We start from the raw sequence: 66,601 nt of genomic DNA, 5'->3' as shown, positions 1-66,601 counted from the left end.
ACCTCCACATAAGCTTTTAAAAAGAAAGACTACCATGGTATGTTACAAACAACTCTATCAATCCTTTTAGCCATCGTTGTGCCTAGTTGCTTCCGATACCAAGTGTATCTAAGACCTTTAGAGCCAAGGTCTATCAAGGAACACTCATTCATGAGTTGCACCAATTGGGAGGCACTAGAAGAAGAGAAACGACACTCTCAAATCTTTGAGCTAGAGATGGCCTTGTTGAAATCTTAGTACGAGCTAAGGCACCACCAATTGGCTTTTAAGACTCCTGATATGATTCCTACACCTTTGTTCTTTGACTAAAGCTAGGACTTGCATACACAATTGTGCATGTCCACTCCTTGCAACCTTGCTTGATTAAAACCATAGCTATTTAAGGCAAAGAAAATAACTCATGATGTTTGACTATCTTTCTCAGTTAGGATTCATATGCCTCCAGCATGGCCTCTAGCCTCCACACTATGATGCAACTTATAGTTTGCTTCAAAATGAGGCAACTAACGAGAATGAGCAATGGGTTTCTAACACTATGAAAATAGAAGGTTTGTGTAACCTAACCAACTCACAAGCCCTTCTTTTTTCTTTTGCATTCACTACGCCTCTAATGTTCTAACAAATAATGTTATGATTATCTAACATGAGAAATCTGTTAAAGTGGTAAAGTTCTCCTCAAGAGAGCATATCATCACAAGTTATATCCTTGACCTTGGGATGTCCCTCATGATCATCCTGGTTTCCATCCTACACCACACTTTAGACCTCCTCTATGAGATCCTCATCATAATACGTATACTAGGTATCCTCAACATGTTTGATGAAGAGGGCAGACTTAAACTCTACAATTCAAGGAGTAATACTCTGAGTAGGCCTTGGCTTTGGGTTAACCTCCTCAATGTTAATCATGTCAACGTGCATGCTTGGATCACCTACATCAACACGACCCCATTTCTTCTTTTTCCTTGCAACCTCGTGCACCCCTTTATTAGGCCTAACCCTATTTTCCAACATAATATGAACATTGGGCACCTCATGGTTATTCATATTTTTGGATAATGTTAGGGACCCACCTGTAATAGTTAAGATATTTCCTCTCGTGCCTATCTTGCTAAAATCTTTATCCCTCACCAATCCATTCATGAATTGTGTTGCAAATAATTTTCTTCTATTTTATTTCCATGATTTCCATTTCATAATCAACTAATCCCTATGCGGTTGGAAAAAATTCATCGAGACATATGGGATCTCATGATTACTTTTCTCCTCCATCTTCTCATTAGTGTTGCCATCTCCACTCAATGTTGACGGACCTCCACCCTTTGTCATTAACTCCCTACTTTGGGCACACTTCTCCATCGCTGCAAAAGGACTTGCGCACATATGGACAACATGGTTATAACAACCACACATGGTACAATATAAATGCAAGCCTTCGTATTTTATTTTGTACCATACCTTGTTGAGATTAAACCTGCCTAATACCGATTTATGGAGGTCAATTTCAATACAGACTCTGGCAAACCTCCCTCTAATCATATTAAGGGTGTTGAGATCCACCTTAATTAGCCTTCCCATCACCAACGCTATGGTAAGAAGAACGCCCTTATCATAAAACACCATGCCTAACCCCAAAAAGTGATCCCAAACAAGAATTTTATCCTCTTTTGCCTTAGACGTCACAAACTCTGATGACCATTGCTTGACAGTCAAGTAATGATTAAAGAACATTCATAGACCTCCTTGCATTACATGCTCCTTATCAATATTAAGATCAAATTTCACCATGAAATAGTCATATGATATATTAATTACCTCAAAACCCCTTTGTAATTTCCAAAGAGTTTGCATAATAATGAAACCAATGCTTTTTCCCAACAACTTCACTACTAGACATTGTTTCCATGGTTCTCATAGCTTCACAAAGGTTGATTCAATAATAGTGAACTTAGGAAGGAGACAATCACCATCCTTATACTCCAAGGACATAATACCCTCCTTAAGGATATCATGTACCAGAGAGGATATTGAAGACCCCCTATAATCTTTTCCTTGAACATTTCACCTGATCGATCAGTGTCTCCCTCTCCATCTAGAGGCTCTAACAGCTTCTTAGTATTCCTTGACATAGAGAAAATCTTAGCAATCATTTTTTTTACTAAATTAAATAAATAAATATTGATATTTAAAAATCATTTAAATTAATTTAGATATATAGAAAAAAATGATAAAATGAAAGAAATATAATTAAAAAGATTGAGTATATAAATAAAATAAAATAAATACTTATTTGAAATGGTTAATAGAAATTTTTTTAATTAGTGGCAATGATGGTATATGAAGTGCACATTCAAAAGAGAAGATAATTTTGAAAACATCTAATCGAGATAATAAAAAAAATTAGGATGTTGCCTACAAATTATGTATTTTAACTAATTATAATTTGTCTATAATTAATTATAAATTCTTATCTATATATTTTAATTCCAAGTTTACTATATATTTTTATCAATTATACAACAATATTTTATGAAATAATTGTTTATTTTTACATATTGATGAAACTAAAAAGAAAATAACAAGACTAAAATCAAATCAAAATAGATGATAATATATTAGTGTAGAAAATTTTACTTTAATGTTTAATTACTATTCAAATTATGATTTAAAAAATTAATAATTTTACTGTATAAAGAATATATTTAAAAATATTGAATCGACATTTTAATAAAAAAGTTGACTAAAGGTTATTAAATTAATGAATAAAGAAAATGATGTGGGGCAAGGCAACTCGGTGGGTCCACTACCTAATAAATTAATAATCCACCTCCCAGATTCTCATTCTTATTCTTATTGTTAATGTTATTGGCACCGAGTGAAGTGACTCCAACAAATCCCGTGAAAGAAAACACTCCCTACGCCCTTCGCCTACTCAATTCCCATGGCATCCGATCTAAACGACGCCGTTTTCCCCGAAGAAGATCTCGACGACGACGAGGACGAGACTCAAGAGGAAGAAGAGGAGGACGACGAAGACGACGACGTTTTAGGCGAGCCCGACGACGACGAAACCGAGCCCCCTCCCTCCGTCCTCGCCGCCGCGCCCCTTTCCGCCGCCTCCCAAGCCCTCGACACCGCGTCAATTCCGACCTCCGCCGACGATTCCTCGCCGAAACGACAGCGGACAGAGCAAGTCGAGGAGAAGAAGGCGCTGGACGATTCTCGGCGGCTGTTCCAGCGTCTGTGGACGGACGAGGACGAGATCGGGCTTCTGCAGGGGTTTCTGGAGTACACGGCGCAGCGAGGATCCTCTCACCACAACGACACCGCGTTGTTCTACGACCAGATCAAGTCGAAGCTTCAACTCGGTTTCAACAAGAACCAGCTCGTGGAGAAGCTCCGCAGGCTGAAGAAGAAGTATCGCAACGTCGTCGGCAAACTCGGCTCCGGCAAGGAGTTCTCCTTCAAGAGCCCTCACGACAGAGCCACCTTCGAAATCTCGCGGAGGATCTGGAGCAACACCGCTCCAGTCGCCGCTCCCGAAGACGACGACGAAATCAACCCTAACCCTAATTTCGGTCATTCCGTGAAGACGCCGCTGTCGCGGAAGCGGTCGCGGCCTCGACCGGAGAAGCGCGAGTTGAACGATAGGGGTAATAATTGTATTGGAAATAATAACAATAACAATAAAGATAATGAAAGTTGTGATAGTAGGAATAACGTACAGGTTGTGATCGAAGAGACGGTAAGGAGTTGTTTGACGCCGGTGCTGAAGGAGTTCGTGGGATTGGTAAGAGGGTTTGGAGTTGGAGCATTGAATCCCTTGCCAATGCCTTTGATTTTATTGAATTTGGGGATTGGGGAAATGGCGATGGATGAGAAGTGGAGGAGGCAACATATTTTGGAGATGGAAGTTTATTCAAAGCGTTTGGAATTGATGCAGGATGAGATCAAGGTTGCTCTCGAGGAGTTGCGATCTTCTGGAGGAGGATGAGAATGACCCAATATAAAACTAAGTTTATAGGTGTTTTACTTTATAAGGATTTACATTTACTTGCTAATTATTGATCCATCAATGGTTTGATAGGCTACTTTTTATCATTTTTATTAGTTTAGGTTTTGATTATTGCATACAGCAGATGTTGAATAAAATGTTCTTGTTTATATTTTGTCTTCTGTAAATTTTTCTTGTTTGCTAATTAACAATTCACATGTACATATAGAATCAGGGAATTGGCACAAGATTTGTAAAGTATGCAATTGAGAGTGAGTTGTCTTATGAAAGGAGTTGCTCCTTTTGTTATATTACACGTAGTACCTCGCGGGGCTTTGGGGTTTGTAATTTCTGAGCTCTGGTGTTTTGGTTGGATTGGGTATGCAATGGCATATTCTAGATCCAGAGACTTCTTTTGGGTGATTCATGTCATACTTTTTTAAGCTCTTTTTCATTGGTATTCAGCCATCTGTGGGATCATTTGCGGATTTGCACATACTGGAAGCACCGAAAGTTAAAGAGCAGTTTCTGTAGACAGTTTTTTCCTTTTCCCCCTCCGGCTGGTTTATTGCCATCACTAGATAATTCCGGTAAAGTGGAACTGTTGAAGTGTGCACTACTTTTCCAATTATTTAATTATTAGTCTATCCGATATCATCTGCATTTCTGCGTACGTGCGATCATACTGGTTCAACTTCCACATTCGAAATTCCTGAATATAATAATGACAATGCCAATTCGCCGGTCACGTGGCAAAAAGAATGCAAGGGAAACAAAATATATAAAAATATGCAAACTCGACGCACTTGTAAGTGTTAAAACAAGGAAATAAAAAATTGCTGCTTATAATTTCTTTCCTTGAAATAATTTCAGAATAAACTACATTACCCATCTATTTATTCAACTTATTCTGAAATACTAGCTCGGTCTGAACTGTGTCAACGTCAAACGCAAAATCTTTTTTGTTTTCTACGATTTTTATTTTAATACAGGATTGTTGGGTCAAAATTGATTTTACCCTTTGATCGATTCAATAGAGATTGGACCCCTCACCAAATATAGCTGAGCGGAATTGTCGGTCACTATAGCAGCTCGCTCCATGTAATAGTTTCAATATCCCATGCCGCATAGAGATGCCGGACATGAAAATCCCAAACAAATATCCTACATTTCCCAATAAACAAATCAAATTGTATTCATATCAGGTATGTACAAATTAATTGTTATACAAATCTAGTAAGCCCTACAGGATTTTAAATACACAACACTAACAAGGTTCCATACCATGGAACAAAACAACACTTGTACTGATTCCTAGCCCGTAACTTGTGTTTTACAACTCGCAAGTTTTCCACCAATCTATATACCGGTTCCATGACTATTTCTTTGAAACTTGAAATACTACAAGTTAGCGAATATCTGGCTAGTTCTTGCACCTCTCCAAATCCTGGACAACTATCAGTGAGGTCTCATGTCTATTCAATACACAGCGACAACACGTCTATACTTCACATTAGAGTCAAATAAACATTGAACAGTGAACAGCATTGCTCTGCCAATGGCACTATGGCGTCGAATTGCAATCAAATCAGTGCACCCCTACAATCGATTACTGAACTAGGTTGACCATAAAGAGAGCGCATAACTGCAATTTCAGGGGCGGGCAGCTAGAAGAAAAGGCACCTCAGATAAATTCCACAACCACCACTATTGTTTCCCGTGTTCTGGTGTATCTGGCTGACGTGTTTTAACTTGGTAAACCTTTTTTGTCTGCTTATCACGAGCTGCTGCCCCCAATGCAGCTTCTTGATGCCTAGTATGCATCCCATTCATAGGTGGTGCTTTAGTTATCCACTTTGGAGGTGGTAGCGAAGGACCCACTTTCTTTACAAACACAGGTTGTAAATTGGTTATTGGTCTGGAATTTGGAAGTCTCGAACTCGATGACCTAAGTCTCTCTCCTTCCTTTAATGTTAAAGAAGAAAACTCAGTTTTCACATTGTGGAACTGTTCTTGATGCTGTAGCCTATCTTGAATCTTAAAATTCTGTCTTTCATTCTGTCCACCATATCTAGGTCTAGTCATTGCGCGATGGTGATTATATTGTCCATAATAACCACTTGTTTTCTCACTATAATATTTTTCATATCCAGCTGATTGAAGCCTGTTCATTGTATAATGACCTGGAGGTTGCTCCGGCAATCCATGGGATGTATCATTTGATTTAATGTTGAGGGTGTTCTTAACAAGTCGATGAGCTGCTTCTCCTAGTTGAGATCCGGCTATTGCTCCATGTACTTGTGGCCTGTTGGATGCATCACATACAGAAAGGTAAGGCAAGTCTCTCAAATATAATAAATATCAGGTTTCAAGCATCAAGAAAATTATATGCTTGGCTTGAAAGCCTTCAAGAACTTTTCAACTTCCACAACATTGATCTTTCTAGACTTTCCACACAAGTATATTCCTTGAAGCAAATACTGATAGTTGCTTCTCGGAAATTTGTGAATACAGGACAACGAGCTGCAATTCCATATCACCAATTTGATTCACATGATTCAGTGATTCGTTAGTTTTTGTTCTTTTTTGTTTTTCTTTCATGAATTCTCATCAAAGAAGTTGAAAAATTAAATATGCTTAAATTTTTAAAGGAAAAAGACCTGAAGAGCACTAATGAATGCACTCTATTTATTTATCAATTGCTCTGTTTTCATTCTTTTGAGGTATGGACTTTCACACAATCACTCACTCACTCATTCTTTTGAAGTATGACTCACGAGTTCACTCAATCACTTGTTATGTATTACAGGTTTTTATATATTAGCTTCTATATAGGTTGATAATGGGACACAATTTTAGTCAACTTGTGGTTAACATGTTTTGTAAATTATTAAAAATATTACATTAAGGTTCAGCACAATTACATCATTTAATAAGATGAATTTCAAGCTATTTTTAATTGTTTCTGGATCTTACAATTCAATATAATTTATGATACAAGAATTAATTTGGCAGTTAAGAATATGATAACCTTTGGAACATTAAACATAACCCCATCAATTTGCAATATTGTATGTTTGAATTCCAGCCAGCAAGAACATGAAAATTATATCACAGCAACCTGACATCCTCATACAAATAGATTCTCACCTTTCTCTTGCTTGCTGTCGCTGACCAACATTGTCCTCATGCCATAGCACAGGAAGAGGTTTAATATCAATGGCTCTTAATACCTGCAAACAAAAGCAACATGAAAGTGTGGTCTGTTAGACTTTATAATAGAACCAATAAGGAAACAGCAGGTATAGTTTAAATTATAGGGGGAGGAAGAGAGAGAGAACCAAATATTTTGTAAAGAATTTAAACAATGGGAATGCTTTATTGTTCAGTAAAATTTAGTGCATTGGTTATGCACTACATATATAAGCTTTTAGTGGAGACTATTTCCTAGGATAATCTTGAGTGAAACAGACTCCCTAGACACCAACATCCATGAACACTAAATGCATTAACTGTTTCCCAAGTATATTTACTGTTATTATTCCTAACATGTCTCACCATCTAATTAAATGCCGATTATCTGACCCTAGTTAATAGTTATTTGCACAAGAATGTGCTTCTATGAATAAATAAACAGTCATGTATTGTAGCTCCATCAGCTGGATGAACTAATTAACCTTTCAAGTCAGATGCAAAGAGCTCAATCAGAGTATACAAACCTTTTGGGGCATTACTACACCATCTGGAGGTTTTGGGATATGATCATGTCTACAAGGATTAAGAAATGTAATATTTCTGAAATTAAAAAACACCCAAGATGAGTTCTCTACAGAGGATTAAAACATTCTGTAGGTGAAGTTGTAGAGGAAAAAACTTACAAGACTTGGTTACATTCAATATCCGGCAATCCGCTGATGGGTGAAGATACAACAGTGCTGAAAACATTTCTTTCACATAACCAAAGATATCCAATCATCCCACCACTACTAACAAAAGTAACAAAACAAGCATGAGCCAATTAAATAGCTACCAAAATTCATGAATGATGAGTTATGATCATTAAGAGATTCACCAACCTAGCATTTGTGTCAATTGGCCAAACACCTCTTTCATGCAGGGGTAATTGACTACAAACATGGTAATAGGATAAGATATGTGAAGCCAAATCATGTGAATGATTGACATATAGCAAATCAAGCATCACACTATTCCGAAGTTGTTGTTCCTCCTGCATATAACAAAACTGAAATTAAGCACTAAAGATACAAATAAGAAATAGCTGTCAATTCTTTTGCAATAAATCATGATCAACTCTGACAAAAAACATATCAGCTATGTTCCTGTTTGAAATATCTATTGAAGTAAAGATCAAAAGCAAAATCTTCCAACAATTGGGTATCAAAAATAGAACAGATGAGGCTAATTAACACCGACAAATTTTATCTATTTAAAACGCTACAGCCAATCAACACTTGACAATTCCTACTTCAAGAGTTGCAGCTGCATTTCCTCCTGCTAAACTGCTGGACACACATTTTATGTAACTCTGATCTTATTTTGATAGTAATTGTAGAATAAATAAAAAATCTATGGAGAGACACAACTCTGATAATTAGTGGTTGCATTTTCTAGTTACTGCATAATCTTAAAAATGAAAATTTTCCTAGTGGATTCAAGAAGAACTACAAGGTTTAATTTTACAGTTTACTTTTTCATGCAATTCAACAACCAACAACTTTGGACCATGAAACTAGTACTATTAGTCAATAAATCATATGAATACTAACAAGCCCGCCCCCCCCCCCCCCCCCACCCACCCACCCACCCAATATTTCTACACACACAAATTCCATACCGTTAATGTATCTTCAAGCTTTCTTGTGGCAGCAAGCAATTTCTTCTCATCAACAAATGGCAGCTTGGCAACACCCTGAAAAGTACCCCAAGAAGTGGTTAAAAAAAAAACCTTCAACTCCCACTTCATTCTAAAGCATTCCTAATTTGTAAAAACACTATAATACAATACCTGCCATGCAAATCGTTTGCCATTCATATCAATCTCAAAATCTGTCAGGTATCATTGTAATATCAGAACACAAGAATATGTAAAACATAACAGAATAAATAATTAATAGTCAAATTATCTCACCAGCAGGGTAGAAGTGAAAAATAGGTGATGAAGGATCAGTCATCAAATCCCCATATTTTTTAGGCAGTGCACTTGAACTGTAACAAGAAATAAGTAAGTTGAATAGAAAGCATGATATGATAATTAAACCACGTTAATGAAGAAACCTTGAAGCGGGTAGGGTGCCCATGAGCTGATCAAATGGTTTAAATGGCTCGCCAGGGGAGAAATTTATTTCCAGATCAGGTAGATCTTTAAGATCAGAAGCAAATGGAGCATAATGATATGGGTAATACCTGAAGAAACAATAAAAGTAAATAGTAAGCAGATTCATTGAAAGGTAGTCATGGACTCATGGGTGATAATTCACCTAAAACAAAAGGAACACTCTTAGCAATTCACGTCAATTATCTAAAAGCAGATCAGACTCATCAAGGCATCCAGTCTATATTATGTTTAATTAAATTGTTTTTAAAATCACAATGATAAGGTCCTGCCAGCTATCATCTTTGGGACAAAAACAGAGTTTAATGAAACTATAAGTCCAGAGGAGTAGCATTGAAGTTCAGAGAGTAGAAAGATGTGGGACCTGGAAATTTTGCCAAAAGAAGAACAGATGTGGAGAATGGACAAATACATTCATCAAGCTACAACCAATTAATAAAATACAATTATGAAAGAAAAAAAAAAAAGAAATCCATTATTTTCAAGTGTTATAATCTTTCAAATGAATAATCATCTTAATACATTATCCTAGGATTAATTCAAGCAAACAATAATAATAATGACAAAACATCATGACAAACAGCTTTCTAGCCTTATGACAGGTCCAAGTTGTTAGGAATAATTTCAGGGAGCATCAAAAAGGGGGGAAACCTCTACAGGTTTATTATAGAAAGAAAAAAGGAAAGGGTCAAATTGTAACTGAGTTGACTGGGTCAAGTTATGTTAGTTAAATCTGTTAGTCTATTGTAAATCCTTTAAATAATAAACTTGTAGAGGTTTTCCCCCTTTTTGATGCTTCCTGAAATCATTCATAACACAAGTACTTGCATTTAATTTCCTGAGAGATCAACAGTGAGATAACTTTATGCTCTCAGCCTCAGTATAGTAGTTGTTTTCATCAAAAGTTGTTAGTTGTTACTAACAATATATCATATTCATGTAAGCATACCAACTTATCAAGTCAATCACAGAAAAAAATAATAAACAAAAATGACCTAAAACTAATAAATAAAAAATTATCACTGACCATTTCCATGAGCAGACACCCTGGTAATAATACCGGCAAACCCAACAAAGGCCTTCCACATATTTCAAGACCTACAAGACAACAAAGACAATGGGCTGAATTCTAATTCTAATGTAAAGCATACTTAGCCAATAGCTATGAGAAATTAAGGAGGATGAGTAGGATAGTTATCACATTAAAGCAAAATATTCTGAATCAACAAATCCATATATCACTGTTAAGAATGCACACAATGTCTACTTTAAGCCCAACATTATGTTCTGAAATATTTATGAAATAAAAAGCTATTCTTTGGTGTATCATTGAATTTGATTTACGCCAGTATCAATAGATCTAAACCCATACAAAGAAAACATACAGTTAGAGGGCATAAGCAGATTCCCTTCCTCATTTGGAACACAGGCAGAGGGTACAGTGCCAAATAGTTCAAGAATCTAGACCATCTAACCACATCAGTTTAAAAGAAAAAAGTAGAAATTTTTGTATGCTTTCCATTCCGAGTCAGAATGAATATAAAAGGAAACTATTGGCATTTAAAAGAATGAATCACACACAGGCGTGTTGTGTATTAGATTTGAACATAAAAGCATATCATGTTATCCAAGAACTGCAAAAAATTTACAAGATTAATTAGTGTTAGGTCATACAAATTAATAGAACTTACAATATCTTTCTTGATTTTATCAATCTCCTTTGCATTTGATACACCAAACTTTTCAACATAATACCTTTCCTTGTACCCAGGCTCCCCTAATTTAACCTGAGAAAATAAGAACATTCAGTTCTAAAATTTGGTCAGTAATTCTAGATCACTTATTAGATTTAATCTCCAACAATGGCCTAGCTTCATGTTTGAGAACACCATTGGAGTTACTTCATTAGATTCTGTTCTACACTTAGTGCATGTTTGAGAACACCATTAGAAATACTTCCACAGTGCCGAAAAGAAATTCTGGTGGAGTTCCAAAACATATTGTACAAAGTCAACACACAAATGCTATATTTAGCAAAGAAAAATGCAGAAAATAATCTGGCAACATATCTTAATAAAGAACCTTATCCATAAGTGAGGCTCGTGGCTGCCCAGGCATTTCTCCTCTTGCCCTTGCTCTCATCTCTTCATTATTTTCTGCAAGCTGTAAATATAATCACAAGAATTACATACCAGGAAGTAACCTATAAAAACAAATTAAAGAAACATATAGCTAAGGAATATCAGTTCATGCAATTAGTTAGAAAGCAGAATACCAGCTGTATGCGAACTCGTTTCTGAAATATTTGATCTTCATGAACAGTAATAAACTGGATAAATCGTTCCACTCTATCTAAGAAAACCTGCGACATATAAAGAACCCACATTGCATCACTCATTGAAAACGAAGGAATTCCAGATTGATGAATTAAGTTATATTCAAAGCACAAAACAAGCAACTGAAGAAGTAAATAGGATTGCCGGAGAAGACTGCATCATGTCCAAGAACAAATTACAACCTTATAACATGCTAACAAACAAAAAAGATTATATAAATTAGTTTGATTACAGGAAAAAAAAAATACCTCTCCAGCGTCAGTAAGATAGCCACCTATGGCAGTAAATTCCTTTCTATATACATGCATCAATAAATTTATAGCCCCCTGAAATAGTAGAAAGTTTATTAAAGATAATAGCACTGACAAATAAATAGAAAGACAAATATGCAGTGAGACACAAGCACATAATTATAACCTAATCATGTTAAATTCCCACATCCCAAATATAGTAGTAACAATATGCAGATGGCAATTCCAAATTTTCTGTTTCAAGATACAGCTCAGTGTAACATGGAGCATTCTAGATGCTTACCTCCCTGATCTCTAATGTTGGCATATGTGGAAGAAAATCGTTGCCAACAAAGAAGCATAGAAATACAAAATCGTCCACAACTCGTTCAAAGTCAATCTCAAAAGGAGGGTTTGGTATCTCCAATTCAAATTGCAAATATTCACGCAGCACCCAGATATTTAGAAACTGTGAATATTATGAATTAGTTTAAAATTAAGAGAGAGAAAAAAAAGCAAAAGCAAAAGAAAAATAAAGATTCAGATCAACATGATGGACTATAATTCTCCAACCTGATATTTCTTCTTGTAAATTGGGCTATCATCAGGAGTATTGAAGTCCTCAGCTTGACAATCAGCTGCAAAATGGCCAACTTGGCCGCACAAAAAACACTTATCCTGTTGTCCAGGTAAAGTAATTACCTGTTCATGCATTAAGTAATCATTTGAGACAATCCATAGAAATCAATTAGCTAACAATATCATCAAAATATTCAGACATTGGAAACTAACCTCCCTCAATATCGAGAAGTGAACCTCATGTGTAGCTAAGGAGAGCATAATTAGATCAGCATCCTGGTTTAAGGATCATAGTGTGCAAAAATCAAGGAAAGGATAAAGACAACAAAAGCAGATAAGATGAGAGTTCAAAAACAGGACAAAAACTCACCAAACCATACAAACAATGTCGAGTATTTGGATTGAAACCAGGAAGGTTGCGTTGTAACCGGATGTATTCCATTATTTTATGTTCTCCTTCACCAGGCACATTTGAATCAGAAAGTATAACCTTCAAATAATTAATCACCCAATGCAGCCCCATAAATAAATATATAGAGACAAAGTATCCTGAAAACCAGATGTATAAAGAAAAAAATAGACGGGATTACTCCACAGAAAGGAATCATCCAATCTTGAAGGCATCAAGTGGCATAAAGAATTAATTGGGTGAAGTGTCAATTGCACCTTTGTATTCCGCCAACTAGGGTTGTGGTTCAATCTAGTCTGTATATAATACTGGAGAGCCACCGAAAGTGCTGCCATAAATTGAGTTCCAGGGGTAATGACATTTGAGTCTGAAGTCTCAGGCTTGTCTTTAGAAGACAAAATTTTTCCCTCACTCTCAAATTCTTTCCTTAGCCTTTCCTCTTCTGCTTCCTATGATGTTACACATAAGCACAGTAACTCAAACTTCATCACAAAAAAAGTAGTAGTCCCTTGTAAGCATGAGGATATTAAGTATTAACATGAACATTCTTACAGCATCAGCCGCTTCTTTTGCAGCTCGGAATCGCCGAGAACGTTGCTGATTCATTTTGGCTCTTGGTGCAACACCATCTGCAAATTTGAAAGTAAGGAGACAAGAGGAAAAATTTGAAGGGGTATGAAAAGTACACGTAAAAAGAAACAGACGAAATGAGAAAGTAATTTGAATTAAGAACAAAAGCCGGGAACTATCAGTTTGAAAATTAAATGCTAAAAAGTAAGACTCTTAACATTGCAGACAGACAGAAAGATTGTAGCTTGAGGAAAATTGGTTATATGTAAGTTTTCATTTCCCAGGCTCAGAGTTCTAATGTGGCTGACCATGTTATGGTAAGCAAATGTCTTGACCTTAATCTTACACACTTATTTAAACAGTTACATTCTAGAGCTTTTGAGCCTTTTCCTATTTTAAATTATCTTATTCTAGCTTAGAATAGGAATACCTTATTAGGATATTTGGCTTCATAGGGTCAATAGATATAGATAATCTTTTGATTATTACATGATATTGAGTTTTCTTAATTTATAAAAAGTGAATTTAAGTCAAAGGAGCACTCCTTCCGAGAGGAATACTCTAGGGTTGTTTCCGAGAAAAGCACTCTCGTGTAGTTCTGTGTCATGTGGTTCCACTTGGTTTGGTTTTGCAAGAAAATAAATATTTATTAAGGAACAAGAGTACATCAAAAGATGACAAGACATCCTCAAAGACACAAAGGTATTGGAAACCAAATCTCTGGCCGATGTTCTTTAGAGTGAATTCTATATTTTCTCATCAAGCTCTAAAAACCTTAGGATTTAACATCACATGTCCAAGACCTCCGCAACTAGTCACGTTAACATGTTAAATGAAAGCGGAAATGAGAAAATACATCACAAATTTATACTCATACCAATTGCAAGGTAGAGAAGCTTCCTCGGACGAACCAATGAATAGAGATGGTCAATGTAATCAAATATCAATTTGAACACATCATCATAGGTAGCAGGTGCCGGCTGCATTTGAAGATATACCAATGTAAGTTCACCAAAACTACTTAGCAACAATATAATGCCTAATTGAATTTAATTAAGAAAATCCGCAGCTGAACTTCAAACGTGAAGTTGAAACGGAACTTCTTAATGCTATGCTATGTTTGTTTAAAGTGAAAAATAAAAAACGATGAACTAACCTTGCCGTCAGGGTGAAAACAAGGGTGAATGATACCGTTCATGTCCAAGTACAAGTTGTCGAACTCCATGCCGTTGGGATTAGGTTTAGACGCGTCGATAGGCAACGGGACGCCGTCGTCGCCGACGGCGGCGTCTTCCTCGACTACATCGGCGACGGAGAGAGGGTAGCGGTCCGCGAGCCACCGGTAAAACGCCGGCACTCCCATGGTCAGGGCTCAGCTCGGTTCGGAGACGACGGAAAGAGAGAAGAAAGTTTTGGATCTGTGTCGCTCAGAGTTTGAAATGCAGGAGCAAGTGTTGCGTGCTCATTCGATCACAGACATCAATAGTCAAACCAAGTTATCCAAATTAATTTGTATTAGTTCGGACAATTAATTTGATTCTTCTATATCTATAATGTATTAAGAGAAAAATTTAATTGTCCCTATAAAAGATTTTGCACGCAGATATCATTCTAATTTCTTAACATGATTTTTATGCACTCTTCATAAATAAAAATAGAAATACCATGACTAGGATTTAATTTTTTTAAGATACATTGGGATTTTAGTTTGCACGATTAATCAGATATGTTTTTATCATGAAGAAATACAATAATATATATATATATATATCTAAAAAATTATTGAAAAAATATTTTTTTTAAATAAATGAATTATAAATTATTTTAAATTTATGATAGGTAATTATATTACAATAAAAATTTATTTTAAAAATAGATAATTTTTAAAATATATTTAAATCCTCCTACGTTGATAATAGGCTCAAAACTTTTATCTTAGTAATTGTAAGACTCGTATGACATCAGACATCAACTTAGTACTTTTCTGTTTAATTTGTGTCTGTATTAAAATAATATTTGATCAACAAAAGACATATTTTATAAACATAAATTTGTTATCTTTAAAATATTGTGTGGATCAATTTTTAAAATTGGGCCAATCACTGAATCAGTTTTGACATTAATTTAAGGTGTTCAATGCTTCAATCATAATTAAACGATGATCAAACTGGTATAATAAAATAATAATAATATTATTATTATCAATACAAAAATAATATAAACAAATATAATATCATAATTTTATAATATTAAATCTTAAAATAAAATGTTATTTATAAATTTTTAACATTTAACGTGATATAATATTTAAGTTCTAAATAAAATATAATATAATATTTTAAATATAAATTTTAAAATTATACTACCCTGGCTCAAGGCCGAGCTCAACTGAGTTCATTAGACAATCTTGACCGAGGTGATTATTTAGTCAAACTAAAGTATACGTTTAACGCTGAGGTGTCACATGAAATAAAGGAGATTGGTAATACACCTCGGCAACCTCGGCATATTAACAACATTGAACATGACTTAACCGAGAAGAATTCTCGGAAGATAATCATACAGCAGTTACACCACGGTTACACGGGAAACCACGATAGGTAATAATATAAGCAATATACGATATTGAGGAGGCAACTAACTTGATCGTCAGAGTCCTTTTTGCAGGTACATCCGAGATGCCCCAGAACGAGGAGACTGGAGAGAGGGAATTCAGCCTATTTATCGACCTCATGCAACCTTGGTAAGGCTGAGCAAGCAAGACGACTTATTCGAGTTAGGGAGACGACCTGATTCGTGTAAGTACATTTGGCGCTAGAAGGAGGGCCTGGTAAAACCTTTCTCCTCCTTCATCCTTATGGTTTCAACCCGAAGTCAGACCAATAGAGCAACGAGTCCACTACGTTCAAGCGCATCAAACATGGAAGACAACCCAACTTTGCGACGGTTACTTGAGCAGATAGAGTTGATGCGACAGCAACATGCAGAAGCAATGGAAAGTCTTCGTAAGCAACATGAGGCCGATCTCCAACAAATGCGTGCTAAGCACGCTGCTTTTAGAACTCAATGGCAACACCATCAACCACCACACCATGCCAGCCATGTTTCCCCTTCCACTGAGGAACATCATTCTTCCCCAAATCCCACCTATCCAACTCGGTCTCATCGCTCTGAGCAGACCCATATTAGTCGTCCAGTCGATGATCGTTACTCGGTTCGTCGACATCCTTTTATCGATGGAATCATGGAAGTTCCTCTTCCACCCACCTGGAAACCGTTAAACATTGAGCGATATGATGGCACCTCAGACCCAGATGAGCACATCGATGCATACATCACTCAAATCAACCTCTACACAAATGAGGACGCCATCATGTGCCGTGTGTTCCCCACCTCCCTTAAAGGTGCCGCCCTTAGTTGGTATACCCAATTGCCACCCAGATCGGTTGACAACTTCAACACTTTAGTGCGCCTTTTCTCCGCCCAATACGCCACCAGTAGACCTCATCACATCACATCGGTCGCGCTTTCAAATCTACGACAACAGGATGACGAATCTTTACGGCATTTCATGGAGCGTTTTGCCAACGTCTCTATCAAAATCCGCAACCTAAATCCTGAGGTTGCCCTTCATTCCATGCTTATGGCACTTAAACCCGGGCCTTTTGTTGACAGCCTCTGTCGACACCAACCGGCAAGCATGGATGAACTCAGAGCACGTGCTGCTGGGTATATTCAAATGGAGGAACACGCTGAGTTCCGTAACTCGGTCCGTGACAGTATCACTACCAGGGGCGAGTCCAGCAGTAAGGAGAAGCCAAAGAACGACTTCGATCAAAGATCTAAGAGACCTTGTCAAGCACGAGGTCCCAGGTATGATTTTTATACACCTCTTAATGCTCCTCGAGTTAACATTTTAGAGGAAGCTAACCATGCAGATATGATATCCTTACCTCCCCCGGCACACAACTCGGCCAATGCCGACAAGAGCAAGCATTGTCGATACCACAGAAATCATGGACACACAGAGGAATGCTGGAGCCTCAAAGACAAAATTGAAGAATTGATTCAGGCAGGTCACCTGGGACAATATATCCAACGCGGCCAAGCTTCTCGTGGGGGCTTCCGAGGACGCGGAAGGGGACGTGGCCGATTTCCTGGCCGATATCAAGGACGATACCAGAATTATCAAGGACGATCTGAACAAGGTCAATATCATCAAACAAATACACGCAAGGAAAGCAAACCAAGCACAAACAGCGCTGATCCACAACATATGGATAAATCCTCAGAAGGAAACAACATACGTGGAGTTATCCATACTATCTCAGGAGGGTTTGCAGGAGGAGGAAGTTCCAACTCGGCCAGGAAGCGACATCTACGCACTGTCCAAAACGTCAACAATTGCCATAACTCGGGATCTAAGTCAGAAACACCAACCCCTCCTATCATTTTCATAGATGATGACTATGAAGGTATCAGCTTGAACCAAGACGATCCAATGGTCATCTCAGTCGAGGTGGCCAATTGGGAAGTCCAAAAAACGTTGATTGACCAAGGTAGTTCTGCCAATGTTCTATATTGGCCGACTTTCTTGAAGCTTGACATTCCTCATAGTATGATTCAACCATACTCCGAGCCTCTCGTCGGGTTCGCAGGTGAGCGAGTTCATACTCGTGGCTTCATTGAATTACTAACTTCTTTTGGTACAGCTCAAAACTCAAGGAGAATCCTGGTGAAATATTTGTTGGTCGACGCTGCCACCTCTTATAACATTCTTATCGGGAGACCAACGTTGAATCAATTAGGAGAAGTCGTGTCAACGCCTCATATAACTATGAAGTTCCCAGGCACGGATGGACACATAATAGTGTTAAGTCTCAATTTTACCTCTTTTTGGATGAGACTTATTGAACAAATTCCACTCATCCTTTGAACCATTGCAATTAGGGATGGCAAATAAACCCGTACCCGTGGGTAATACCCGAACCCGTCCCGACTTTGACGGGGAATACCCGCTTTGACCGGGTACGGGTACGGGTACGGGTAAAACCCGATAAAAGAAATCGGGTACGGGTACGGGGACGGGTATATACTTACCCGCCCCGTCCCCGTCCCCGTCCCCGTCCCCATCCCCGTCCCCGATTAAATACCCGTCCCCGTATAATTATTTTAAAAAAAATAACATTTCAGTTCTAGCTTCTAGGCCACGCTGAGCAAGAGCAAGCAAAAACTTAGGGTTTCAATTTCAAATCTCATTCAGCCTCTGACCAAGCACTCTTCTTTCTCCTTCCGAGCCACCGCATCAGCTAAGGAGCCACCGCACCAGCCACTATACTCTCTACTTTCTCCTTCCGAGCGACTGGTACGTCTCTCTGTCACTCAATCTTCTTTCTTCCTTCCCTCGCAGCGGAAAATCAAGAAATTCAGCCTTCTTGTGAGCTTTCTACTTACTCCTCTGACGGCTTTGCATCAGATTGAGAACATGTGGAGAAAAGCTCGTAGGGCTACTTTTGAAGAAACCTTTAAAAGTTTGGTTATATGGTTCAATAAATGTTTGTTTGATTATATGACTGAATAAATGTTTATGGATTAGGAAGGTTTAGGTTTAAGTGAAGAAGATGGGTCTGAATCGGGATGGGTGGCTGCTAGAACTTCCTGCGACCACCTGGGCGCATTATCCGACGATCTGAGTCACATTCCGACCCCTGACACTCACTACAACACGTGCTCAACTCATTCCCCAACTGCGTTCTGTTTATCAACATCACCTTCCATCTGCAACTTCATTCTAGGGTTAGACTTTAGACTACTGTATTTGCTTATCTTATTTAATTCACTTTTGGATCGTTTAATTCCTTTTCTACATTTGCATAAATCTCAACACTCTAGTAATTATGTTGATTGGAAATTTGAAATTAAAGCTTACAAGTGGATATTTTACTTGATCAATCCCAATGCTTCCCTCTTGTATTTTTCCCCGCGTTTTATACCATTACCTGGCTGATCTGGGAACCACAACTGAGGTGCCACAATGAGATTTCTATGTTGTTGTCATAAATTACGTACATAATGTTGTCTGTTCTTAAATTCAATATGATTTGTAAAATTAACTCGTTTTTCTTTTTCTTTGCCTCTTGATCCTTTATTAACTCTGTTTTCTGGTAGTTGGCATCACTTGTGTGTGTGCTCAAGTTTGTTCTTGTTAAGCAATGGTTCTCAATGTCTTGTATCAGATTTAGCTTCATAGTTAGGAGAGTTCTGTTTCCTCTGTCTCAAGGCAAAGTTCTCAGATTGCTAAACATGTGATGGACTACTGATTTGTTCATCAAAATTGATTTCACCACCCTCGCTTGCATTCTCAAATCAGATTCCCCTCATTCTCCCTCTCTAAGTTCAGAGGCCCCCTCTTTGTCTCACTTGCTCTCTCATCTCTATGATCTAGTTTCTATTCAAAACATGTGATAAAAAATAGCATAGCATCAAATAAACCAGCCATCATAAGATGCTAAAAGGTAAACACAATAGATGTTAACAACATTTCCTGATAGCTATTAATAACTCTACCAGGGCAGGCATGGACTAGCATAGAAAAGCAAACCAAAATAAGCTGGTAAAATAGTTCAGTTTGAAACCAAACCAGTTTTACTTTTGCCGAAGAGGTTTGCTTTTTGGTGAACCAGTTCAGATCAAGCCTTAAACTGATTTAGGTTGGAAGTAAACCAGTTCAGAACCGGTTTTGAATTTAAAACTGGTTTTTAATATGAATATAACCCAATTAAAATCAGTTTATAACCTGCAAAAACTGGTTTTTCCAAGTGAAAACAACAGGTTCAAAAATAACATCACTTGGCCATTCATGTGCAAAGGGTTATCTATCCACTTTATGCCTAATAAATATAATGCGATTCAGAAGTAAAACAAAGGAAAGAAAAATCTGTTTCGGTGTACCTTTTTGTACATATCACTACTTAAATATTGAATTATAAATTAATGAAACACAACACCTAATTTAATAAAATATATACCATCATTAGTCATACATGGATATGAGATGCCAATGGACTTTTGACTTGCTGATACCTACTTGGAATCAGAAATTTCTTATTACGTTCACTCTAATTTATGAAAATTTAATAAAATATAATTTACGTTCCTTTAATTTTTTAATTTAAAAATATTCCTACGGTGTATGAGAAAATTACTGATATGCTCACACGCTCATGGAATACATATATTTATTTTTAAAATATTCCTATGGTGTATGAGAAAATTATCCTACGAGGAATAAGCCAATAACTAATAAGCTACGGTGCACCAACAGATCACTAGATTATATGAATGTAATTCCATTTTATAGTTGTTTTTTAAATTTTTATAGTTTATCTTTGACAGATGAATGATTATATGAATGTAATTCAATTCAACCAAGTTTAAAATGGGGTTTAGTTAAATGCAAATGCTATGTTACTGGAGTGGAGACTAATTGAATGAATTACCAAGTTTCACACATCCTCTTATCTTGTCTGAATCATTTATCTCATTGTATATTGTAATATTATCACTGACTAAATTGTATATGTAATATTATCACGCACTAAATGGGCCTTTTAGTATTTTATATTTGCTTTTGGTATTTTAACCATTTTTTGTGTGAACTTGCATGCTTGTAGAGAAAATGAACAATGAAGATCAACCTTCACAAGAACCAACCCCACAATCTTTACAACAACCAATTCCATGTCAAGGTTCTACTGGTACTGGTCAAGCATTGATGAATGAACTACTACAAGCACCTTCAGAAGCATCTGATCAAGTAGAGTCAACAACACAAACAGAGAATAGGAGGCTAAAAAGTGTTGTGTGGCAACACTTTGAAAAGATTAGAATTGATGGAAAGGATAAAGCTAAATGTAACTATTGTAACAAATTGCTTGGAGGAGAAGCGAGGAATGGAACAAAGCACTTGCACCACCATTTAGATATATGTGTTTTAAAGAAGGCTTCTACAAGTGGGAAGGGGGGCCAAACAATGCTTTTTTCTAAGGTTTTAGGACGTGGGAAAAAGGAATTGGCATGTGGTAGTTATAATGAAGAAAATGCAAGGAGGGAGCTTGCATTGATGATTATATTGCACGAATATCCACTTTCAATAGTGGACCATATTGGGTTTATACGATTTGTAGCAGCAATTCAACCATTATTTCAACTTCCTTCAAGAAATACAATGAAGAAAGAGATACTCGATATCTATGCAGATGAAAAACAAGTTGTCATGAAGCTGATAGATACAAATGAAGGAAGAGTGGCAATTACATCAGATATGTGGACTGCAAGCAACCAAAAAAAAGGGTATATGGCTATCACAGCTCACTATATTGATGGCAATTGGACCTTACAGAGTATCATTTTGAGGTACAAAGTTTCTTTAATTTATAGCTTTTTTTACTAATTGGTTTTGCATTTTTTTTTAATCTTTTTATATGACAATATGATTATATATATAGGTTCATTTATGTTCCTGCACCTCACACAGCTGATAGACTTTGCAATGTATTGATTGATTGTTTGTTGGATTGGAATATTGATACAAAATTATCCACTATTACTTTGGATAATTGTAGCACAAATGATAGCATGGTTGAGAAAATTAAGGATAAGTTGCAGTTAGATAGACTAATTCATAATGGATCTTTGCTTCATATGCGTTGCTCTGCACATATCCTCAATTTGATTGTGAAAGAAGGGTTGGGAGTTGTTAAAGAAGGCGTGGAAAAAATTCGAGAAAGTGTAGCATATTGGACAGCAACACCTAAGAGGGTAGAAAAATTTGAAGAAACAGCTAAACAGTTGCGAATTCCTTTCAACAAAAAATTAACTTTAGATTGTCCAACAAGATGGAATTCCACTTTTAAGATGCTTGATATTGCTTTGTGTTATAAGGATGTATTTTTTCGATTAAAGCAGCGTGAATCTCAATACACTTGTTTGCCAACTGAATCACAATGGGAGTTTGCAAAAGATGTTTGTGGGAGATTGAGAATGTTTAATGATATTACAGAAATAATTTCTGGATCCAAATATCCAACTGCCAACATTTTTTTCCCAAAGATTTGTGAGATCAAACTTGCAATAGATGAATGGGTAAAGTCTCCTAATCAAATCATTCACAATATGGCAGAACAAATGTTAAAGAAATTTGAAAGTTATTGGAGTGCCATTCATGATATCATGGGAGTAGCTTCTGTTTTAGATCCAAGGTACAAAATGGATTTGCTTGAATATTATTTTGATAAATTGTATGACATTGATTGTGATTTGGAAATTAGTAGAATTCGTCAATTGTGTTATGATTTGGTTTCTGAATATCAAGCAAAGAAGAATGATGGGTCTTCTTCTGGGTTTTCATCATTTGAGGAGGGAAATGTTGGTGATAGTGGCATGAGTGATTTTGTAAAGTTCATGGCAAAAAAGAAAAAAGCTAGAACTTCATCTATGAAAACAGAGTTGGATTATTACTTGGAGGAAGATAATTTACCTATTACATCGGATTTTGATATCTTATCATGGTGGAAAACAAATGGGTTAAAGTATCCAATACTTCAAGCAATTGCAAGGGATGTTTTAGCCATTCCAATCACTACTGTAGCTTCTGAATCTGCTTTTAGTGCCGGCGGTCAAATATTAAGTCCTAATCGTAGTCGACTTAATCATACTACCGTAGAAGCTTTGATGTGTACTAAAAGTTGGCTTTGGAACTCAGACTATCTAGGTAAATTAATAAAAAATAAATTAGCATTAATGGTCAATTAGTAATTTTGTATCAATTCTAATTAATATTCAATATTTGATGTTTGTAGGTGCTAAAGCCACTAAAGAAAAAATTACTTTAATCAGTGAAAGTGAATATGATGATGAAGGTATATTATATTTTAATATTACAAATTTTCAGTTTCATTTATCACATCTAAAGTTTATTTTTTTTGTATGCAGGTGGATTGCATGCAAGTGGAATTACTGAACATGTGCAAAATTAATAGATGTTGTAAGTGAATTTTAATTTTATTATTCCAATCTAATTTTTCAATTCTAATTTTTAAAATTTTCATTCATAACTCGATTCTAATTTTTTATAAATTGTCTTATGATAGGTGGACTGAAGCTTAATGACATTACTCAACATTTTTCACTTGCAAGATGAATTTCAATTTTTATTTGAGAGATTTCAGTTTATTTTTTTATTTCAACTCAACATTGTGGTTGTTTATTTGTGACATTACTCAACATTTGTGGTTGTTTAATTTGTAAGATTTTAATTATGTGTGGTTATTTATTATGATGTGAAATATTTGTAGTTGTTTAATTATTAACAAGTCTCTTGATTAAAATATGAGATAGATAAACAACCCAATTATCATTGTAATATGACATAAAGATAAGTTAAAAATATTTTTTAAAAATATTTTTTTTAAAAAAAAATTATTTTTTTTTTAAATTATTTTTTTACGGGTACGGGTATACCCGATACCCGACGGGGACGGGGATGGGACAAAATTTACATACCCGACGGGTATGGGGACGGGGACGGGTATGGATTTGAGTTGCGGGGACGGGGACGGGTATCATGAAACCCGTACCCGCCCCGCCCCGTTGCCATCCCTAATTGCAATATAATTGTTCTCTTTTTGGTTCATTTTGTGTGCAGATATAACTAACCCAAATTCAGCTAACAATACCTTAATACACCTCATTTTTTGTGCAGGTATTGAGCTAGTGACTTGAGGATTGAAGACTCTTAGGATTGGAAACCTAAGAAGCTAAGGAGCAGAGAAGAGGTTCTGCGCCGGGCTCAATATAACCTGCGCTGGGCGTGACAAAAACAGAGTATTTCATCTCTGCCAGTTATATTGCGCCGGGCGCAAAAGGAATTAAGCCGGGCGCAAAAGGAATTGCACCGGGCTTGTGTTGAGACAGAGAGTGCTTGACTTCTCTGGAAGAACTTGCGCCGGGCGCGAAGAATTGTGCGCCGGGCGCGAAGAATTGTGCGCCGGGCGCGGAACCCTAATCTGATCTCCCTGGCTCGTATTTGAAGCCATTTTCGGGGATCTTTCTCTCCATTCTCACATTGGGCGTCTCCAGGAGCTGCGGAAGGGATTCCCAGGGCTTGGGATCGTCCGTGTGCGGATCTTTCCTTCGGTTCTTCATCCTCCTTTCATCTCTATTTTGTATTTGCCCTCTTTGTTGAGTGGTTTCACCCATTTTGTGGGGTTAGATGTAACCAACGTACTCTATTGTAATCTTTACGGTTTTAATGATATATATATATGTTGTTTTATTCTTTGTTGTGTTTGTTTCTATTCTTAATGCTTGCTTTGGATTGATCACCCTTTGCATGATTTAAGGTTCCATGGGTATTGGAAAATAACCTTTGAAACTAGTTCTGAAACATATGCCTAGTGGTGATTGTATCTAGGGATAGAGCTTGACCCATTAGTAGTCTTAAACCCTAGCCCGTAATGCGGGTGTAGATATTGGGTACTCAAGGGATTGATATTCAATATCCGCACCTAGGCTCTTTCTCTAAGGGATTAGGTTTGAGTAAACTTATGGGTTGACTAAGCAATGAATTCAACAAGAGATTAAGGATACATTAGTGTTACGTTTGGTGAAATCTGACCCCCACAACCTCACAATACCACAATACCATTCCTTACCTTTTCCACTCACAAAACAATATTTATTTACAGCTTTCATTCCAATAGTCTTAACCTTGAATTCACATGACAAAATTATGAAATTGGAATTATTTTTTAGTCACGAATAGTCAATAAATGCTTATTTTACCTTCTAATCCCTGTGGATACGATATTTTTACTACTTGAACGGCCGGTATACTTGCCGTGTTTGAGACCGTTGATAGAATTAAACGAAATTTCAATTATAACAAAAGTACTTCAACGGAATTCCTCAACAAATAGCTGTAAAGGCCAATCAACAAATTGCAAGGAAATGCTACGCTGAAAGTTTGAAGATTACACCCCCAAATCGTCAACCTGAGGCGCCAACTTCCTCTATCATTGCTCACATCGGTACAAGGGAAATGACCGACTTGGATCCCCGAATCAATATGCATGATCAACAGCCTAATCCTATTGACGAGTTAATTGAATTTCAAATCGGCAAGAAGCCAAACCAATGCATCAGGATTACCAAGCATATTGACCCTGATGTCCAAGGTAAAATCATGACAATACTTACTGAAAATGCTGATCTCTTTGCATGGAGTAGTGCAGATATGCCTGGGATAGATCCCAATTTCATTTGTCATAGGTTAGCTATCCATAGAGAGGCACGACCTATATCTCAGAAGCAAAGAAAGATTGGTGGCGAAAGAAGAGAAGTTGTCAAGGTCGAAACGCAAAAGCTTTTGAACGTCGGGTTCATCAGAGAAATCAAATACACCACCTGGTTAGCCAATGTAGTAATGGTTAAAAATCAAATGGCAAATGGCGTATGTGTGTTGATTACACCGATCTAAATAAAGTCTGTCCAAAAGACGCTTACCCACTTCCCAGTATTGACAGATTAGTTGATGGAGCTTCAGGGTATGCTATGATCAGTTTTTTGGATGCCTATTCGGGTATAACCAAATTTTAATGTACCCTCTGGATGAGGAGCACACTGCCTTTATCATGGAACAAGCCAACTATTGCTACCATGTCATGCCCTTTGGACTCAAGAATGCAAGAGCCACCTACCAAAGACTCATGGATAAGGTCTTCGCCAATCAGATCGGCCGTAATCTCGAGGTGTATGTTGACGACATGGTCATCAAGACGAAGTCCCCTGAAAACCATGTCCGAGATCTGGAGGAGATTTTCAATGAAATTCGCAAGCACAACATGAGATTGAACCCAGAAAAATGTGTTTTCGGAGTTCATGGAGGCAAATTCTTGGGATTTATGATCACTTGTAGAGGAATTGAAGCAAATACTGACAAATGTTAGGCATTGATCAGTATGAGAAGTCCCAAAAACCACAAAGAGGTGCAGAGGTTGGCAGGAAGACTTGCTTCACTATCTCGGTTTATTCCAAAGCTGGCAGAAAAAGCCAAGCCTATCTTCCATCTACTCAAAAAGCCAAAAGAATTATGTTGGAGTGACCAATGTGAACAAGTTTTCACCAACTTCAAGCAATTCTTGTCAGCTCCCCCCATCTTATCCAAACCGACCTACCAAGCTGATCTTCTACTATACCTTGCAGTGGCCGACAATGCTATTAGCGCAGCACTGGTACAGGAGAATGACAAAAACAAACTCCCATATACTTCATCAGTCGGGTATTACAAGATACCGAGAGGAGATATCAGACCATAGAGAAGTTAGTCTTGGCATTGGTAGTTTCATCTCGCCGACTTCGTCCCTATTTCCAAAGTCATCAAATTATTGTGAAGTTGGACTACCCTATCAAGCAGATACTCAGAAAACCTGATCTTGCGGGGCGGATGATAACTTGGTCAGTCGAGCTCTCCGAGTATGGCATAAAGTACGAAAGCCGAGGACCACTGAAAGCCCAATGTTTGGCCGACTTTGTTGCCGAACTCACCCCCGTCCCACCTATGGATGAACAAATCTGGACGTTGCATGTGGATGGATCTTCCAATGTGAAAGGCAGCGGTGCTGACATTATTCTTGAAGGACCAAACGACATGATGCTTGAACTTGCTATAAAATTTGATTTCAAAGCTACTAATAATCAGGCTGAATATGAGGCTCTGTTGGCAGGTTTAACACTGGCCAAAGATGTTGGTATAAAGAGGCTAAAATGTTGCAGTGATTCCAAGCTGATCACCGAACAAGTAGGAGGAGGATATCAGACTAAAGAACCCCAACTTCAAAGGTACAATCTTATGGTATCTCAGCTGACATCTTTCTTTGATGATTTCCAGATTGAGCACATCCCAAGAGCTCAGAATGAAAGGGTCGACCTGTTATCCAAACTTGCTAGCACTAAGCGCCCTGGCCAACATAAGACCATCATTCAAGAAACAATAGCTGCCCCTAGTTGCCAAGTTACAACAATTTTTGCGAACAACTCATATCAGCAAGGTTGGATGGCCGATATTTGGAAATATCTTAAAGATGGGACTTTACCAGATAGCAAGGTAGAAGCTTCCAAAATTAAAAACAAGTCATGCCACTTTACCATTGAAGCGGGTGAATTGTTCAAGCGAGGTTTCTCCATGCCTCTTCTCAAATGCTTAGACACAGATCAAGCCCACTATGTAATGGATGAGATCCACCGCGGAATCTGTGGCATGCATTCCGGAGCTCGGTCCATGGCTGTCAGGGTTATCCGAGCTGGATACTACTGGCCAACTATGAGATCAGACTGAAAGTCATATGTACAGAAATGCAAAGCCTGCCAAGAGTTCGACAATCTGCACCAGTTACCCCCAACAACTTTACATTCGATGCAGTCAGCATGGCCCTTTGCCTGGTGGGGGATGAATATCCTTGGTCCTTTTCCAGTAGCCAAAGGTCAACTAAAGTTCCTATTAGTTGGCATTGATTATTTCACAAAATGGATTGAAGCTGAAGCCTTAGCCAAGATTATTGCGGCCAATATCCAAAGATTTACGTGGAAGAAGATTATTTGTAGGTATGGCTTACCTCATGCTATAACCACTGATAATGGAAAGCAGTTTGTTGATAAAAACTTTGAGCAATTTTTGGGGCAATTCGGAATCAATCACAAAGTTACCTCGGTTGAACATCCACAAACAAATGGACAAGTTGAAGCTGCCAACAAGATTCTTCTTAGAGAACTCAGGAAAAGGCTTGGCTCGGCAAAAGGAGAATGGGTGGACGAGCTCCCTGGTATTTTATGGGCATATCATTGCACACCACAAACCACCACTCAAGAAACCCCATACAGATTGACTTATGGGTCTGATGCTATGATCCTAGTGGAGGTCGGGGAACCAAGTCATCGAAGATTAACTTTTGATACAACTCAAAATAGTGAAGCCCTAAGAGCTGATCTCGACCTCATAGATAAAGCCAGAGAGTGCGCCCGAGTTCAAGAAGAGGCATGCAAACTCAGAGCATCTCGGAGATACAATTCCAAGTTTAAGTCGAGATCTTTCCGAGAAGGAGACCTCGTTTGGAGAGCTGTCGGAGACGCTAGAAAAGACATATCAGCAGGAAAATTTGCAGCCAATTGGGAAGGTCCATTCCGTATCTTGGAATGTCTACAAAATGGCGCATATAGACTCATAGAGTTAAGTGGCAAAGTTATCCCAAGAACTTGGAATGCCACTCATCTAAAATTTTATTATAGCTGAAATGTTGTAAACCCAGGTATTGTACTCTTTTTCCTACTTCAGTCTTTTTCCCAATAAAAAAGAAAGGGTTTTGGCTGAAGAGGTTTTAACGAGGCATGCCTGGGAAATAGGAGAGATGTACTTAATATCCAATTTCATAATATACATCATACATTCTCTCTTCTCTTATCTTAGTTCTTCCCCTTTTCATTTTACTTCACTGTTAGAGTTTCTGTCTCAGAAATTACGTGAAATTATTACTTAAAACTCGGCCAAGTTTGAGTCGATGTGACCATATTTGGCCAAGTATGAGCCTAATCATTACTAAATTAAACTCGGCCAAGTTTGAGCTGATGTAACTAATCTCGGCCAAGTCTGAGCCTAATACTTAATAAATTCAACTCGGCCAAGTCTGAGCCTAATACTTAATAAATTCAATTCGGCCAAGTCTGAGCCAATGTCAACAAACTTGGTCAAGTCTGAGCCAAAGTCAGTAGTAAAAATTACTCAATAAACTTGGCCAAGTCTGAGCCAAAAGTTAATAAAGGTTCTCCAAATTCAAATATTGGCCAAGTCTGAGCCAAAGATTACTAAAGGTTACCCATATTTCAACCTTTTATGATGACATCATTGTCATTACATACGTTTCATATGATTCATAAATTCGTTATAACTTATAACTTGCAAAATTCTATTCATCTGCAGAAAACCCATATAGAAGTCAAACGTTATCATAGCTACATTAAACTTAATAATTTGCTTTCCAAGAAGAAAAATGTGTTTCATACAAAGTAAAACAGGAATAAAGAAAACAACAATAAAACATAGCCCCTACAAGGCACTATTACAATACTTATTCTTTCGCATCAGTCTTCACCACTAACATCATCAGGCATATCGTCTTTGTTGATCAATTTTTCGTCCCACACATCCTTGTTGACGTCTAGATCACGGAGATTGATTTCTAGAGACACTATCTTGATTTGACGAAGAGCCTTGGCAAATCTTTTTCTATGCTCCTCCATCACATGCAACTCGAGGTTCTCCAGATCTTTACTTAACTTATTATTTTTCTTTTCCAAGTCTGTGGCTTTTTCCACATCAGCCGCTATCACTTCCTGACAAGCTTTATTCTGCTCTTTTAATCTTTGCAACTCCTCGTGCAGCCCCGAGGTTAGACGATTTTGTTCCTCCAACTTCTTCTTCAGCTCAGCATTTTCCTTCTCCTTTTCACTAATTTCTTTGATCTTTCCTCTCAACTCAGCATTTTCTTTTTCTTTCTGCTCTTTCTCTCCCTCTACACTTTTTACTTTACTCAGAAGCTCTTCTACTTTTGCTGAGTATGATTTGTTGGAGCGCAGTGATATTTCAAACGCCTTGTTGGTTTCAGCAAATTTTCCTTTCACATCATTCAGCTCAGCACACAGAGATCCAACCTTCATATTCTCCGCCTTCAGCTTATCCATTTGCTCTATATTTTTCTTCCATCTCCTCTTCCAGTGATCCACTACTACAATTGACCTTTGCAGAAATACTTCCACTGAATCTAATCCCTCAACAGGACCCACCTTCTCGATTAATGCCTTATTGGCAATGTGCGCACGATCCTCTTTATAAAATGCATCCGCCGTTAACTTGGCACTCCAGAACGAGGTGACATCTGGAGACATACTCACATGATCTAATCTCTCCAATGGGTGATTAGAATCATATCTCTGGTGTAATGTCCGAGGTCGGCTTGTCTGACCACCTTAAGATGATCCTCCTTGCGGTATCGAGGACGAGAAGCCGAGCTGCGCAATTGCTTTTTGAAGTTCTGACATCGACTCATCCGAGGAAATCAGATTGGTTGTCTCTTTTGACTCCAATATCTGCAAAAGCAGAGAATAAATCAGTTCCATATATGTTATTTTCATCAACATGATGATTTTATTTTTATTTTTACAAGGAATACGAAACTGCTTACTATTTTTTCATCCAGAATCACCACTGTTGGATTCTTCCCCTTTTGGTGATCAGCATCCGATGTTGAGGAGCTCGGTATGGTCACATTCGCAACGATTGGCCGACCATATTCCCCAGTTGGATGACTTAAACTAGCATCTTTCTCTCTTACACTAACTTCGGTTTGCACCAACTTCGGACTACTGGTGTCCACATTTTTATCACCAACTCGTTGCTTTTTCTTCTTTGTCTCCAACTTTTCTTTTTCACTTATGCCTTCCACATTAATAACTTCTAATCCCTTCGCCCCATGTTTGGCTTTCAACTCTCGCCACTTACTCCTAACCATGATACCTGCACATTATAACAACACATAATACATTCAGTTATGCGTATACTTTCAACCAAGTTTAGATGTTATTTTGACATACTTACTCTCTAAATCCTTTTGCGGATCTTTTGACCCCACAAGAAACAAGATAGCTTTGCTTTCTAAGGGCCGAGTTAGCCCTCCTAATCTTTCTATATTCTTCTTTTCTTCATCCGATAATACTAACCCTTCCGACCCAGAGAATCTTATCGGCTCTGATTGCCAATTCAGCGAAAATTTCGGTTCACCATTCGAGTAGAAAATTGCGTCCGAGTTTACATCATTGTGCACACATTGCACTTTAAAAAACTCCTCTTTAAAATTTTTATATGACTGGGAAAAGATCTGGAACAACCCACCATTCGAGCTCCCACTCAGCGATATCCACCCAAAGGGTGGCTCCCCTAATTTCAATTGATAGAAATGCATAAAAGTTCCCAAACTCAGATTCATTTCCATTACCGAGCACAAAATTTGAAACGCACACAAAAATCCCCAGCTATTGGGATGTAATTGACTCGGCGCTACATTAATCCTTCTTAGAAACTCACATTCAAACGGGGTGAAAGGAATTACTACTCCCAAGTCCCTAAACACACAATGATACATATATATATACAACGAGGATGTCGGCACTCTAAAAAATACACGTTCCTCTGAGGAACACGGTTCAATTGAAAGATGTTCTAAGTATGGAGGAAGGCAGAATTTCAGTTTATGTTGTAACACACTCGCCTCCATCTCACTTCTCACCCTGCTCTCATACTTATCCACATCCCCTCTTACCCATTCATAACCAGTCACCATAATTTTGGGTGAGAATCTTTCCTATTGTTCCCACCCCTCTTTGGCACACTCGCTTCACCTCTCTTACTATCAGCGATTTTCCCCTTCGCCTTACCCATTTTACCACACACTTTTCCAACCAAATCACAACAAAAAGTTCAAAAAATAACGCTTGGTACCTGGAATCCGTAGGCTCTTGAGGACCTCTAACCCTTGAATATCCTATTCTCTGCAACCCACTTTCCCTGTTACGCTTTTGGCACCCACGTCTCAACGCTTTCGTTTAAGCACAATAACAGTAAAAAGCCTTCTGCGGCTCCTTTACATATATATATATATATATATACCCCATCACACTCTTTCATTATCCCATTGAGAGCCACGACCCTTCACTAAAAAGTTTCGCGCGGCCCTAAATCCCCTATCTTAAATGCCCTGTCCCATCACACTTAATGTTAATGATTAAGCGTCGTACCCCTTCGCGCTTCCCCAGACTACAGCTGTTGGCCTTCTAACGTTACATTCCCTCACCCATTACACGCGTCACTCTTCAATTTGAAAACCCGTGACTCTTTGTGTACCTTCCCATCTCGGACGTTCGCCATCCTCCACTTGTTTCTCTCAGCTCTTTCATTCTTTCATCACTTAGAGCTTGGGGGGCTTATGTACTACCCTGGCTCAAGGCCGAGCTCAACCGAGTTCATTAGACAATCTTGACTGAGGTGATTATTTAGTCAAACTAAAGTATACGTTTAACGTTGAGGTGTCACGTGAAATAAGGGAGATTGGTAATACACCTCAACAACCTCGGCATATTAACAACATTGAACATGACTTAACCGAGAAGAATTCTCGGAAGATAACCATACAGCAGTTACACCACGGTTACACGGGAAACCACGATAGGTAATAATATAAGCAATATACGATATTGAGGAGGCAACTAACTTGATTGTCGGAGTCCTTTTTGCAGGTACATCCGAGACGCCCCAGAACGAGGAGACCGGAGAGAGGGAATTCAGCCTATTTATCGACCTCATGCAACCTTGGTAAGGCTGAGCAAGCAAGACGACTTATCCGAGTTAGGGAGACGACCTGATTCGTGTAAGTACAAAAATAATATAACAATATTTAATAATAATAATAATAATAATAACAAATTTACATTTAAAATAAAGGTATCAAAATAATATTACATAAATTGTAAAAAAATAAAGATATTAAAATTTTAAAATTAACATAAATAATTAGATTATATTTATAAGATAAGTATTAAAAATAAGTTATTCAAATTTATAATTTTTTAAATATGTATTTTTATTAAAGATAATTTAAATTAAATTTTTAAAATAAATAATTTTAAATTGAACTAATCCAACTGATTTTTTTTAATCATTTTTATTGATTTTTGACCAATTTCCTACCAAATGCTTTTGATAACCAACTAAATCGATTGAGGACCAATTTTCAATGATATCGACTAGTTCGATCTGATTTTCAAAGTCATGACATGGATTATGTCCATTGAATTTTTCGAATAAGAAAAAAAAAGGATTTTCACTATGATAAGCAGTGCTCAATCTTATTTTTATCCTCCCCATAGAATTACCATAAATTTTATATCAAAATAATATTAAAATTTAATCTAAGAAAGAAGACAAAAACAAATAGGAAGTGAAATGCACGGAATTCTAAAACCATTTTTACTAAAAATTGATTTATAAATCTTTTGTTAAAGATAATTTTATTAATTTATATAATATATTCTAATAAAATAAGTTTTAATACATTAATAAGCTCATTAACTTTTTATTTTATTTAAAAAAAATTCTTAAACTAAAAATTGATAATTAGGTCATTAATCATTTATAACTTTTGTAATTAATTTTTCAACCAATACATACTTTGATAATTTCCATCAATTTTGAGACAAAGGCTCCCATGGTCCATCTTTATAAGTGGTCCACAATGCACCATTGTTTATGACCATTGGATTCATCTAGTCCCTATAATAATATGGTATACCTTCACGGTACTTTCTTCGAAGGACCATTAAAGAAGTGGTGAATTTAGATCATCTCCTGCAATTTTCTCTCTTAGCCTCTCTCTTGCAACATTAATAGCCATTAGATATATCTAATGGCTCAAATTTAATCTTATAATTAATGTAACTTCTTAAATGATTAAATTTGAGCCATTAGATATATCTAATGACTATTAATGTTGCAGGAGAGAGGCTGGAGAGAGAAAATTGCAGGAGAGGATCCAAATTGAGAAGTGGTGCATTTGTACACAAGGAAAATAAAAGGTAAATGCGAAAATGTTAATTTTATAAAAATTATATTTTAGTCCTCCAACATCAAGAAAATTGAGTCTTCCTTCACCTTTTCCCTTCAAACCATACTTTCGTCTTCCTTCATGTTCTCCCTCTTATTTTCACCCTTCCCTCACGATACTACTTCTCCCTCTTCGTTCTCCCTCTTAGATCGCTTACAAGGGAAGGTTGTTGTGGTAGAAATCTTGATCGTTGTCATTGTCATCATCGTCGATGTCGTTGTCCTCCTACTCCACCTGGTTCTACTCCACCTGTTATCGGAACGGCTTTCCTGCATCACCTGCTTCTACTAGCTTTAGAATTCAAATTCCCACCGACTTTCTGGATTTGCCTCCAAGGTCTTGGGGAAACCAGGGATTAATAAGAAATTCAGCCCTAATTTGAATTAGAACCCTAACCCTAATTTTGGGAAGAAGAGGGGGAGAGATCATATAGCTGAAGTGATGTCTACGATTAAGGTTTTGGGAGATGGGTTTGTTAGGATGAAACATATGAAGATGGAGATGGTGAGGGAGATTGAAGCCACGCAGATGGAGAAGGTGAAGGAAAACTCAATTTTGTTGATGTTGAAGGACTAAAATATAATTTTTATAAAATTTTAACTTGCATTTACCTATTATTTTTCTTGTGTACTCATGCACCACATTCCCACGGTAGAATCCACCTACCTTCACATCATATTCTTTTTCTTTCTCTTATCCTATCATTATAATCAACTTGAAAAGTTGGAATGTTGCATCCCCTTCCTTCACTATTGCTCCATCTACCTCCCTTTCATTTCACTCCTTCTCCACAAACATCACCACCTTCTTCCTCAACAACCCTTACCAGTCCAACAACTCCCTAAGAAAATCATCTTAATTAACTGATGTGACTTTAAATACTAGCTATATGGGGGAATCTTGAAGGTGACCGACTCGTGGCAAAAATTTGCCTTTTTATGTAGTTTTGTACAATTACTAATTGTGTGGAATTCAACAAGGCAAAGGTTGTGGTGAGAGTAAAGAAGGATTGGAAGGAAGGGGAGGCTACAATAGAGGGAGGAGGCGTGGGTGGAAATAGACTAGAAGGAAGAGAAGGCAACAATGAAGGTGTGACACCCTTACTACCCCGACACATATATTGTAATAATATAAATAAACTAAGAAAATCAAATTTAACAAATAGGTAAAAGGGTTCACATGAAACCTTTAGAAACATTCTTCAATATCCAAAATATTCTGAAAGTGAAACTTGGAAAATAAAACATAAGAGGTTACAAAATATTTTCAAAATAATAGGTTCAACTCCGTATACAAATACAATTCATGCCCTAGAAATTCTCTGCCCCGATGTCACAATATCAGAGTATACCCATAAATCAACTGTTGACATTCTAGATGCCACTCATAGCCGGATCTTCCTCACCTAAAATATCCACAAATTGTACGGTGAGAAAAGAAAATATCTATATGTAAAACACATAAGGAAAACATAACAGAATCTCATCATTATTCATTACTTAATGAAATATTCACAAGCATTTATATATATATCATAATTAACAATATCATCTTCACATCTCAATCCACAATTTCATCAATCCATCACAATCCACACAATCTTACACTTCACACTATGCCAAGGTCACGCTATCCATTTAACAATCTCAGGCCGTGCTCACCCCTGATATAACACTGTGCCAAGGTCACGTTATCCCTATCCCAGGGTCGTGCTCACCCCTGACATGTTAACCAAGGTCACGATACCTACGTAACAATCCAGAGTCGTGCTCACCCCTGATATAACACTGTGCCAAGGTCACGTTACCCCTAACCTAGGGTCGTGCTCACCCCTGACATGTTAACCAAGGTCACGATACTCATGTAACAATCTCGGGCCGTGTTCACCCCTAATATAACACTGTGCCAAGGTCACGTTACCCCTAACTCAGGGCCGTGCTCACCCTTGGTCATAGGTGTGAAGAACCACAATCACATTTCATTCACATTCCACACAACATCTCATAGTTCAATTCCATACCACGTACACAACAGGCAAGTCCAACAAAGTAAGGGTTTACACACCTTTCGAGCAATTCACATCTAGATCATCAATTCTTATCAAATAATATACCAATAACATTCATAAATTAATATTATAAACAATGGAATTATCGATTTAATATAACTTTAACATAAACAATAAAACCCCCAATTCTTTCAAAACCTAACTCACAGACACTTTTCTACAGTTTCGTTCTCCCTCTCAAATCATCATTCTTATAAATTAAAAATATATTTCTAATCTTCAACACACAGAATCTAATGGTATCATTAATTCCTCAAACAGAAATATTTCAATTTTTCCAAAACCTAGCCTACAGGCACTTTTCTATAATTTCGTTCTCTCTCCCAGAGCATCACTTTTAGAAATAAATCATATATTCATAATCCTAAATTCATACAGAATCAAATAAGACCAATAATTCTCCAAACAGAAATAATTATAAAATTACTCATAATCCTACAGGATTCTTCCTCTACCCAATTTCCTCATGTAACTCTACATATAAATAATTCCCTTTTTCCCCCGTACCTGGATAAGCAGTAGTTGAAATTACAACAGGGATCTCTTGGTCTCCTCCTCTAAGTGCCCCATGGTCTTCAGAGAGAAGAAGAGGGGAAGAAGAAAAAGCAGAGGAGAATAGGAAGAGAGAATGAGAGATGTGTGAAAATGAGAGGTGAGGGGCGCTATTTATAAGATTTCAGGCTCACCTACCGGAACGGCCCGTTCCAAAAGTGGAACGCCCGTTCTGGACCCTTCAAAACCAGAACGGCCCGTTCCCAATCCCAGCAGAACGGCCCGTTCTCCCTCCGGAACGACCCGTTCTCCAAACCTGAACGGCCCGTTCTCCCTCTGGAACGACCCGTGCTCCCTCCAGAACAGCCCATTCTGCTTCTCAAATTTTGGGCCTTTAACTTATTCCAGAACGGCCCGTTTCACTTTTGAAACGGCCCGTTCTGGGCAACAAATTGGGCCTACGGCCCATTGAAAATTAGGTTGTTACAGAAGGGATTGGGAGGTAGTAAAAGAAGGAGAGGTTGTAGTGGGAGGGGAGGATGACACATTGGAGGAAAGGAGAAGGCTCGCAGCATAAAGGAGAAAGAAAAGAAAACAAGTAAATACGGTTAAATTTTATTTTTAGTTTCACTATTTATTTTTATGATTAAATTTAATTCTACTATTTTATTAAGGTTCAAATTGGTCATTTAGTTTTAAAAAAATATTTAATGTTATTTTTTTTTGTCCAAATTGACATTAATGAAATTAGATAAAAGGATAATATTAAATATTTTTTTTAATTTAAAAAATCAAATTAAATATTTTAAAAATAGAGACTGAATTGAACATTTAAAAAATAAAGATCAAATTGAACATTTTAAAAATAATGGATCAAATTGGATAAAATTTTATCCAATTTTTTTTATCTAGATAAATTTGATTTTTATTTTACTAACCTTAATAAGATCATGAATGACAACATATTAAGTACTTTGAATTTTAAAAAAAAATCACACAATGAAGAAGTTATCTAACTATTTTTTTAAATAGGTAAAAAAAATCAAATTTATCTAAAAAAATGTTAGATAAACTTTATTCACCTTAGTCTTTTTATTTTTTTTGAATATTTAATTTGACCTCAGTATTTTTTAATAATTTAATTTGATTCTCTAATTTAAAAAAAATGTTCAATGTTGTTATTATGTCTCATTTCTTTAATGTCGTTTATATCAATTTAAATAGAATGATGACATTAAACATTTTAGAAATTAGAGAATAAAATTGAAAATTTTAAAAATAGTGGTATTAAATTGCATTTTAAAAATAAATAAAAAGATCAAAAATATAATTTAACTTAAAAATAAATTCTAGTATTAAAGGTGTACCATATTATCATAGAACCAAATAAACTTACCAATTAGAAAAAATGGTCTACCGTAAACCACTTATAAAATATTTTGAGAGCGCTTCTAACATGAAGTAGTTGAGCACATGCCTCATTCATATACCACTAAATTGACCTATTATTGCTGGTTAAAATCGGAAGGAAAAAAATATAAATCACCTCCTTCGGCTGCCACACCAGCACGATCCACACCACCTAAAAATTCACCACCCCCAGAAACTCCACTTGGTCGCCACCACCGACGTCGCGCAAGGCCATGGGCGGCGAGAATGTCGACATGCACGAGCTGCGACGGAGGACGGTGGAACAGTTCTTGGAGGATCTCAGATTTGCGAGCCTTGAGGAGAGAGAAGTGATCATCGTCACCACCGGTACCAACCCCATCCACCTCTCCTACATCGCCGCCACCAGCTTTGCGCAAGGCCATGGGCGGCGAGGACTTTGATGTGCACGAGCTGCGGTAGAGGACGATGGTGCGGGTCTTGGAGGATCTCGGATCTACGAGCCTTGAGGAGAGAGAAGCGATCATCGTCACCATTGGCACCAGCCCCATCCACCCCTCCTACATCGTCGCCACCGACATCGCCCAAGGCCATGGGCATCGAGGACGGTGATGCGCATGAGCTGCATCAGAGAACGGTGATGCGGTTCTCGGAGGATCTCAGATCTATGAGCCTTGAGGAGAGAGAAGCGATCATCGTTGCCACTAGCATCGACCCCATCCACCCCTCCTACACCTCCATCACCTCTACTTAGGTTTAGGCCATGGAAGCTTTGCATCTCATTGTTGCAGATTTGGGAGTTAGGGTTTGGAAGAAAACTAAATCTTCAGATTGCCGGTCACAAATCTCACCCAATCTCAACTATTCAATTTTTAAACAATATATCCAATGGTAAAAATTACTGCTCCATCCATGTACCACATTTCTTAGTACTTCATGTTAGAATTTTCTATATTTTGATATAACTTTCTTTTTATGATAAGTTTTGTTTCTTTTTTTTTTTGACAAAAAATATAACTTTCTTATACAAATTATATTATATTTTATTAAAAATTAAAATTAATAATTATTTGTTACATAATTATTTAAAATTTCACAAAGCCGAGATTAAAAGAATAAAATAAATAAAAACAAAATAAAAAAATAGCAATCATACTACTATAGTCTATAACACTATTATTTATAGCTAATGATAAAAAATTAACTATTATCCTTTATATAAATATTTTATTATTATTTATGTATTATAATTATTTGAGAGTTTATTTCACGACTCATTATTTAACAAAAAAAAAACTACGAGTCATTTTCATTTTTCTTCTTCTCATTTTCTCCCTCCAAATTACATAATTTTTCTACTTTTTTTTTTTTTTTTTTTGTGATTTTTTCACCATTTGCATATTTTTTATTCGTTTTCCTCTCAATTGCGTAGTTTTTTTTTCTTTGACTCTTTTGAAGCTTTTTATCCCCCTATTTTCTCCATCATTTAAATATTTATCTGCTAATTTTTGACTATTTTCATATTTTTTCTACCTATTTTCCTTGTCCATTTGCATGTTTTCCCACCCATTCTCTATTCATGCCTATGAACTTTTCTCATTCAGTTGAATGAATTTTTTCCTTCTTTCCAGTTACATAATTTCTTCCCTCCCTTATTTTAATGATTTTCTTATTAATTATTTCATTCATTTTTCATAATTATCCTACCCATATTTTAACTCCTTTGTATGATTTTTCTAACTTATTTTGTATGTTTATCGTTTATAAAATTTCTGTTTTGATAATGATTTTACAGGCATAAGAACAGGTCATTAAGTTCAAATTATGTGTGTATTTAGTACTGTACCTGTCTAGAGGATACACCAATAATCTTCTCGTAGATTGAGGGCCGAACGACTGCTCCGATCCGATGTGAGTGAGGGGTTGGTACCTGCAAAAGGCACTCCAACGCTCAAGTCAGGACAAACACAAATATCGAGAGTAATTAATGAACAGTGACGTTACCTTTTGACCTGAGCTATTTATACTGACATTTATGGGCCTTGAGCCTTATGGGCCCTATGGCGTATTTACCGTATTAGGTAATATACCTTAATCAAGTAATTATCCCCTAAGCCTAGATTAAGTGTTAAGTGATGATGGGCTGATTCAGGTGGCCGATTGGCGTTCGGCTACCTGGTTCTTCCATTCGGTGGCCGATGTAGGGATGACCGAACGTCTCTACCTGTACACTGCCCCCCAGCCTTAGGGGAAGGTGAGGCTTCCCTTAAGGGTAACAAAGAGACGATTGTTAGGGGAATGTGAACGGGTGCACCTCTGTAACCGTTGGATCTGGAGGATCGAACGGTTATATGTAATTTGAAACTTTGAATTTTCCCGCTTCTTTTTTGAGTTTATAAATAGGTGGTGTGGTAGGGCCATTCACACGCATTGCTCTCATCCGAATTGTGATAGCTAAAGATCTCATAAGCCGATCCAACGAACGATTGTGGTCTTTCGGATAACTGGTAAGTTTTTTGTTGCCATGGTTACTACTTCTGTAACTTCTTCGGCCAGCAGCTCTCGGTCGTCGTCATCCGGGGGGTCCTCGTCCAGTGATTCGAGTCATCCCACAGCATCTTCGTCTCCTATGAGTGTCGAAAGGCCAGATCAGGGTGATTCTGCTTCGGGAGAGGCGTCTACCAGTGGGAATGAAGAGGTTGAGAAAAAACCAAAGCGGGCATCGAATCGTCAACGATATGGTCCATCCAAACTACCTGGATACGAATGGGTAAACGAGGAGGTAACTTCCTACTACTCTCGGTACCGAGACACAGACATGATCACGAGACTATTGGATTACACTAACTGTCTGAACTTCGATGCCACCGAGAATCCCTACCCAATTGGGGTTCGGTCATGCCGAAACAATGCGTCTCCAAATCCCGACATGGTCTGCCTTGATCAAAGTGGTGCTAGAATGGAGTCATTTTATATATATGACTGCCTTCTTCGGGATCTTAAAGTGAAACTGCCGTTTGATGAATTTACCATGGGAGTACTAAAGATTTTAAACGTTGCACCCACGCAATTGCACCCGAACAGTTGGGCACAGTTACAAGGTTTCAAACACTTGTGTAAGTGTCTTGATATTAAGCTTTCTCCCCTCCTTTTCCTGTATTTCTATTCGTCTCGGCCTACCATATTAGCGAAGTGGCACTCCTTAAGCCGAGTGAGTGACCGACTATTATTGGATAGCTTCACTTCTTCGTATAAAAATTTCAAGGCAGGATTTTTCCGAGTGATTATCCGGCCGAATGGGAGGCGGTTCTTCTTTGATAAGGACGAAAGGCCTTTATTTCCATTGTACTAGACGCGCACCCCTCGGCCTTATGACGTCGTACCAAAAAAAATGCTGACAGCCGAAGAGCGAACAGACCTCAAGTTACTGCTTCGTCTTCCTCGGCGTTTGCCGATCAGGTCTTTAATCAACGTGGTTGAATCCCCTCGTTGGTGGAATGACTTGATAGGTATGTTATCCGTCCTAATTCAACTGTAAACTTAATTCCTATTGATGTTTTACATAATCCTTTTTGCAGGAATCATGGTTACCAGTGGTGCTGACGAGCTAAATATTCGTAATCTGCTTGCTGCTCGGGTGAAGCAAGTTCGGCAATCCGGAGGGGTGGGAACTTCTACCGTTGCACACTCCCCTCAACCGTCCAATTATGATCGACTGCCTCCTCATCCGGAACGCAAGAAGAAGAAAGAAAAGAAAGGGAAAGATTCCGGTCGGGAGCATACAAAGAGAAAGAACTCCGAGGAACGTCAAGACCAAGCTAAAAAGGCCAAATCAACGGCTATAGCTTCACCTAACCGAACCGTGATTGTGGTGCCGCCACCGCTGATGTCTCGGGCCTTTCTGAGTGATGATGCTCCGGCCGAGACAGTGATTCGGCCTGACATGGTGTCTCCATTCGGGCAGGAATTTTTGGCTACTTTGGACACGAAGGCCAAATGGAGGTGTTTTTGCGAGGTACAAACTCGTTCATTGGCCTTAGCCCACCATCTAGCCATGGAGCCTGTCGGCGAGGTGGTACATTTGAAGCAAAGTTTGGAGGAAGCCGAGAAGATTGCAGCCGAGGCAATGGCAGCTAATGAACAAATATTAGCTAAAAATCGGGAGCTAGCAGCTGCACTGGATGTTGCTCGGCGATACAATGATACTCTTCGTCTAGACCTCCAAAAAGCAGCTAACGAGGAGCGTCGCCGAGTGGAGGAAGCTCAAGCTGCGTATGACAATCTTAAAGAGCAAGCAAAAGAAAAAATTATTGCTCAACATGAAGCTGGTTTCAAACACGCCGTTCGGCAGGCTAAGCACTTCGGCCAATTTCCTGAGGATTTTGAGTTCGACATGACTCAAGATTTTTACCAAGGATCTCTCGTGTCATTTGCTGATATGCCCGAAGGGGCGAATCCTGACGACGAGGAGCCGGATGATGCCCCCCAAGCGATAGATGTTCATACATCATCTGGTGAGGAAGATGAAGAAATTGCCAATCCTCACCCCGAGGGGGAAACGGAGGCCCCTGCCCAGAATGATCCAGTAAGCAACACCGATGAGTAATGTTAGGATTCTACAACTTGTAGCAAGGGGGCCGATAGAGCCTCCACTCTTTTTTTTTTTTTTTGAATGAAGTAATATTTTCACTTTTGAAACGTGTCATCTTGAATTGTTACTGATCTGCATGGATATTTAATTTTCTGAGCCGATAAATATTTTTATGTTACCGACAGATTGAACCGATGCAATTGTAAAACTTAACTTGAGCAAAATTAAGAGAACACTTGTGAATTTATTTGCTTATCGTTCAAGACCGGGTGGATTCACTCGGAATTGCTTATTTTGTGAACAATACCAAATGGGTTCAATTGGAGTTACTTGTTTTTTGAGCAAAACCGAATGGGTTCATCCGAAAATGCTTGCTTATTGAGCAATTCCGAAAGGGTTCATTCGGAATTGCTTGCTTTTTGAGCAATGCCGAACGGGTCTTTCGGAATTGCTTGTTTTTTTTAGCAATGCCGAACGGGTTCGTTCGGAATTGCTTGCTTTTTTGAGCAATGCCGAACGGGTTCGTTCGGGATTGCTTACTTTTTGAGCAATGCCGAACGGGTTCGTTCGGTATTGCTTGCTTTTTGAGCAATGCCGAACGGGTTTGTTCGGAATTGCTTGCTTTCTGAGCAATTCCAAATGGGTTCATTCGGAATTGTTTGCTTATTAAGGCACATCCTTAGCCGAGTTGAACAACTCGGGAGGGAAGCCTGTTTCGAGGTTTTTTAAGGTACGTCCTTAGCCGAGTTGAACAACTCGGGAGGGAAGCCTGTTTCGAGATTTTTTAAGGCACATCCTTAGCCGAGTTGAACAACTCGGGAGGGAAGCCTGTTTAGAGATTTTTTAAGGCACATCCTTAGCCGAGTTGAACAACTTGGGAGGGAAGCTTGTTTCGAGATTTTTTAAGGCACATCCTTAACCGAGTTGAACAACTCGGGAGGGAAGCCTGTTGCGAGATTTTTTAAGGCACATCCTTAGCCGAGTTGAACAACTCGGGAGGGAAGCCTGTTGCAAGATTTGAACAGCTGTTAAGAATTGTCAAATATAATGGAAGAACTGAAGTAATTTCATTAATGGGTGCCTCGTTAAAAACCTTGTCGGCCAAAACCCCTTTTCACTTTTTTATAAGGGGAGAAAAGACCGATCAAGGAAAAGAGTACACCATCTGTTTACACAAGGTCCTTTTACAATATATACTAGCTATAATATGTGTTCAAATGAGAAGCGTTCCACGTTCTGGGAATGACCTTGCCCGAGAGTTCTTCCAACTTGTATGCACCGTTTTCCAAATTATGTCGTACCCGAAATGGACCATCCCAGTTAGCAGCCAACTTGCCTTCTTTCGTATTGCGTCTTGCCGATCCTTGCACTCTCCACACCAAGTCGCCCTCCTGGAAACTTCTTTTAATAAGGTTGGAATTAAACCTACGAGCCATCTTCTGCTTGGAAGCTTCAGCTATAATCTCTGTTCTGATACGGACTTCATCGACCATGTCAACCTCAGCTCGGAGAGATACATCATTGGTATTTTCATCAAAATATTGTCGCCGAAAAGATGGTTCTCCTACCTCAACAGGTATCATTGCATCAGTGCCATATGTTAGCCGAAAGGGTGTTTCTTTGGTCGTGGACTGAGGCGTGCACCGATAAGCCCATAAAACCTCTAACAACTCCTCTGCCCAAGCTCCCTTGGCATCTCCCAATCTTTTCTTTAATTCACCAAGAATTACTTTATTTGCTGCTTCGGCCTGCCCATTGGCTTGCGGGTGTTCTACCGATGTGAATCTGTGCTTGATGTCGAGATCCTGAATGAACCGATTAAGTTTTTGATCGGTGAATTGCAAAACATTATCGGTTACAAGTGAATATGGAATGCCGAAGCGAGTAATGATGTTTTTCCACAAAAACTTTTGAACATTAGCAGCTGTGATACTAGCAAGTGGCTTGGCCTCGACCCATTTCGTGAAATAGTCTACAGCAACTAGCAAAAATTTGCACTGACCCTTGGCAATTGGGAAGGGTCCAAGAATATCCATACCCCACATTGCGAACGGCCAAGGTGAATTAATACCATGAAGTTCTTCAGCTGAAGCATGAATAAGGTTACCATGCCGTTGGCATGATATACAGTGTTTTACGAACGTTACACAATCTTCCCTGAGAGTAGGCCAATAGTATCCTGCCCGAAGCACCTTAGTGGCTAAAGTTCGTCCTCCCGAATGAAAACCGCATATCCCTTCATGAATCTCTCTCAATATATAATTGGCTTGTTCTTTATCAACGCATTTTAACAACGGAACCGAGAATCCTCTTCTATACAGCTCTCCTCCAACCACAATATATCTAGCAGCCTGCGTTCGGAGCTTTTTAGCAGCCGTTGGATCCGATGGTAGTTTACCATATTCAAGATGCTCCACTATCTCAGTGATCCATGTTCGAGCGGACTCCTGCACTGCCAAACATTCGGCAGCTACCACACTCGGCGCTTCAAGTTCCAAGTGAAGCGTGGTTCTCAACTGTCCGGGTTTTCTGGTACTGCTTACCAACCGAGCCAATTGATCCGCCCTCTCATTTTTTTTCTCTTGGGGTGTGCTTTACATGAACTTCTTCAAACATATCACGCATTTTTTGAAACAAATGATAATATTTTAACAAGTTCGCATCTTTTACCTGAAAATTATCATTCACCTGCTCGGCTACAATTTTTGAATCGGTCCAGCACTCCAATCGGCTAACTCCGATCTCTCGTGCAAGCCTTAAACCTGCCAACAACGCTTCATACTCGGCCTGGTTATTTGAAGCTTTAAACGAAAACCGTAATGATTGTTCTAGAATCAATCCTGTTGGTCCTTCTAAAATTATTCCAGCTCCACTACCTTGACTGTTTGAGGAACCGTCCACATGTATCGTCCACAAACTATTCACAAAACAACCTTTCGGCTACAACTCATTGATAAAATTCACCAAGCACTGGGACCTGATCGGCCCTCTAGGCTGAAAACCAATGTCAAACTCTGATAACTCGATAGACCAAGCCATCATCCTTCCTGCCAATTCTGGTTTACGTAACACTTTAGCTATCGGGCAATCAGTTCGAACGACGATTTGGTGACTCTGGAAATATTGCCGGAGGCGCCGAGCGGTATGGACTAGCCCCAGTGCCACTTTTTCCAAGAGCTGGTACCTTGTCTCAGCCTCCTGTAGCATGCGACTGATGAAGTAAATAGGTTGCTGTCCCTCCCGTTCTTGAATTAGAGCTATACTTATTGTATCATTTGATACACATAAATAGACCACAATTGGTAGCGTTGGATCAGGCTTAGAAAGTATAGGCGGCGAACCGAGACGTTCCTTTAGGGTCCGAAAGGCCTTTTCACATTCATCAGACCATTCAAATTTTTTCGCTTTTCTCAACAATCCCACCATGGGTTTCGTTATTTCGGCCAAACACGGGAGAAATCGTGACAACGCTGTAAGCCGACCTGCTAGTTGTTGAACTTGTTTAAGGTTCTGAGGGCTTATCATGTTGACGATTGCCATACACTTGTCAGGATTAGCTTCAATACCTCTCGCCGAAAGCATGAAGCCCAAGAATTTGCCTCCGGACACTCCAAATACGCACTTCTCCGGATTGAGCCACATATCATACTTGCGCACCTGTTGGAATACTTCCGAAAGGTCCGTTACATGCCGATCGATGCTTCTGGATTTTACGACCATGTCATCCACGTACACTTCCATGTTCTTGCCTATTTGGTGTTGAAAAACTTTGTTCATCAACCTTTGGTACGTTGCCCCTGCATTTTTCAACCCAAACGGCATTACCTGATAGCAGTAATTGGCCGAATCGGTTATGAAGGCCGTCTTTTCCTCGTCACGGGTATGCATGGGAATTTGGTTATATCCCGAGTAAGCATCAAGAAAAGTCAACATTCCATGACCCAAGGCTCCATCAACTAACCGATCTATGTTTGGAAGTGGGTAAGCATCCTTAGGACATGCCTTGTTGAGACTTGTGTAATCAGTGCACATTCTCCACTTCCCATTTGACTTTTTTACCATTACTACATTTGCCAACCAAGTGGTGTAATGGACCTCCCGAATGAATCCGGCATCAAGCAACTTGGCAACCTCCGTGTCAACCGCAAGTTTTCTTTCGTTCCCCATTTTTCTTTTCCGCTGCGCGATCGGTCTTGCCTCGGCACAAATTGATAACTTATGACACATAACCTTCGGGTCTACACCCGGCATGTCAGAAGGTGTCCAGGCAAAAAGATCTTTATTCTCCACTATAACCTTACATACGGCCGAACGGTCGTCTTTGGACATATCGGCACCGATGTATGTAACCTGCTCAGGACGTGAACCTATCTGAAAATGTATTTTTGACTCAATCGGCTCCACCCGCTCTTCATTATTCATTCTTGGATCAAGATCCCACTCAACCTCCTCTAGAAGTGCCGAAGCGTTCACAGCATGTATTCTGTTTGATTTAGATTTTCTTTCTTCCAACGGTAAAACTCGCAAACTAGCATAATAGCATTCTCTAGCAGCCTTCTGATCGGCGTGAATTGTGATTATTTTCCCTTTGTCGGATGGAAACTTCATCGCCAAATGTGGTGTTGAGACGATAGCCCCCAATGCATTCAAAGACGGTCTGCCGAGGAGGATATTATATGAAGTGCTAGCATCCACCACAATATATTTTACTTGAACTTCTCTGCTTTCTTGTTCGTCAAAACAAAAGCGTGTGAAGAGTTTAATGTAACCCCTGGTACTGACCCTCTCCCCTGCAAAACCAACCAACGGATCGTCATAGGGAAGCAATTCTTTTTCAGAAATGCCCAACTGCTTGAATGTGTTCCAATATATAATATCTGCCGAACTGCCCTGGTCGATCAATGTTTTCTTGACGATGCAATTGTGGATTTCTACACTGATAACCATCGGATCGTCTTGCTCCGGATCAATGCCTTTGAAGTCAGCATCAGTGAAGGTTATTGCTGGCAACCACCGAGAAGACTGTCTATGAACAGTATTGACCCATCGGATAGCTCAGAGATGTCTCTTTTGGGCTGAAGAAGTGGTGCCTCCACCCGCAAATCCACCAGCAATAGTATTAATAACCCTCCTATGTGAAGGTGCCGAGTCATCTTTTCTTTCGCGCGACCTGCTTCTTTCACGCCGAGCTCTATCGGAGGTTTTATCAGAACGATCTTGCCTGTGCCGATCTTGATATCTGGGTTGATATGAGCGAGTCTGGGACGAACCTGACCGGTCCACAAAATTATGCAATTTTCCTTGCTTAATCAAGTCTTCAATCTTGTCTTTAAGGGTCGCACATTCATCAGTTGAGTGTGCACGATTGCGATGATACCTACAAGATTTGCTAATATCCGCGCGTGGTGGAGTGGACGCTCTCTTCGGAATTGTTAACACTTTGGAAGCCAAAGCCTGTTCGAGTACCGCCGCACGATTGGTATTAAGCGGAGTGTATTGAGTGTATTTCGGACCCCGAATAGGCCGCTCCCGAAGGGATATTTCTTTGCCTCGCCCCCTGTATGGTTGTTCTACCTAGAGCTGTCAAAATGGGCTTGGCCCGGCGAGCCAACCCGGCTCACCACGGGTTCGAGCCGGGTTGGGTTAAAAAAAATTTGAAAATTTTAATACGGGTCAAATTTGAACCCGGCTCACCACCAACCCGGCTCACCTGGGTTGAACCCGTGGTGAGCCGGGCTGGCCCACCAACCCGTGATTAATTTTTTTTTTTTAAAAAATACAATAATTATTGGGTCATGATGCAGTTCAACATGAGACAATAATAATTTAATGTTAGATTGTGATATGTAATTTTTGTGATTTTGGATTGTATTTGAAGTTTAAGATAATTTTGGATTATATTTATCTATTTGAGATTATTTAGATTTGATTTGATTGTATTTAAAATTATCATTTAATGTTTGGGATGAATAATTCATTTAAGGATGTCTTAATTAAGAATCTCAGATTTTTAAAATAAGTTTAAATTTTTGGGCTTTAGTTGTATATTAAGAAAAAAAAATGAAAAAAATTATTTTTTTTTTAAGGTGAGCCAACCCGTTTAACCCACCAACCCGTGGTGGGCCGGGCCGGGCTCGATTTTTTTGAGCTCACTGATAAGTGAGCCGGGTTGGGTTGGCCCACCAAATGGCCAACCCGTGGTGGGCCGGGCTGGGCCGGGCCGGGTAGCCCGTTTTGACAGCTCTAGTTCTACCGATCTCTCGGGTTTAGCAGACTGTTCGGCTCGGGCTTGATTTCTAAATTCTGCCAACTCCTCCATCTGCATGTATTTATCATCCCTCCTACGTAGATCATTCATGTCCGAAGGAGGCTTTTTACAAATGCTGTTGACAAATGGGCCTGGCTTCAATGCTGTTGTAAGATGATGTAGTGCCACAGCTGGGTTGAGATCTTTGATTTCCAAAGCAGCCTTGTTGAACCGGCCCATAAACGCCCGAAGAGACTCCTTTTTATCCTGTCTAAGACCAACCAGAGATAAAGACGTTAGACTATGAGGGCGACTTGTTGCGAATTGGATAGTGAACTGTGATGACAATGTATTGAAGGAATCGATTGAGTTGGGTGGGAGACGAGTGAACCAACTGAGAGCTCCGCCTTTGAGGGACGTGGGAAAAATCCGACACAACGCAGCGTCATTTGTCGTACTTAGAGTTACCTGTGTCAGAAAAACATCTAAATGTTCATCAGGATCAGTAGTATCATCATATTTGTCAATAGGCAAAGCCTTCCAATTATCCATTAAAGGGAGTTGCATAATAGAGGGAGTAAACGGATGTCGGTGTGATCCGACAGTGGTCATATCTGTAGGACGACCCACAGTAGGTAAAGCCGAAGGGAACTTCTCAGGGGCTACTGCCGAAGCATGAGGAGCTGATGTATGGATCGCGTGAGATTGATACGACCCTTGAGTTTGTGTGTTGGTGACATGAGTAGGCTTCCATGAAGTATCCTGACTTTTCAATGCTTCATTCTCAGCCCTCAAGGCCGAAAGCTCCCTTGCATCTTTATCTCTTTGTTGTTTCATTAACTCCATTTCTTGTTTTAGCAATCGCACTGTTTCGGAGAGGTCAGTTTCATCCACAACCTCCACATGCTCTTCAGTAGGACGATCTTGTGTGTTTGTTCTCCTAGTTATCGGCATCGTTCTTCTCAGCAAACTTTCAACCAACTTCGTTCGGCCCCACGGTGGGCGCCAAATGTACCTGTCTAGAGGATACACCAATAATCTTCTCGTAGATTGAGGGCCGAACGACTGCTCCGATCTGATGTGAGTGAGGGGTTGGTACCTGCAAAAGGCACTCCAACGCTCAAGTCAGGACAAACACAAATATCGAGAGTAATTAATGAACAGTGACGTTACCTTTTGACCTGAGCTATTTATACTGACATTTATGGGCCTTGAGCCTTATGGGCCCTATGACGTATTTACCGTATTAGGTAATATACCTTAATCAAGTAATTATCCCCTAAGCCTAGATTAAGTGTTAAGTGATGATGGGCTGATTGAGGTGGCCGATTGGTGTTCGGCTACCTGGTTCTTCCATTCGGTGGTCGATGTAGGGATGATCGAACGTCTCTACCTGTACAAGTACTATTGTCTATCCATACAAGATAACTTCCTGGCAAAAAAAAAAAAATCTATAAACAATATCTTTTTATAAATGTTATCTATATCTTATATCGAGGATATTTGGCAAAGTAAAAAATGGTTCTAGAATGGAAATAAACTAACATTTATATGAAAATGTATCCATTTTCAATGCCAGCCACAGGCAACTGATAAGGTTTTGTCCTATTATCTATTATGTAAATAACATTATTGCTTTTGGATCTTAGCGAAAAGGCACCACCATCTTATTATTATAATTTTCTAATACTATATTTTCATATTTCCTCGTAAAAATAAAATAAATTGTTTGATATTAGCTATACACTTAAGACATCTCTCCAAGTTTTTTACAAGAAAAAAAATAGGAACAATAAAAATAAAAATAAATTTTATTATAAATTAAAATTAGCTTACACATAGATTAAAAATAAAATTTTAAAAAATTAACAAGTGAATTTAAACTACTCTTTGTTATGAAAGAAGTTTATTACATTTTTAGATGTTATATTAAAGAAGTTTTGTGCATTAAAATAACGTTTACTCAAGGAAAATTATATTCATGAAAAAAATTCGGTTAAAAATCTTATTTGGTCCCTTATAATATTTTTTTGTTTCAATTTAGTCTTACTTTAATTTTTAGTTTCAATTTAGTTCTCAATAATTTAAATTATTGCAATTTGGGACTTCCTTCCAAATGATTTAAACGGAGTTAACTGTTAGCCACGTGGATGTCAGGTGGATGCCACGTAGATGCATAGGTGGATGCCAAATTTCATGAATACACTTGGAACTAGAACGGCCCGTTCTGAAACCAAAACGACCAATTCTGCTTGCACATGTTATGTGTTAATTTTGCAACTGGAACGGGCCGTTCAAATGCAAATTTAACATAACATATACTAAAAAAGTTCAAAGAAATTACTGAGAAAGGAAATCATCTAGGTAACGCTGAAGGGAAACCCTAAACCACAAAAATTCAGGTTGTACCTCCTCAAGAACAGGTTGTTATTGTTGGGGTACATCGTCAATGACTTCAAGGGGAAACACCGTTTCGTTTCATCCTTGACTGTATAGTGTCAATTTGGTAGTAAATGGTTCACTCCAGTTTGACTAACAATGAAATAAAACCTGCTACCATTGTCCATAGTGATACACTGTATTGTCCTTAATGATACATTGTATAGTCCAAATGTTTAGCAATTGAAGTTATCAATCCCCATTGACAATATTACCAAATCTAGTGTTTGAAATGCTTTGTACCTTGAGTCTTTTTTTTTGTACGGTTCACAATCGTGAACTATAATGGTCGACCATTCTGGAACCAGAACGGCCCGTCCTGGTTACACTCTTGGTGTGTTAATTTGCATCTGGAACGGCCCGTTCCAGGTACAAAATTAACACACCAAGAGTGCAACCAGAACGGGCCGTTCTGGTTTCAGGTGTATTAAAAAAATTTGGCATCCACCTACGCATCTATGTGGCATCTACGTGGCATCCACCTGACATCCACGTGACTAACAGTTAACTCCGTTTAAATCATTTGGACGGAAGTTCTAAATTGTAATAATTTAAATTATTGGGGATCAAATTGAAACAAAAAATTAAAATGGGACTAAATTGAAAAAAAAAATTATAAGAGAAGGTTTTTAACCAAAAAAAAATTCATCCTTTTATTAATTAAAAAAATTTCAGTACACAATCGGTGGATTGACTATTCTTCATAGAGTCTGAAACATCTATTGTTTTCAGCGTTTTGGCTTACTTTCATTGCAGAAAAAAAAAAAGAGAGTAAAGTTCTACTTGGTAATTCTAACATTCCAATCTCTAAATTTTCATCTCTGCTGAATGATTGTTGAACTGTTATGATGCTTTCCTTGGTGGTTCTTGTCTGTGAAAGATTTCGATTGGGTTGCTCAGAACCTGTTTAGGAAATCAATAGGCACAGTTTGTCATTGTTAGTGACTAATATGATAAGCTAAAATGTCTATTTGCTTTTTTCTACAAGTTCTAGTTTCTTACACTTCACTTCTTCTGGCTTGTAGGTGTTTTGGAGTAGATAGCATGGAGCCACAATGTGCAATCAAGAAGGACATCACTGAAGTAGAATTATCTTTTTATCCTCCATTTACCTTAGCAATCTTGTCTATTCTTCCATCATTGAGGTGTTTTTTCTCCCCTTAATGTTTAGTTGAAAGATTTTGTTAACTATTTTCTTCCCTTTATTGTGTAGTTGATAGGGAACACACCAATGGTATATCTGAGCAATATTGTGGACGGGTGTGTAGCCCGTATTGCTGCTAAGCTGGAGTATATGCAAGCCTGCTGTAGTGTCAAAGATAGGCATGGAATTCCTTGGTTTCACAAACTGTAAGGTTTTTAGATTCTCGTTTGAGGATTTGTAATGATAATATTCTTTTTCTTACTCAGGGTTGCATTGAGCATGATTGAAGATGCTGAGAAAAAAGGCCTTATTACACCTGGAAAGGTTAGCTGTGTAAAAGTTACATATCTGAACTGAACTTAACCAATAGAAAATTGAACCGATGCAGATAAAAAACTGATCCATTTTGAAAAAGAAAACGATCCATTTTATAAAAAGTTCAGTTCAATTTGGTTTCCTGAAGAAAATAAAAATGAATCATTGTTAGAATCTGTTTTATTAGAATCTGTTTTATTAGCTGTGTTAAGATATTCTAAGATATAGTTTTTTTTGGTAAAGATTCTAAGATATAGTTTAAATATATTAGTTTATCTTTTCCTAATTTATAGTTTATCTTAATCTCTAAACTTTAGGGATTATTTTTGTTATTTGTCTATTTATTTGATTGTACCCATCAATTCAGATTAATAAGAAAAATTATTCTACCCTAAATTCTGAGAATCATATACGAGTATAAAGTGGATAATCAAATTGTATTGAACAAATTCAGTTTAAAAAAAATTGATCCATTTTTAAAATAAACCTAGCCGGTCCATTTTATAAAAAACAATTCAGTTAATCAAACAGTTTTTATAAAATGGAACAGCTTGATTCAGATTTTTTGAAAAATCCAAACCATGAACAACCCTACCTAGTGCGGCCTCAGGCCTGTAATAATATTTGGTGTTTTGGACAACAATGTTTTTCAAATTATCCAATATCCATCATAGTCAGAAAACATGTTTCATTGAGATTTTCCAATATTTCAGCTTATAATATCGAAAAAGAGGGCCTTTTCACTTTTGAGGCACTTATTATGCTGTCTGTATTATTAAAGATACTATCTAAGTTTAATATTTTTGACTGATGGTTGCAAAGACTGTATTGGTCGAGTATACAAGTGGTAACACCGGCATAGGATTGGCATTCATAGCAGCATTGAGGGGCTATAAACTTCTGGTGACTATGCCGTCTTATGTGAGTCTTGAGAGAAGAATTATACTAAGGGCCTTTGGAGCTGAGGTATATCTTACAGACCCTGCCAAAGGAATTGATGGTCTTATTCAGAAGACAGAAGAACTACTGGCCAAGACACCTAATAGTTTTTTGCTCAACCAATTTGAAAATCCTGCCAATCCAAATGTATTCTCATTATTCACAACACATTCCTAATTTGGTTGTTGTGTTAAGGAAAATTGCAGCTGATAAATTTGACATCATTGTAGATTCATTATGAGACAACAGGCCCTGAGATTTGGAGAGACTCAGGAGAGAAAGTTGATGCTTTGGTTTCAGGAATAGGAACTGGGGGGTCAATAATAGGAGCTGGAAAATTCCTCAAGGAGAAAAACCCGGAGATCAAGGTTGATTTGTTTACCATGCAATGCATACTTACTTTGCTGGAAGTGAACATGGGATTTATAATTTGTTATGCTAACTATGTTTTCTTCTGCATCCCTCAGTTGTATGGTGTGGAACCAGCTGAAAGTGCAGTTTTGAATGGAGGACAGCCAGGTGATATTACCATTCTGTATATTTCTCTCTGGTATTTGGTTTTCTATTGCTATTTCATTGTATAACTATTGGACTCTCATCGTCATATGCATGGAAGATTAAAGTCAAGACATCCAAGACTCATTTATTATATTATTTCCATCTCTGTATCATGATATATAGAAGTAAAATGTGCTGAATAGTAGAATTAGAACCAAGTCCAAATTAGAACAAAGACAATGAAACCCTGCTGCCAAAAGACCCTTTGTGAACAAATTTACTATCTGGTCATGTGGGCAGATGCAGAACTTGGACAGAACATGCAGCTATTAGGACACAAAACAAGTTTGTCTATTTCAATGTGCTTAGATCAGGAGTATGGCTTTAAATTCATTGAGAGAGAAGTAATAATTAGGTTATCGAATGAATAACACTGAGACGCCTTAAGTGCAGTAGATATTTCACACAAGATTTCTTGAGTCAGCCCTCAAGAAAAGCATTTTTAACATCAAAGTGCTTATTGGATCATCCTTTGGAAACTATCTGAGACATGCTGAGCATTAGAATTTATGTTCAGTCAAAAACGGCCTGGAAAAAACTTGAAACTCAGGTAGCACTGTTAGACATTTGTGAGTGTTTTCCCATTTGGATATGTCCTGTTAAATTGTTGACTGACCTGTATATTGGAAGTTGTAAGCTGTACTCAGTCATCCTGTTTATCGTTTAACTAAATTGTAATCAGGCAATGTTGTTACTCATTTGAATAGTTAAAATCTGTCTTCCTTCAGATGTTATATATAAATTCTTAAAATTTTACTCTTTAATCTTGAACAGTCTTTAGGAGTTAGGCAACCACTTGAGGCTGTTTGCTGACCCTTTTTTCCATTTGCACACATGTCAAAGGTAAGCACCTGATCCAAGGAATTGGTGCCGGTGTCGTTCCCCCCATTCTGGATATTAATCTCCTTGATGAAGTTATTCAGGTAGATCTCAACAATAGCACATTGGTATTCAGTTTTCAATTTTGATTCTAAAGCTGGCTACTTGATTAAGGTCTCTCTCTATCTCTCGGTCAAAGTGTAACCTCATAGTTTGTTAGTCTTTTGCTCTGAATATACTGGAATAATACATGAAGATCTATCTGACTCACAATTGACTGACTTAACGATATGGAATAGTGGAAATGAATAATCGTTTAGCAATTATATTGAATGTATTTTTCAAATATCTCAAATTGTATTAATTCAATTTCTATATGCTTAATAATTTTTAAATGCTTTTTTAAGAGAGAGAGAGAGAGAAGTAATACACATGTTGGTATCTCCTTCTTGGGAAATTTATTTTTTTTCTTATGATGTGATGGAGTTACTTAAAAAGGTTTCAGATTAATTAATTATGCATATTAAGCAAAAGAGATACAAGGAAAAATCATACTGCAAGACAAGTTTTTGTTCCTTTGGAACGAGTAGGCAAATCAAAGTAGGTAGCCTCATAATACCAAAAAAAAAGAAAAAAGTAGGTTGCCTCTTGTTGAGTTTTCCATTTCGGTGTAGGACAATACTTTTGCAGCTGAAGTTTACTTTGTCGCATTTACTTTTGTGTCAGGTGCAGTATACAAGTCTGTTTTTGCTTTTTACAGGTTGACTTGTTACTGTTTCATTTTGAGTGACCATTGAGGGTGGTGTCTTACAGTTTTAGGACGATAGAGTTTTCAAACTGTTGGTCAGATCATCTGAGGATAAATGTGTCTTAGGATTATGTTGCTTAATTAATGGTCTTGGAATGATCTCCTTAAGACTGTAAACCCTTTGGACAAAGGAGATATGAATGGCATTTTCTAATTTCTGTGTACTCAAAAACAAACGCATTAGATTAGTTTTGTTTGTTAATCAAAGTTAGGGTGACATAATAATGCACTTGGCACATATTATACATAGAGTAAAGCAGCATATCTGAATTATATGTGATCCACCATTCTTCAATGACAGAGAGGCATATTAATTCTGAATCTTTGACTCTTGAAACATGCTAAGATTTTATGGAAATTACATAATGTTTCCTCTTCTAGGTTCTAGCTAACTAATATAAGGTATTCTAGTTTGACCAACAAGATTTTACAAACTGCAGATTTCAAGTGAAGAGGCTATAGAAACTGCTAAGTTGCTTGCCTTGAAAGAAGGTTTGCTGGTATGTTAACAATAATTTGTGATTCTTGATATTGGATTTACAGTAATTTCCATATGGTTCTTTCTGTTAAATATGAACACTGTACATTTGTAATTACAAATATGCAAATATTCTTTTTCATTCTAATTATATGAGCAAGTCTTTTTGCAGATGGGAATTTCATCGGGAGCTGCAGCAGCTGCTGCAATAAAGGTGGGAAAGAGACCAGAAAATGCAGGGAAGCTCATTGTTGTAAGTTTGCAATCTTTAATAATTTTATTAAATGGGATTATAAGACGTCTGTCTATGAATTTCCGAAAATTACTTAATGTTGTCTGGCGGTTTAATTGCAGATATTTGTTAATGTGAATGCTGAATTGTTGTTGTGCAGGTGATTTTTCCCAGTTTTGGAGAACGTTACTTATCTTCACCACTGTTTGAGTCCATTAGGCATGAAGCTGAACAAATGACATTTGATTAAGGTGCATAAATAGCTGAAGTTAGTACTCATCGAGTACTCGTTAAATTAGCACTACTGTCGGTAGTGTGGTCTAAATTAAGTTGAATAACATTGGGATTGACACTTTAAGCTTCAATTTCTAGCTTATGAAAATAAGCCCTTTGTATAGGATTTCAAATCCAAATAGAATCAAAATACTTCTTGATGATAAGGCCAAATAAGTTAAGTTCCATTTTAATTAAAGAACAACATCAATAATACACATTGTTTGTAATTTATATGATGAACTTTATTATACTTTTATTAATTTTCCTTATTGTTTGTGACTTTTTCTTAATTATTTTGTATGTCTATTCTTAATTACTAGTATTTTAGCATGTGGAGACATATCTATTATATATAATTAAAATTTATAATCAATTATGTATATAAATAAATATTATATTTAAATATATAAATTATATTTAAAATTAGTATACATAAATATTTTTAAATATATAAATTATATTTTAGATTTATGATAAATAATTTGTATTGTGACAAGATTTTATCTTTATCTTTTATAATTTATTTTAAAATATTATTTAATATATAAATAATTATGATAAATAAAAATTGAATTAGATAAAAAATAAAAAAATTCTTATAAATTATTTTGTTATAAAAAAACTCTTAAAAACACTCTCACATAATATAGAAATTTATGTTTAATATATAGAGGTTAATTTTGTATGTCTATTTTATAAGGTCATGGATATTCTAATTCATTAAATCAAGGAATAATCTCACTTGCAACATGTGATGGATACTTAAAGGCTGTTGCACATGACATGCCAGGGACCAAATACATGATTTTTTTATTTTAAAATAAATCGTCGAGTGTAACCACTACCCAATTCGGGTTATTTATGTTGCATATTTTTTTATATATAGAAATTGCAATAAAAGTAACACTTCGAATATATTACCCAACCCATCGATCATGTAAAATTTCTGATTTGATAATGATTTTATAGGCGCTTACGAAACAGGTCATTAAATTCAAATTATATATGTATAGAGTATTGGTTATCTATAAACAATAAGTTCCTGTCAAAAAAAAAAAATCTATAAAGAATAACTTTTTTTTATAAACTGCATCTATATTTTATAGTGAGGATTTTTGGCAAAGTAGAACGATTCTTAAATTGAAATAAACGAACATTTAAAATTGCTGGAGTTATCGACCCGTTTTCTATGGCAGCCACAGACATCAAAGGTTTTGTCTTATGTAAATATAATAACATTATAGCTTTTGGATCTTAGCGTAAAGACCCCGCCATCTTATTTTCTAATATTATAATATGTCCTCGTAAAAGTAAAGTAAGTTAATTGTTTGACAATAGTTAAACCAATTCAATAAATTTTGGTTAAGCATAGGTGGATTGACTATTCTTTCGAAGAGTCTGAAACACTAAAATATCATTGTTTTCAACGTTTTGGCTTCCTGTCATTTGGGTCATAAAAGTGAAGTTCTACTTGGTAATTCTGATATTCCAATCTCCAAAATTTCGTGCTTTGAGTTTCTGATTTTTGGCTCATACATGCTGAATGATTGTTGAACTGTCATGGTGCTTTCTTTAGCTGGTGGTTTTTGTCTCTGAAAGATTTTAATTGAGTTTTTTGGAACTTGTTTAGGGAATCAAAAGGCAGAGCTTGTCATTGTTGGTGACTAATTAAATGATATGCTAAAATGTCTATTCGCATTTTCTACAAGTTCTTAGCTTCTTAACCTTCACATATTCTGACTTGTAGGTGTTTTTGAGTAGATAGCATGGAGCCACAATGTGCAATCAAGAAAGATGCCACTGAAGTAGAGTTATTTTTTCATCCTCCATTTACCTTAAGCACTCTTGTCTATTCTTCCATTTTTACGGTAATTAATGTTTAGTAGAAAAAAAAAACTGTTGCTATTTTCTTCCCTTTATTGTGCAGTTGATAGGGAATACACCAATGGTATATCTGAACAACATTGTGGACGGGTGTGTAGCCCGTATTGCTGCTAAACTTGAGTACATGCAAGCCTGCTGTAGTGTCAAAGATAGGCAAGGAATTCCTTGTTTTCACAAACTGTAATGCTTTTAGAATCTCTTTTGAGGATTTGTAATGATAATCTTCTTTTTCTTGCTCAGGATTGCACTGAGCATGATTGAAGATGCTGAGAAAAAAGGCCTTATTACACCTGGAAAGGTTAGCTCTGTTAAAGTTACCCATGTCTGGAGATTCTTAGTGTGGCCTGGAGCCTGTAATAATATAGACATACACTTCTAAACATGGCTTTAATTTGGAAAATAATATTTTTCAAATTCTCGGTCCATAACATAAAATTATCCATCATAGTCAAATTCAATAAACATGTTTTATTGAGATTTTCCAATATTACAGCTTGTAATATTGAAAAGGAGGGCCTTTTCACTCCTGACACCTGAGGCACTTGTTATGTTGTCTGTATTGTTGAAGATACTATATAAGTAAGTTTAATATTTTTGTCTAATGGTTTAAAAGACTGTTCTGGTTGAGTGCACAAGTGGTAACACCGGCATAGGATTGGCATTCATAGCAGCATTGAGGGGCTATAAACTTATGGTGACAATGCCATCTTATGTGAGTCTCGAGAGAAAAATTATACTGCGAGCCTTTGGAGCTGAGGTATATCTTACAGACCCTGCCAAAGGAATTGATGGTGTTATTCAGAAGGCAGAAGAACTACTAGCGAAGACACCTCACAGTTATATGCTCAACCAATTTGAAAACCCTGCCAATCCAAATGTATTCTCCTTATTCACACCACATTCCTAACTTGGTTGTCGTTTTAAGAAAAAATGCAGCTGATTAATTTTTCATCCTTGTAGATTCATTATGAGACAACAGGCCCCGAGATTTGGAGAGACTCAGGAGGGAAAGTTGATGCTTTGGTTTCAGGGATAGGAACTGGGGGGTCAATAACAGGTGCTGGAAAATTCCTCAAGGAGAAAAACCCAGAAATCAAGGTTGATTTGTTTATCATGCATACTTTACTTTGCTGGCTGGGGTGAACATGGGACTTATGATTTCTATGCTAACTATGTTTTCTTCTACATCTCCCAGCTGTATGGTGTGGAACCAGCTGAAAGTGCAGTTTTGAATGGAGGACAGCCAGGTGATTTTACTATTCTGTATATTTCTATCTGGTCTTGGTCTTCTATTGCTATTTCATTATGCAAGTACTGTTTATCATATTCATGGAAGATTAAAAGCGAAGACTTCCAAGATTCGTTTATTATATTATCTTCATCTCTGTATCGCAATATATTGAAGTAAAATGCACTGAACTATAGAATTGGAACCATGTCCAAATTAGAACAAAGACAATAAAACCATGCTGACAAAGACCCTTTGTCAACAAATTTACCATCTGGTCATGTGGACTGATGTAGAACTTGGGCAGAACCTGCAGCTACCAAGTCACGGAAGAGGTCTGTCTATTTAAACAGGGAGTATGGCTCTAGATTCCTTGAGATTGAAGTAATAATTAGGTTGTACAACGAATAACAATGGGACCCCTTAAGTGTAGTAGTTATTTCACGCAGGATTTCATGAGTCATCCATCAAGAAAAGCATTTTTAATATCAAACTGCTTATTGGATCATCCTTGGAAACTATTTGAGATATTCTGAACAATAGAATTTATGTTCCGTAAAAAAGGGCCTAGAAAAAAAACTTGAAACTCAGGCAGCACAATTAGACATTTGTTAGTGTTTTCCAATTTGGATATGCCATGTTAAATTCTTGACTGATCTGTATGTTAGAATTTGTGAGCTGTACTCAGTCCTCCTGTTTATCATTTGCCTTTACTTGTAATCTTTGTACTAAATGTTGTTGTTATTCATTTAAATAGTTAAAACGTGTCTTCCTTCAGATGTTATACATAAATTCTTAAAATATTTATTCTTTAATCTTGAACAGTCCTTAGGCAACCACTTGAGGCTGTTTGCTGACCCTTTTTTTCACTTGCACACATGTCAAAGGTAAGCACCTGATCCAAGGAATTGGTGCCGGTATCATTCCCCCCATTCTGGAGGTTAATCTTCTAGACGAAGTTATTCAGGTAGCTCTCAACAATAATACATTGCATTCAGTTTGTAATTTTATCCAAAAACTAGGTACTTCCTTTTATTTAGATTAAGCTGTCTCTCTGTTTTTCTATTGGTCAAAGTGTAACCTCATAGTTTGTTAATGTTTTGCTCTGAATGTACTGGAATAATGCATGAAGATATGTCTGACTTACAATTGACTGACTCAACGAAAGGGAATGGTGGAAGTGAAATAATCGTTCAGTAATTATGTTGAATATATTTTTCAAATATATCAAATTGTATTAATTCAATTGTTATATGCCTAATAAGAAATGTCTTTCTATATAAATAAATAAAAAAAATATAAAAAAAAAGTAATACACAGGTTGTTATCACCTTGGGAAATATATTTCTGTTCCTTATGATGTGAAGGAGTTGCTTAAAAATTAAAAAGGTTTCAGATTAATTAATTATGGATATTAAGCAAAACAGAAACAAGGAAAAATCAGATGATTATTTTATCATTTTGTTTTTCTGTATGCTAAACAGGACAAAATCCAATTTAAATAGTTGTTTATTTATTATTATTATTATTAAACTCATGAGCTACTCATTGAGCCAGAGAAGCTCACGAGTTTAGAATGAGTCATCTCACGTCAAGAAAATAGACTTGACGTCTTATTATATGTGATCCACCATTCTTCAATGACAGGCATATTAATTCTGAATCTCTGACTCTCGAAACAGGCTATTCTAGCTATTAATATAAGGTTTTCTAGTTTGACCAACAAGGTTTTACAAACTACAGATTTCAAGTGAAGAGGCTATAGAAACTGCTAAGCTGCTTGCGTTGAAAGAAGGTTTGCTGGTATAGTAACAATAATTTGTGATTCTTGATATTGGATTTACAGCAACTTCCATATGGTTCTTCCTGATAAATATAAACAATATAAATTTGTAATTTCAAATATGCAAATTATTATTTTTCATTCTAATTATATGAACAAGTCTTTTGCAGATGGGAATTTCATCGGGAGCTGCAGCAGCTGCTGCAATAAAGGTGGGAAAAAGACCAGAAAATGCAGGAAAACTCATTGTTGTAAGTTTGTAATATTCGATAAGTTTGTTAAATGGGATTATAAGATGACTGTTTATGAATTTCCAAAAATTACTTAATGTTTGGCGGTTTAATTTCAGATTTTTTGTTAATATGAACACGGAATCATTATTGTGCAGGTGATTTTTCCCAGTTTTGGAGAACGTTACTTATCTTCACCACTGTTTGAATCCATTAGGCATGAAGCTGAACAAATGACATTTGATTAAGGTGCATAAGCATAAATAGCTGAAGTTAGTGCTTGTTGAGTACTCGTTAAATAATCACTACTGTCTGTAGTGTGGTCTAAAATAAGTTAAATAACATTTGGATTGACTACTCAATTTCAATTTGTAGCATGTGAAAATGAGCCTATTGTATGAGATTTCAAAAGTTGTTTTGAGCTCATCCAAATAGGATCAAAATGCTTGTAAATGATAAGGCCAAATAAGTTGAGACCATACTCTTCTGAATGGAACATAAGGTCAGAAATCCCTAATGTTGTGTGTGGATGAAGAATTTTAGAAATTTAAGAAATTTAAAATTCTTAAAACATGAATTAGAATTTTAAAAAGTTTGAATTTTAATTTTTTTTTTGTAAATATTCTGTCCAAACAAAATATCTTAGTAGTACACAATGTCCTTGTTGATCAATCTGTCAAAGTCAAGAAAAACTTTGGCTCCATATGGCCATGACCACACAACATACAAGTTGACGATTGAATGTATCTTTTTATGGTGAGGAATAATACTGTCAAAAAGGTTGCAACCTCAACTTTTATGTAAACTTGCAGGAGATTTTGTACAAACCAACTTCTTTTCCATCCGTAGCAGTTAGTTTGGGTATTTTTTGTTTGAAAGAAAAAAAGCTGTTGTCTAAGCAATACTATAATCGAAAGAGTAAGATCAATGTACATTCAAGACATTTATAACCTTATGGTATTATTAACTAAATATCAAAAATTATATAAATTTCGTTCATTTATTTATGAAATAAAATTAACTGTGGTTAACAATATGTGACAATTAATATAAATATGACAACACTAACTATTTGCAATAGAAAATTAATCATCAATAACCTCATAATATTATTAACTACATATAGATGTTTATATATAATTAAGTTCATTTCCTTTTAATCTTGTAAGTAATACAAAATTAACTTCATGTTTACATATAGTTAACTGTATATTCAAATAAATGTTGGGTGTAAACATCATTGTATACAACATGTTCATTGACAATAATTTAGAAAAACAATCACTTAATTTTTAAATTAATATAATAAAATTTAAAGTTTATTTCTCTAAAATAATAATTAAATATTTAATATATATATATATATATATATATATATATATATATATATATATATTGATGATCCTGTATATGATATAACTCCCTTGTGAAGATTTTATCAAAATTTGAATGATTTTTTTATATTAAAATAATCATTAAACTAAATTATACTTTTAGTCTTTTATTTTTTTTTAGTTTCATTTTGATCTTTTATTTGTTAAAATGTTTATTATGATTTTTTATTTTTTATATTTGGATCGATTTAGTCATTTCAAAATAATGATCATTTTCAATTTTGAAACATGATTTTGAATCAATTTTTGATTTAAGATGTGAAATTTGTAATATTAAATTTACCAATACAAATATCATAAAATTGAATTGATGTGACATCCTTTACCCTACATACGTATATAACTAATACTTCGTCACAAAGATATAAAAATCTCTAAATAATTTGCATAAATAACCAAAGTGAAATATTTAACATGAGGTAAAGAGTCTCGTATAACAAACACTTAAACAAAACTTAATACTAAGGTGGAAATGTAAACTAAACACAAACCCTATCATAAGAACTAATAAAGAATATCCATAGTCTAAGTCTCGATGTCATATGTCTTATTAGAATAATTCCAAGGCAAGGATTAAACCTTGTCACCAGCAATATCAAGATTTTGATGAGTATCATCACCTGTAACAACATTCATAACTGTCAAGTGGGTCACCAATTTATTTGGGCTCACATTGATTTAAAAATAAAAATAAAAAAGCCCAATATGCTAATTGTATTAGCATCAGGTGTAGTAACTCTTGGTATGTGAGATCAACCTTTCAGAAGAAGGAGAAATCAGAGAGCGCATCTGCGTGCGTTGTGCCACTTTTTGAAATAGAGAGAGGAAGAAAAATTCTGTGAGAAGGAGTGAAGCAACCAACTTTTGAGAAGAAGTGTTTGATACCAATTTTTGTGTATTTTGATTCTCTCTATTGTTTAGTTAGATACATATTTGAGATTTTTCTTGTATTGTTATCCAATATATTAGTGAGAGTGGTCCTCGGTGATTCCAAGAAGACTTGTGGTGTATCCATTGATTATTATAAGTGAAATTTTTACTGGACTAGGTCTCGTGGGTTTTTACCTCACATTGAGAGTTTTCCTATGTTAAAAATTTGTTACCTGTTGATTTCTATTTTTTTTTTTGTACATCTTGCTGAAATTATCTTGTTGCTTACAAAGCCTATGATTGTTTATATAAGGAAAAAAGGAGATGCAGTTTTACTTCCGCTTAATTATTATTATTCTGTTATCTTTCCCAACAATAACAAGACATAAAAAAAAGGGAGTGAGACTTCTCACTCTAGCTCATGACATGAAATAACAAACTAATAGTCAAAACTCACTCAATACATTATTTATAACAATAGCATGGTATTAACATATGATAAATGAATAACTAAACTCCTCACTCTAGCGCATTCCATATTAAACAATTTGTTGATTTGCATGCATATGATGCATGTCACATACTCTATCATATCATGAATCATTATACATACTCAACAATTTGTCACATATACGATTTTTCATACATACAATTTTCTATACATATGACTTGTCATACATGAGTTATGTATCTCATTCAATCATCAATATGTCAAAAATATCCATGTTTATTTCACACTCATTCACATTCAAATTACTTCAATCCGAATAAAAGAACAAGTTGCATATACAGGGTAGTGCTGATGGAAGTCAATCCGTACTCGATGCACTCATCTAAAGAGCACTCATAACTCTCAACATGGCTCATGTCATGTCCGACAGGATAGTAGTAGTAGGGCATGAGTGATATAAAGACTTGCAACCTCTATAGCATCCAACGAGACATATCCCGCACTCGATGCAAACAAAATAGAGAGTGAACTCTACTCTTGGGCCTCACAATGCCTGACGAGATGTAAATGGCGCTTGACACCATATCAAAAACTCAACTTATAGAATTGTGATTTGCGAACAATGAACCCAAAACATGCATTCATCATTTCAAATGAGTAAAATAGTGTGAAACACTCATAATAAGCACGAATAGAACATGAATTACATATAATTACAATTAGGGATGGCAATGGGGAGGGTCGGGTATGGGTTTTATGATACCCATTCCCGTCCCTACGACTCAAACTCATCCCATCCTCGTAGCCGTACCCGTCGAGTATATAATTTTCATCCTCATCCTCATCTTTGTCGAGTATCAGGTATACTCGTACCCATCAATTTTTATTTTTATTTTGCAAAAAAAATACACAATATTTTTAATTTATTTTCCATTATATTAAAATTATAATTAGGTTGTTTCTCTATCTCATATTTTAAGTAAGGGACTTCTTAATAATTAAACTATAAATGTTTCACATTATAATAAATAATCACACATAATAAAATATTAAAATTCTTTAACATAATTAGATCGGGGATGAGTATTAAATCGGGATGGGGATGGGGACGGGTACGAGGCGGGTAAGTATATACTTGTACTCGTACCCGATTTAATATATCGGATTTTACCCGTACTCATACCTGTACTCGATTAAATCGGGTATTTCCCATCAAAAGCGGGACGGATTCGGGTATTACCCACGGATACGGGTTTATGTGTCATCCCTAATTACAATTACTCATATATTATACCCAAAACACATAACTTTAGGGTTTCCATAGGAACTCATAGGCAATTCAAAACATGCCAAGAAGGCTTATCACATGAAATTAATTATAAACAATTGCAATTAACATCAAGAGAAGAGTTGAAGTGTCATGAGACTGACAATGAATCACTAACAAAAAATAATACGGTTTCCTCCTTCATACAACATATTAAACATACAGAGATTGGGATCAATCTCACTATTCATCAAATTGCCCCATGTCCTAGAGCGAGAATTCTCAATTCCCTTTACCTCCATCAACAAAAAGCAGAAGAATGCAGGTATCAAGATGATCTCCTCTTAGCTTTGCATTTCTCTTTTTAATTTGAAACCTAACTCAAATTCCCTTTAACTCATCCATAGTTACTCAATCTTAACTATAATTACATATCTCTTTCCTTCACTTAATAATAATAATAATA

General features: G+C 36.9%; 5 protein-coding genes across 13 annotated transcripts; 4 read left to right on the top strand and 1 right to left on the bottom strand.

Annotated features, from left to right (window-relative positions):
• The first annotated feature begins 2,846 nt into the window (after positions 1–2,846).
• Positions 2,847–4,164, top strand: LOC109789327 (putative transcription factor At5g28040). The gene has a single exon (XM_020348247.3). It carries the CDS (start codon positions 2,942–2,944, stop codon positions 3,992–3,994), a length of 1,053 nt encoding a protein of 350 aa, XP_020203836.1. The 5' UTR covers positions 2,847–2,941; the 3' UTR covers positions 3,995–4,164.
• A 999-nt stretch (positions 4,165–5,163) lies between these two features.
• Positions 5,164–14,973, bottom strand: LOC109815355 (5'-3' exoribonuclease 4). Of its 3 annotated transcripts, none has more exons than XM_083059800.1 (22): positions 14,628–14,973; positions 14,349–14,451; positions 13,454–13,530; positions 13,159–13,350; positions 12,863–12,982; positions 12,706–12,768; positions 12,487–12,615; positions 12,218–12,382; positions 11,932–12,009; positions 11,623–11,709; positions 11,430–11,510; positions 11,039–11,134; positions 10,375–10,445; positions 9,290–9,418; positions 9,144–9,220; positions 9,021–9,061; positions 8,850–8,924; positions 8,071–8,222; positions 7,873–7,980; positions 7,714–7,789; positions 7,145–7,227; positions 5,164–6,299 (listed from the first exon to the last, which is right to left on the bottom strand). In XM_083059800.1, the coding sequence occupies exons 1-22, from the start codon at positions 14,832–14,834 to the stop codon at positions 5,702–5,704; spliced, it is 2,808 nt and encodes a 935-aa protein (XP_082915926.1). In that variant the 5' UTR covers positions 14,835–14,973; the 3' UTR covers positions 5,164–5,701. The 3 variants fall into 3 exon arrangements, with proteins under 3 accessions (XP_082915926.1, XP_082915927.1, XP_082915928.1); XM_083059801.1 differs by having other exon boundaries at positions 7,873–7,977; positions 14,628–14,972; XM_083059802.1 differs by lacking the exons at positions 13,454–13,530; positions 14,349–14,451; positions 14,628–14,973 and having other exon boundaries at positions 12,863–13,041; positions 13,159–13,300.
• Positions 14,974–26,490: 11,517 nt separating this feature from the next.
• On the top strand, positions 26,491–27,866 carry LOC109812191 (uncharacterized). Its single transcript, XM_083060958.1, has 2 exons — positions 26,491–26,763; positions 26,946–27,866. Exons 1-2 carry the CDS (start codon positions 26,491–26,493, stop codon positions 27,864–27,866), a joined length of 1,194 nt encoding a protein of 397 aa, XP_082917084.1.
• Positions 27,867–52,107: 24,241 nt separating this feature from the next.
• Positions 52,108–57,297, top strand: LOC109792315 (cysteine synthase). 2 transcript variants are annotated; one of them, XM_020351718.2, is made up of 11 exons: positions 52,108–52,245; positions 52,485–52,542; positions 52,673–52,782; positions 52,870–52,927; positions 53,741–54,004; positions 54,088–54,225; positions 54,325–54,376; positions 55,259–55,338; positions 56,483–56,542; positions 56,693–56,773; positions 56,913–57,297. In XM_020351718.2, the coding sequence occupies exons 2-11, from the start codon at positions 52,504–52,506 to the stop codon at positions 57,000–57,002; spliced, it is 972 nt and encodes a 323-aa protein (XP_020207307.1). In that variant the 5' UTR covers positions 52,108–52,245; positions 52,485–52,503; the 3' UTR covers positions 57,003–57,297. The 2 variants fall into 2 exon arrangements, with proteins under 2 accessions (XP_020207307.1, XP_020207311.1); XM_020351722.2 differs by lacking the exon at positions 52,108–52,245 and adding an exon at positions 52,252–52,396.
• A 1,121-nt stretch (positions 57,298–58,418) lies between these two features.
• LOC109792332 (cysteine synthase) lies at positions 58,419–62,670 on the top strand. Of its 6 annotated transcripts, none has more exons than XM_020351740.3 (11): positions 58,419–58,502; positions 58,776–58,833; positions 58,956–59,065; positions 59,153–59,210; positions 59,526–59,789; positions 59,873–60,010; positions 60,108–60,159; positions 61,028–61,107; positions 61,884–61,943; positions 62,094–62,174; positions 62,312–62,670. In XM_020351740.3, exons 2-11 carry the CDS (start codon positions 58,795–58,797, stop codon positions 62,399–62,401), a joined length of 972 nt encoding a protein of 323 aa, XP_020207329.1. In that variant the 5' UTR covers positions 58,419–58,502; positions 58,776–58,794; the 3' UTR covers positions 62,402–62,670. The 6 variants fall into 6 exon arrangements, with proteins under 6 accessions (XP_020207329.1, XP_020207347.1, XP_020207351.1 ...); XM_083059799.1 differs by lacking the exon at positions 58,419–58,502 and adding an exon at positions 58,653–58,684; XM_083059798.1 differs by lacking the exon at positions 58,419–58,502 and adding an exon at positions 58,659–58,688.
• The last annotated feature ends 3,931 nt before the right edge of the window (positions 62,671–66,601 follow it).

The sequence above is a fragment of the Cajanus cajan genome, chromosome 7 (genome assembly GCF_000230855.2).
Source record: "Cajanus cajan strain Asha chromosome 7, NIPB_CcT2T_4, whole genome shotgun sequence".
Lineage (NCBI taxonomy): Eukaryota > Viridiplantae > Streptophyta > Magnoliopsida > Fabales > Fabaceae > Cajanus > Cajanus cajan.
This window is presented reverse-complemented; position numbering and strand designations above follow the sequence as displayed.

Excerpts from the sequence above, each read along its gene's own strand:
- LOC109789327 (XM_020348247.3), top strand. The coding sequence starts at position 2,942 with ATGGCATCCGATCTAAACGACGCCGTTTTCCCCGAAGAAGATCTCGAC.
- LOC109815355 (XM_083059800.1), bottom strand. The coding sequence starts at position 14,834 with ATGGGAGTGCCGGCGTTTTACCGGTGGCTCGCGGACCGCTACCCTCTC. Across the intron at positions 9,221-9,289 it reads GGCACCCTACCCGCTTCAAG|TTCAAGTGCACTGCCTAAAA; the intron begins GTTTCTTCATTA and ends TTCTTGTTACAG. Across the intron at positions 7,228-7,713 it reads GTGTAGTAATGCCCCAAAAG|GTATTAAGAGCCATTGATAT; the intron begins GTTTGTATACTC and ends TTTTGTTTGCAG.
- LOC109812191 (XM_083060958.1), top strand. The coding sequence starts at position 26,491 with ATGAGAAGTCCCAAAAACCACAAAGAGGTGCAGAGGTTGGCAGGAAGA. Across the intron at positions 26,764-26,945 it reads ATGCTATTAGCGCAGCACTG|ATACTCAGAAAACCTGATCT; the intron begins GTACAGGAGAAT and ends CCTATCAAGCAG.
- LOC109792315 (XM_020351718.2), top strand. The coding sequence starts at position 52,504 with ATGGAGCCACAATGTGCAATCAAGAAGGACATCACTGAA. Across the intron at positions 52,543-52,672 it reads TCAAGAAGGACATCACTGAA|TTGATAGGGAACACACCAAT; the intron begins GTAGAATTATCT and ends TTTATTGTGTAG. Across the intron at positions 55,339-56,482 it reads TCCTTGATGAAGTTATTCAG|ATTTCAAGTGAAGAGGCTAT; the intron begins GTAGATCTCAAC and ends TACAAACTGCAG.
- LOC109792332 (XM_020351740.3), top strand. The coding sequence starts at position 58,795 with ATGGAGCCACAATGTGCAATCAAGAAAGATGCCACTGAA. Across the intron at positions 59,066-59,152 it reads TGCTGTAGTGTCAAAGATAG|GATTGCACTGAGCATGATTG; the intron begins GCAAGGAATTCC and ends TTTCTTGCTCAG. Across the intron at positions 62,175-62,311 it reads ATGCAGGAAAACTCATTGTT|GTGATTTTTCCCAGTTTTGG; the intron begins GTAAGTTTGTAA and ends ATTATTGTGCAG.